The following is a 72,089-nucleotide window of genomic DNA, read 5'->3' on the forward strand; positions in this document are numbered from 1 at the left end:
GCTTCTTCGGTATCTCTTGCTATGTTAGAGTAATTTCAGCTAAGTTATTTTACAGTATGCTTTTCTAATGTCCATCTCAACTTTATTCCCTTCACCATGTATGCTCTACCCAATTGACTATTTGGATTATACATGAACAAATGGGAAAGCCAAATTTATGATACAATCGGCTCACAAACATGATATGATGACACTTAAAGATTGATAAATATGTTATGCACATTGTTCATTGAGTTTGTAGTAAAATTAATTGTAGATGAATGACTTAATTGAAAGATTATTTTGATTACGTGTGTATTGAATTGTAGATGGACAACCCATATCTTTAAATGAGACCATGTTTTCGCTATGGGGTCTACCAGTGGGCACATCACGTGGTTTGTAGCTATTTCATTGCATCCACAATATTTTTAGGGGTCTAATAACTGTCAGGTAAGGCTCCTTCTATTTTTCTCCACATCTCAAAAGAACTTTGTACATTGCCATTTTTATGTAGGCCTATATAACTTTTGCAGTGGGTTGACAGTGGGCAGGGATTAATTTGCTAATTGCATGGAGTTTGAATTGGGAAAACAGTTAGGGATAGCCTCATGAAAGGATGGCCGACTTAAGAAAACTAAACACCAAGGTACTTGAACCTGATAAGTAATTTTGAAATGAATTTAAAACAAAAAAAATATTTCAGTATTAGTGGTTACTACAATATTAGTTATTATCATGTTTTACATTTTTCTATTAGGGTCTATAATATTAAGTTATTTACTACTTCATTTTGCATGCTATAAAGTTTGGTCAAATTTAGCTATTTTCAAATTTACAACTCATGATTGGTTTAATGCAAAATTAGAAGCTATTTCTCGAATATTGTATGAGATTGAAGATTCCGTTTGTATAGTCCTTCGCCTCTTCATAGGTATTTTAAGTTTGATTTCTTAAGAAAATTAATGGGTTATTTTAGTTTGATTCTAAGTGTGAAGTTTGTTGTAGAAAATAGTCGTGTATATTGTGAAGATAACTATGTAAAATATGTTTATTGTTTTAATTAATTTGTTTGAATTTGGATGACTTGGGTTTCTTTGAGTAGTAAATAAGACAAGATGTTGATGTAATTTATTGATCTATTTATTTTGTATCCATTCTTTTTGAAATAAATTGTTAAACATATAAGCTCATCTGATGTAATTTGATTGTCTTACTTCATTATCTAAATTGGGTATCGTAAATTGTTTACCGTAGATTGACCAGTTATCAATTGCTCGAATATCAATCCCCATCAGTTACTAGGATCCTCTAGCTACAACGACAAGGATGTATTTGGCTTGGAGGTATCCACATGTATATTTTCAAGTTTTTCATTTTAAGAGATTTTTAAATTGTTGGCCTACCTTAAAAAAAACTAAGCTTTAATTGTAGGTTTATATTATTAGATTACTCTACTTGATCACTCCATGTTAGACGCTTCAATTTAATTACAAGTTCCATGTGTATCTCAAAAATATCTAAAAAAATATATCTCCTAAAAGACGTGCTTCATTGTGATTGAAGAACTAACTGACTTTCAATGTAACAATTATGCTTGAAGAAATAGAACCAACCTTCAACTATAGATACCACTGACTCATACTCCAAGGAAATCAGACTTGGAAGATAATCATAGTGGCTGCTGCGTAGAACCAATTTATCTGACCATCAGTGTGAATGAATGTGTCTCTCATTACTTTGTACAAATTCAATTTCTTTTATTTGGCTCAATAGTTATATGCATCCCCTTTGTCTACTCTTTTAATCCATTTACAAATAAGTTGAGATAGTTTAGATGAAAGTTTCCTAATAGAAAATAAAATTTAGGGTTTATTTGTTGATTATCTCTCATTATTTCTTAATCACATGATGCATTAAAGTTCCTTTGTTGATAGTTTTACACCATCCTTAAACTTCTCTTATGGATAGGCTCATAGGCACCATAACAGCCTTCCAAGGAATAACATTCTCATGCCTAAGATGTCAAAGAAGCAGAGTTCTGAGTGTGTCAACCCGTTATGGATCCTTTTATAGCATCTTTCTCATTTGATTCCATGTTCACTGAAGAGCAAACAACACCATAGGCTCCTCTACTAATGGGTTTGATCGGTACATATTTTGTGTGAATCTCAAACAACATTTGCCACATCGAGTAGTAATGTTTCCCTTCTACCCTGATTCCATTTGGGGGTCCACATATGTAACCATTTAGTTTTCATTAAATGGATTTGGGTTTTGATTTTGATTTTTCTATTTTCGTAGGTTTTGTTTATAGTATTTGTATTATTTCCACGGTTTTTCAAAATGGTAAATTATGAACACGGAAAGAGGATCATGGACAATGATTTGAAATCCCAAGATTTTGTTTGAGGTGTGAATTTAACATTCGGAACAGACACCAGTTTTTAAGGCATTCATTGTCTCGACATATTTAATGAAATATCCAAAAATTATGCTATGGCTATATTAGTATCAACACATAGCAAATCATTGGACCTACTGATGCTAGACCGACCCACTTATTTGACCTACTATTTGGACCTACTGATGTGTCAAAAGTCATAATCATTGATTTACATAGAGATACGTGTTCGTGTGTATTGCACTGCAAACCAACGTTATCCAAATAGTGAGTTTGCAATAATAGGTCTAAAAAGTAGGTCCGTGTAGCACTACTCCATAGCAAATAGATCATACAAATCAGTTCTGACTCCCATACGCGAGTTGGACCACCCATAGAATTTTCCAACTTCAGCCAAAACATGGGCAGGCATAATAAGACTCTTGGGACAGAAGACACATTTAAAAAACTGAAACATCTGCTCCAAAATGACATTGAACTCCCAACTAATACCCAGACACTCCATTAATTCTGTCCACAAGGGCGTTGCTATCTGAGCACACCACCAACTTTTGGATTCCAATTTGCAATGCATGAGACAACCCCTCCTTTTGGGCAAGGATTTCACACTCTTCTGCTCCACTGGCTTCAGGCTAAGATGACTGCTTCCCACAGTAATTAAAACATCGTTCCAGTGCCCAATAGTATATCCAATGCCTGACTTTTGTGTAATGGGACCATATTCTCCATCTGTGAAGGTTGGGTACCACGAAAGAAGGAATGTAGTATTTTATAATGGGAGGAGGTTTTTGGGGTAGAAAAGAGTTGGAAGATTGATGCAGAAGCTGTTGGTAAGTAATAGGTTTGTGGTTGGGTTTGAAGAGGAGGTTATTTCGATAAAACCATACGAAGTAAGCTAAATTGGCAAGATGAGTTAAGTCATTATAAAGATTATCCTTACTAATAGAGTTAGTAATAATCTGTCCTAATATATCTCTAATCTTAAAGTGATGATTCTAGTTATCTCAGATAGAGGGCTAACAAACCAAGTATCCTTTATAATAGGACATAAAAATAATGCATGCTCTATAGTTTCAATACAATTATTACAACTAGGACAAGTAGCATCATCAATAATATATATGCCTATCATACAAAATACTTCGGGTAAGATTAAGAGAAATAAATAAATAATTGAACAACTCATCATTTTCCAAGTATCCAGTTCTTAAATGAGTGAAGGTAAAAAGATCATCCTTACTTTGGGAGTTGGGACTCAACATGGATTTTATCTTTAAAATTTTTTATCCAATTATCTTTAGGGCGGTGGTATTGGCACACTATAAAATGGGACTAGCACCCCTTTTAGAAGTTATATGTCATATATCATCCCATATATAGAGAAAAATGGATGTTACATGACATGTATCATCCAAAAGGGGTGCTAGTCCCATTTTATAGAGTGTCAATGCCGCCGCCCATATCTTTATGTCCAATTGAAGATTTTTTGTCTTCTTCAAATTGAAATTTTTACAGCTCCAGTCTCCTAACGTTCAAGGTTAGTGTTAAGTATATATAATATGCTTTTAGAAATGTTGGAGTAGGTGTGCTCAAGAATCTTAGGAAATGTTCGCCAAATTCAGAGTTACACACACAAACATATATATGGATATTATTATTATTTGTTATTTTTTTTTCAAGAGAAAGTCTCGTAACATCTATTGTACTAATAATAATTCTATGAGATGGACTAGAGAATGTTAACTCAAGAAAAACATTCTTGACTGCAAGATTAAGAAATTAATATTGCACAGGGTTGCACGAGTTTTAAACTAATAGAAATTAAGTATCAGCCATGGTATATATGATGGTTTCTGAAATACTTAAAATCATTCATTCTCTATGATAGTCATCATGGACGGCTTCATATTTTTGAGTATTAAAAAATAAGAGAAATAATTTTGATTATCAAGGATATTCATTGCCTTTCAAAAATATGACTTTTGGAGAAGGTTAATTATGTTAATTATGTTGTTTGACTTTTTAAAATACATGCTTATGTTATGGCTTAATTACAAATAGTTTCAAGTCATTTATAACAAACAAAAAAAATTAAAAAATTATTTCATTTAATGGCACCCAATCAGTAAACGGGTACGAAATCTAGTATAATTATATAAAGTCTAGAAGATTGATTTAAAAAAAAAAAAACTTACTTAAAGATTCCACTACTGCCGATGGTAGTCCAGGTTGTTTGTTTCTGAGTTGGGCCAGTTTTCGGGTTCTCCTCAGCCCTGACAATAAACACAAGAAGGTGAAGAGTTATAAATTTATCTGAACACACAGTTTTTAGGTTGAAGTAAGGTCTTAGGGTAATGATCACTTTGTTATTGTCAATCCAACCACTACAAAACAACAAAACCCTGACCTGAAAACTAATTAAGTAGTAAATTCCAGTTGAACCGAAGTGGAAGCCCAGTCTTTGTTCTAATACTGGAATATCTGTTATGATACTATCTTAAACTTTGGACCATCCAATTCCAATGGACAACGTGAAACCCCATGAATTCATATATTAATCGGCAAGCTAAATTCATTGAAGGCATTGTGAAGTAGAATTGTTTTTCCTCGAAATTGGTCCTCCGGACTCTTTTCTTGTTTTCAATTTGTCTCTTCATCACTTACACTAGTTTAAAAACTAGTATATGTTTAACATAAAAGTGTTCAGTTGTTCACTATATTTCTTAAATCTTAATCGCCCTTTTTACAAAACAGAACTTACTGAAACAATAGTATCTTTAACATAATAAAAGTAATGGGAATCAACCAATTTGTGGAGGCCTTTCAACTCTACCGGAGTCGTCAATATACAATCGAACGTTATGACCAAAATTCGTAGGTTACAATCTGACCAGGTAAAACAACCTCAATGTAAGCTGTCGGCATATACAGCTTTATCTTACTTTCTGCTTCTACCTGCAGCCGTTGTGCCGGTCAGTTCTTGCCAATTTTTTGCATTCATTATATTATCTATTGTGCACATATATTTGATGATTCTGTTTTCAATTGCAGGGGTTTAATGGCCTTTTCCTATTACACGGCTGTTTCAATTAATTGGCTTCTTTTTCCTTTTAATTTGCAAAATGACAAATACGACATATGAAAGAGAAGTAAAGACTGTGGAAATTATAAACACTTCCTCAAATATCTTGGTCTCAATATACAGCTTTTAGTTATTATTGCTGTGTAGAAACGTGACATATTTGACCAATAATTTTAAGTATCCTTTTCTATATGTACAGCATGAATGTGTAGTTGTTTCTTATTCGGTTTCAAGCTCCATTAAATCTGCACCTTCAGTTATGACTGTGTTCAGTTTTTCTCACTTACTTCTCAGCTGTATTTCTTTAGCAGTGAGATTGTCCACAGCCAACATCCTAGGAAATGAAACAGATAGACTTGCCTTAATCCAGCACTTTCTGCTTTGTGCCAACCCACCAACTCATCTCTTTAACTCTCTTTTGTCTACTTTCTAATCTAGATTCCTCTTCAACTCTTGTAGCTACACAACCTTAAATCTAGTCTCATTAATGAAGAAAAACTTTGGGTTACTCTTAGTTTTTGTTTTTCTTTCATACCCTCTTCTTGTTTCCTCTCAGTTTGATGAGTTCTTGTACAGTGGATTTAATGCACTGAAGGGTAACATAAGCTTAAATGGAGTTGCAGAGGTCGAAAACATCGGTGTTGTTCGTTTAACAAACGACACGAGGAGATTAATTGGTAGAGCTTTCTATCCATCTGCACTTAAGTTTAAGAACTCAACAAATGGTAAAGCTTTTTCATTCTCTACTTCTTTTGCTTTTGCTATTGTTCCTGAATATCCAAAGCTTGGTGGTCATGGTTTAGCTTTCGCTCTTGCTCCATCTAAAGAACTCCCAGGTGCTCTTCCAATTCAGTACCTTGGACTATTTAATGCAACTGATGTTGGGAATTATTCGAATCATATTTTCGCAGTTGAATTTGACACGGTTCAAGATTTTGAGTTTGGTGATATAAATGATAATCATGTTGGTATTGATATTGATAGTTTAAGGTCGAATTCATCTGCACCTGCTGCTTATTTTGCTGATAAGTCATCCAAAGTAGACCTTAATTTAAAAAGTGGGAATGTAATTCTAGCTTGGGTTGACTATGATTCTGTTAGAAATCTTGTTAATGTAACACTTTCGCCTTCTTCGACCAAACCTGAGTTGCCTATTATTTCTTACCCTGTAGATCTATCACCTATACTTCTAGACTCCATGTTTATTGGATTCTCTGCTTCAACTGGCCTTCTTGCAAGCTCCCATTACATTTTTGGATGGAGTTTTAAGATGAATGGAGTTGCTCAAGATCTTGAACTCTCTTCTCTTCCTACTCTCCCTGTACCTACGAAGAAAAACTTACCTTTAACTATTGGAGTCTCAGTTGCAGCTTCAGTTTTTCTTCTAGCTGTAATCTTTCTGTCTATCTATCTCTTTAGGAAGATTAAGAATGCAGATGTCATTGAAGATTGGGAACTCAATATTGGTCCACATCGATTTACCTATGAAGAACTCAAAGTAGCAACAAAGGGGTTTAGGGAAAAAGAACTACTTGGGTTTGGTGGATTTGGTAGAGTTTACAAAGGAAAATTACCGAATTCAAAAGCCCATGTTGCAGTCAAGCAACTTTCGCACGAATCTAAACAGGGGTTGCGAGAATTTGTCTCTGAGATTGCGACTATTGGTCGTCTTCGTCACAGAAATCTAGTCCAGTTACAAGGTTGGTGTCGAAGAAGAGGTGATCTTCTTCTTGTTTATGACTACTTGCCTAATGGAAGCTTAGATAAATTCATCTTTGAAGAACCAAAGGTGATTTTAACTTGGGAACAGAGATTCAAGATAATTAAAGGTATAGCTTCAGCTCTCCTTTACTTGCATGAAGAATGGGAACAAATTGTGATTCATAGAGATATTAAAGCTGGTAATGTGTTACTAGATAGTGAGTTAAATGGTCGGCTTGGTGATTTTGGGCTAGCTAAGTTGTATGAACATGGGTCAAACCCAACGACAACTCATGTAGTAGGTACACTAGGCTATCTTGCGCCGGAGTTGACAAGAACTGGTAAGGCTACTACTGGTTCTGATGTGTTTGCTTTTGGTGCGTTGTTGCTTGAAATCACTTGTGGAAGAAGACCTATAGAGCCTAAAGCATTGCCTGAAGAGTTGGTTTTGGTTGATTGGGTTTGGGACAGGTGGACAGCTGGGAGAGTGTTTGATGTGGTGGACCGAAGATTGGAAGGCGAGTTTGATGAAGCAGAGGTGGTGGTTGTGTTGAAGTTGGGGTTGATGTGTTCGAATAGTACACCTACGGTGCGCCCTAATATGAAGCAGGTGGTGAGTTATTTGGATGGGGAGGCGAAAATGCCGGAAGCGTTGAGTGCGCCTGGGGAGTATGAGGCAGGGAAGAACAGTGAGGGATTTGACGATTTTGTGCATTCATATCCATCCTCGTCTTTGGGGAAGGTGTCGTCTTATTCCTTTCCTGGTGATGTTGAAGCTCCCACTGCTTCATCACTCTCTCCTTTCTTCAGTAAAGCTCACAATAGTTTGTGATGAGTGGTATCAAACTATTCAAGGTGCAATTTGTAAATAAATTTTTGCGTACTTCACACAAGTTTTTTACTTGGTCTTCATGAGAGATTTTCGTCATTGGGAGTTCGTATGTGAATTTTGATGGTTAATGTTATATTAGGTGATGTATTTGTATAGATAACTCAATTGACTTCTATCTCATTCGGTATCAGCCTGAACTTTTGCAATCTCAGTAAGATGCATGATTGCTAACTTGGAGATTAGTTCAGTGTCTCTACCATGACTCACTGCACCCAATAAACATATAGACCTGCATCTAAGAAAAGAGAGTTGTGTATGGAGCGTGTTACTTTGAACCCATTGCGAAGAAAGTTTAAAATAATTTTAGCGTGTATGGTAAGCCTTTAGTAAGTGAATCCATATTTTGGAGATCAGTACTAATATACTCAACTATCAACTGTCAAATGATAATTTTGAACCCTTCCTTCATGTCAATAAACTTTATATCAGTGTCCTACGGGACGCTAATGAACTCTTGTCATTCTCAAAGAAAAAATTTAGCGGCTTTAATATCACAATAAATCTTTAACAGTTTCTAAATGAAACTAACAACATAATACCGGAATCCGATAAGATCCAATCGGTTACCAAATGATTGGTTCTTCGGCATGTGAGTGTGAAATCTTTTGTTCTTTGCAAATACCGCATAAAACTTTTAGCCGCTTTCATATCCATTCCTGGATTAAGTATTTGCCAAGCATTCCAACTACGTACGCAGTAACTGGAGCGTACAAACTTGAGCATATATGAGACTCCTTACTGCTAACGCATATGGGATATCTTCTTATAAACCGTTCTTTGAATATGTAAGCAAATTTAACTTATCACCATTACCAAAACGTGCATTACCTGGTAAATTGTTGTGCATGCCGGAACTACTTAGCACCTTTATTGACGTAAGCATTTTGTGAAAGCCAAAAAATATCACGTGATATATCACAGTGATCTTTATGCATATAACAAAATTACTACACCGTATGTCACTTCTTGATAGTAGAATATCATCAACACATATTACCATAGTAAATAAATTTGCTCCCACTGATCTTATAATATAAACATTGATCCACGTTAATTTAACTTAAAACCAAAAGAGACAATAACGTGATCAAACTTTAAGTACCACTAACGAGATGTCTGTTTTAAGCCATAGATGGATTCTTCAACTTGCAAACCAAATGTTCTGTGTCTTTGGACTCAAAACCCTGAGGTTGCTACGTATAGATAGTCTCCTGAATGTCACCATTCAGAAAAGCTGTCTTAACATCCATCTGGTGTAACTCTAAATCATAATGAGCTACAAGTGCCATAATAAGCCTTCTCTTTATAATAAATGCCTTCATTATGAGTAAAGTCTTTCAAGAAAAGATATCTTTTATATCTTTCGATGTTGCCTTTTTGAGTCATGATTAGTTTTGCAATCCCATTAGCAAACCAATTGGTTTGACTCCTTTACGCAATTCGATAAGATCCCAAACGTCATTGTCTTTTACATATACTTAAACTCATTTAACATGGCATTCATCCAATCTAAGGAGTGAGCACGTTGTTTGGCTTGAACGAAAATAATGGGATTATTTTCAGTTCCTATATCAAATTTATGCTCTTGGAGATACACTATATAATTTCCTTAAATAGCTAGTCTCCTCCCCTTTATGTGAATTCTTTAATGACACTTCTAATTGAGTTTGTCGAGGTTTTTCTGTAAAAGTAGGAGGCAACTTAGGAATACTTGGTTGATTTTCAACCGCATATTGTCCAAAGCCAGGTATGATCAATCCATTAAAGGAACATCGTGTTCTTTCTTCAAATCATTATTCCTAGGTTGTGTACTCCCACTATTCTCAACATTCTCAATAAATATGGCATTATCCGTCACAAATAAATAGGGTATTTGAACAGGGGAAATAAAACATGAAACCCCTGTACCTTTTCGAATAGCTAATAAAGTAGTAACTATAGTTCTTGAGTCCAATTTCCTTTTATTAGGCCTGTATGGCCTAGCCTTAGCTGGACAACCCCAAATATGTAAATGCTTTATACTAGGTTTCTTTCCAGTCCATAGTTCATCATATGGGGTTTTAGTTACTGCTTTACTAAGTACTCGACTAAGGTTGTCTATTGCAGTCTTTAAGGTTTCACATGTAGAGACTCTGGTTAGAAATATGATTTGTCATTCTAATAACCATGTCTTTTAAGGTCTAATTTCATCTCAAATACACCATTTTGACATGGCGTCCCTGACATGGTGTACTAAAGAACGATGTCACATTCCATCAAGTATCTTGCAAATAGTCCTGGATGTTGGCCTGATTCATCATACCCACTATAGTATTTACCACTTCGGTCGGTTTGATGGTTTAACTTTATAAGCCTTTAAACACATCCAATGACTGATTTTTCACGAATTATGCATGGATGCCCATAGAAAAATTCGTCTATAAAAGTGATACAATACCATTGACCATTCCATGAAACCGTAGGGAATGAACCACAAATAGTGGTAGATACGTACCAAATCTAAGACGCCTAAAATTCTCTTGTTGGCACCAAACTTCCATATGTTTGTTTGTTTTCCCCTTTTACTCATTCAATACAAACTTTAAAAGTTTGGAAAAAACAAGGGGACCAAGAACTCCATTTTGACACATGCTTTTCAATTCTCACCTTAGAGATATAACCCAAATGCTCGTGTCATAATGTAAAGGAGTTCTTATTTATTAATTTACACTTAATACCATAGTTAATAACATGCAAAGTTTCTTTTGACCTTAAGTGAGAGGCATCCAAGTCTAACTTACATAGATTATCCGTATAGCATGGACTATAAAAAATTTGAATTTTTTATTGAGACTAGAGATTCTTTTTTTATTTTTTATTTTTATTTATTTTTTTATTTTTTTTTAAAAGAACAAATATAACTAGATTTGTTCTAAGAGGAAATTGAAGTTACTTAATAGTCTCATTAAAATCTAAACAAAAGCCATACTTTTTAATCTAAAGACCATGATGTCCTCAACACAGTCTTTATTGTCATTTCCTATGAAAATGAAACCTTTGGGTATCAATGCGCTTTCGGCTCCTTGAGCAACTTTGCATGAAAACACTAATGTGAATAGTTGCAACTATATCTATCCACTATGACTTAGATGGTACTTCAGCTAGATTAAATTTAGAACAAACAAAACTTAAATTCATTACCTTTCTTTGCGAGTCACTTATGATATTTTGGACATTCTTTATAAAATGTGACTTGCATGTTTCTTGAGAAAGCAACAGAAGATAACCTTATCATGTTTATCTTTCACGTACATTTACTTAAGAAGTCACATTATCTGCAATATTTTTACCCTTATTATCTATTTTCTTTTCTCAGTGCCCTAATTGTCATTCCAGAAAGTTGCCAAGTGAGCACTCTTAGTCTTATCTTGTTTCAACATTTCTCTTATTGCACATATTGAGCAATGAACTCACTAAATTCCTTTGAGTATTATACTTCATCTCAATGGGACCAAATTGTGCTAAAAGAGAAACTAGAATGAGGTGCACATGAAGATTATCAGAAACTCCAACTTTAGTGTCCTCAATTTAGCAACAAGATTAGACATTTCCATAACATGCTCTCTAAAATTTCATATTCCAGTATACCGCAAGGTGACAAGTTTACTAAAACGCATACTTGCCTCCATCTTTTCCGATGCAACATCGGTATGCAACTTGGCTTAAGAATTTCTTGGCATTTTCTATCTTAGGCATTGCACAAAGAATTCAGAAACATATTACTTTATTATCATAAGACTAAGACTATTATAGCGCGCCCACTTTTCCTAGGTAGTCTTTCATCGGCAAAACTAGTACCAGTAAAGCTTAGGAGGCACATCAACATGCATGGCATAATCCCAAAACCATACATCCAAAAAAAAAAAAAAAAACGATTATAAGATGCTCTTGCTATTAGCAAAGTTGGAACAACTTAGAACTAAACTGTTATTCAAATTGGCAAATATAGAATGTGCATTCATTGAAGCATAACACAAAAGATATCTCACATTACTATATATGTCATCTACTATAATGCATTGACAATAATAAACTTGAATATTATCATGCATTCATTAGTCTAAATGAAAATTAATAATCAAGTAGACAAATGACAAGATAGAAAACATTTATAAAACTTTAGTAGTGGGCCTTAACGAGAAACCTAACATACCATTATAATTCAAGTCTTTGGACAATCATTTAACGTGTAAGTGGTTCTCTCTAAATACATAAGGCTAATCGATATATGTAAAACAAAGTTAGGCTTGACCAAACAGTAAGTCTTCCTTAGGGCCGACTATTGAACGCATAAGTAATTCCTAAAATTATTTTCCGTATATTAATTACCTTATACCGTCTTTAATCCGGCCAAAATAATAAACTTCCTTTGGGCCGATTATTACTTGCATGGATTAAGACGCAACCATATACAATCTAATAAACTTTACCATTAAACCCAAATAAATTTTCCATGAAAGAGGCCACTTAGGCAGCGTATCACGTTGAACTTATCCAAGTTTCATGGTTTAGATTGCTAATTTTTTCAAATGTTTGGAACATGCTATTATTCAATTCTATTAATTAACATGATGATAATAGTAGAAAAGAAAATTCCAATAGCAAAGTTAAGAAATCCAAACATAATCAAGCTGAAATTTAAGTCCATCTACTTTATTGGGCCCGAAAACTCGTCAATATGACTATTCATACGTCCAAAATGGACTTAAAACGAGGTATATACAACTGAAATAAGTTAATTGGGCCCAAAAAAAAACCAAATAGGCCCAAAACAGGGTCAAACTAGGTCCAGTCAGCATGAGTCGGACCCGGTCAGCACAAGTCAAACTTTATTTGTAAAGTCAGAACTGGCATACATGGGCCAGACCCAAACCCAATCTAGTTTATGGGTCGAGTTGGACTTTGGGCTATGGGGCATACTTTAATAAAACACAATTTCTATTTTAGTGGGCTTTAAAAGAAAAACCCAAAAAAGGTTTTATGTTGGAATCGGTTTTAAAACTCACTTGCACCAGGTGAGTTGACTTTGAGAAAAGAAAAACTCATAGTCACGTTCAAAGAACAGATAGTGCAAACAAAACTTTATAGTTTTTCCGACCCCAACCTGCCTCCATTAATCCCATCAACTGAACGATACAAAACAAGTTTCGACCGTCAGATATCATCTCTACCATCACACAACCCACCACACCAAATTTCAGCCCCATTGGACACTGCATCTCCGAGATACATAGATTTTAAAATCGCCAGATTCATATAAAAACGAGTTTTTAACCACTTTTAACATCAGTTAACTACATGAATCTGAGATCGAAAACTACAAGCCACCGTACGGATTTAAAATATGGTATGAAGAGATCAATACTTGAAAATCTCAGCACCATACATCCAAACCCGAAGGAGATCCAAGAGTCCAAACTTGACAAGAAAAACAGTTTTGGGAATTTTCGAATTCAACCTTTGACGGCGATACCCACCATAACCGGCGATCAAAACCCATCATCCACCGTTGGATATGATCCTTAGATGATGAAGTACTGACTCCACAAATCCCGACCCCAGAAAAATCCGTTCGCCGGAATCCGACGGTTCAATAACATTGAAACCGAAAAAAAACTGATTTTTTTCAATTTTAATTTTAACTGTATAAGAAAATAAACCGTATGTAATATCAAAGCTTTAGTTTCATCAGTAAAAAGTTAAGCATATTTAGTGAATAAGCTCTCCTTGCCAAGATGGCAATTCAAATTAGGGTTAACTAGTATTAACCACCACCATCCCCCCAGCCAATTAAGATTTTCCCATTAGATGGGAAATTAGGATCTCCTCCCAAATACACAAAAAACACACGGTCAACTCAATTTGACTTTTTTGTACAGGAAAAGACCGTAAATTCCCATATATGGGAATGAATCATAATTAAAGCATCTAGGAGGTAATACTAGTTAATCCTATATTAAAATTTCAACTGAACAGTAAAAGACGGCCTAATGCATCAACACATCAACAGTGTTTACAAATTACCACAGTTCTCAGTAATTTGGTTACAACTTACAAGTACTTGGAAAAGGAACATTTCAGTCTCACAGATGTTAGAAGATTATTAACCGATCTCCGGAGGCCTTGCTACTTTCCCAGAGACATCTACATACACTCGAACACGATTGGGTCTGAAGTCCAAGGTTACAAATCGCTGACTAGGCGGGATCACCACAATGCGAGCCGTCGGCATATCCAACTTAATCTTATTTTCTGCTTCTTCGACAGTTAAGCCCAATAGTTCTGGCCAGCATTTTGGATTTGACATACTAGATCCTACTTCGACAAAATCAGAAACAAATCGAAAAGAATATGAAAAAGATTAAAGATTGAAAAACATGTATCGGTAGTTACCAAAAAAAAAACATGTATCGGTCATGGCCTCATGGAGTCATCGGTATGTACACCAAATCTATTTAGATTTTCCATCCATCATAGATTAGAACAATATTGCAATTTACGTTAGTTACTAGTTACTCGTAGGAGCTATATAATTTCATGGATCAGATGTTTTTTTTTATTATAGGTTATAGCCAGTGCCGGCTTGTCCTTTATGTAAAAAAAGCAACCGCCTAAGGCCTCACTTTGAAAAAGGCCTCGTAAATTGCCTAATTTGTTGGGAAATCCCAAAGTTTACCTTAAAAATAGGTTTTAATTTCGATTATATCATAAAATCCAAAATAAATTTCTAAAACTAAGACTCTAAACATGTAAATCCTTTCCTTAAAAATAGGCCTCCACACACAGAATACGTGGGAAAGCAAACTTCCGAAAATAGGCCTCAATTCTTAGTTTTTTACTGCTTATATACTAATTTTTTTTATTAAATTTTTGAGAAAAAAAGGCCTCCATATATGAAATCCGCCTTAGGCCACACTTTGGGATGAGCCGGCCCTGGTTATAGCTCAGTGGATTGATATTAATCAAAAGTTCAAAAGATACACATACATAAATAACAGAGTCAAATTAATAACAAACATTAATTTTCTTGTTTATGCAAACAATAATCAACTAAAAGTGAAGATCATCTAAGAATCTAAGACTAATCACCATAGGTTAAAGGGAAAGATATTCATGTCATTAAAGAACTTATTAACAGAATCATATGTACTAGAAGATTATTTTTAAAAACAAAAACAACTTACTTAAAGCTTCCACTACTGAAGAAGGTAGTCCAGGTTGTTTCTGAGTTGGGCCAGTTTCGGGTTCTCCTCAGCCGTGACAAGAAACACAAGAAGGTGAAGAGTTATAAATTTAGCAGAACACACAAAGTTCAACCTCGTTTTTAGGTTAAGTAAGGTCTTAGGGTAATGATCACTTTGTTATTGTCAATCCAACCACTACAAAACAACAAAACCCTGGCCTGCAAACTAATTAAGTAGTAAATTCCAGATGAACCGAAGTGGAGTAACTTGGTCTTTGTTCTAATACTGGAATATATTGTTGAAGTTATCCCTCGATAAAGAAGTTTAGTTTGCGTGAAGAGGTCTGCGTGTGCATTCAGATTGGTCTTGCCCAAGGCGCGCCTGCGCCCATGCCGTGAACAACTTACAATACATTGAGGGCGTGCACGCTCGACATTGGCCTTGCCCAAAACGCGCCTGCACCCATGTCTATTTTCGTAGTTTCTGGTTGCTATAGTAACCGCGAGATTGCGGGTTACTATATAAAACAGAAACAAGATTTTGGAAAACCTAAGCAACACGAACCAAGGCAACACAAGAGAGAGAAAACCCAATCTTGAAAGCAATCAAGATTGAGAGATAACCTTTACAGAGAGACAAGCCTGTAAATAGAAATGAGTGATCTAGGAAAGTGAGAGACTGAAAAGAGTGATTGTAATCTTCCTTCCCACTTTATAAAAAGATTAGCTCTTGTGGAAGTAGGCACCATTGGCCGAACCACGGTATATCTTTGTGTTGTGGTATGCTTGTTATTCTCTTTACATTATTATTTGTTGTTAATAGTTGTTTAGAGAGTTGGGCATGTCAGTTAGGTTGTAGTTGATATTTAGAATTTGTCTGGAGTATAAGTGTTTCATATTACAAGTTATATGTGTAGTGGGGATCGATTGGTATTGGTATTAACCGCAACAAATAGTATCGGAGCTAGGTTAGATTAACCTAGGGTGTTATCCAAACCTAGCCCAGAAGGTGTTTGAACAAATTCCTAAGAGGAGGTTTGAATTGAAAATAACTTGTAAAGATGGACCATTCCATGAACACTCGCATGACGAGTCTGAATAGGAAGAACTACACCATTTGGAAAGCCAAGATGGAAAACTTGCTTTACTGCAAGGACTTGGCACAACCCATTGAAAATGGAGGGAAAACCGAATCGGTTCTTTTCTTTGAGTGTAGCAAGCTTGACGGAAAAGTAATTGGCCGGGTACATTTTGACAATGGATTGACGACAGTGTCTTTCACCATGTACCCCAAGAGACTACAACTTTTGGCTTGTGGAAGAAACTCGAAGACCTCTATGAGAGGAAGTCGGGCGGAAACAAAATGCTACTCGTTAAGAAGTTTGCCAACACAAAGTACCAAGAAGGTTCTTCAATGTCTGAGCATCTTAATGAAGTATAGAATACCATCAATCAGTTGCATTTGATGAAGATTAATATGTGAGACGAAGTTGAGGCTTTGTTTCTATTAAACTCTTTACCCGAAAGTTGGGAGACGTTAGCAGTCTCTCTACACGGATCAACTAATGATGGAATCATTTACATGGAGATGGCTACCACGTCTTTGTTGAATGAGGAGACTAGAAGGAGTTCAAGAAGCAGCTCCTCTCACACAAAGATCCTTGTCACAGAGAAACGGGGAAGAGGATGGAGCAGAAAACCATCTCATTCTAGAGGTGATGACAGAAGCAAATGTAGAGGTGAAGCTAGAACTCTTAAGGCAGATAGGCAATGTTGCTACTGTGCCACTAAGGGTCACTTTAGGTATGAGTGCAAAACACTAAAGAGGGATGAGAAGAATAACTGTGTATATGAAGACATGGTAAAGAGGAACAGAAACTCATGCAGAGTTACTACCGCACTAGTCGATGATGGTCTAGTAGGAATTGTGTCAGATTGTGATGAGTGCTGTCTTAGTACCTCCTGCCAGGATACAGAGTGGGTGATAGATACAAGAGCATCCTATCACGTCACACCGCATAGGGGATTATTCACTACCTACAGTTGTGGTGAATATGGTGAAGTGAAGATGGGCAACAGTGGAGTCTCGAAGATTGCAGGCATTGGGGATGTTCATATAGAAACCAATGTTGGATACACCTTGATACTCAAGGATGTAAGACATGTCCCTGACATTCGGCTAAGCCTAATTTCCGCTGGGAAGTTAGATGATGATGACTTTCTAAACTCGTTTGGTAACGAGATATGGAAACTGAATAGAGGTTCCATTGTAACAGCCAAAGGGAAGAAAACTTGCTCTCTTTACAAAAAACAGGCTAGTTTGTGTAAAACAGAAGTAAATGCGGCAGAAGAAGAAGCTTCCTCCGAACTATGGCACAAGAGACTGTGTCATATGGGCGAAAAAGGCATGAAAGTTCAAAGTCCTTGCTAGACATCAAAGGTACACATTTAAATAGATGTACTCACTGTTTGGCAGGAAAGCAACATAGGGTGTCTTTCCAAAAATTCCCATCTCACAAAAAGGATAACGTCCTTGAACTAGTGCACACAGATTTATGTAGTCCTATAAAAGTAAAGTCCCACAGGGATCAACCTATCACCGTCGAAGTCTCTAAATAGTGATTATCTAGAGAGAGTATGGTCAGGCAGAGATGTTGATTATGGATACTTGAGGGTATTTGGGTGCAGGGATGTTGATTATGGATACTTGATGGTATTTGGGTGCAGGGCATTTGTGCATATTCTGAAGGATGAGAGATCCAAGCTTGATGACAAAGCCAAGCAGTGCATTTTTCTGGGTTATGGGGATGAGAAGTTTGGCTACAAACTCTATGATCCGATTAACAAGAAGGTAATCCAAAGTCGAGATGTTGTGTTCTTGGAAGACCAAACCATAGCATATTTCGAGGAGGGTGAGAAGCTACAAGCTTTCATTAATGATCTTGTTGAGTCATAACCAGAAGTTCCTACTGTGGAACGTGCAGAAGGCATTGAGAATGCAGAGAACCATGGGCTTGAAGCTCATGATGAGAATCATATTGCTCATGATGGGATATAACCTATTGATATAGAAGATGCAGATGAAGTGTATGAACCACCACCAGAGCAAGCAGAAGTGCATCCTCCTAAGGCACCAGCAGATGGGGCAAAGAGGTCAAACAGAGAGAGACAAGCTTCAACCAGGTATCCACCACATACGTATGTTCTACTATCGGATGGTGGAGAACCTATGTACTATCAAGAGACTCTTGAAGGTACAGACAAAGAGAAGTTGTTGAAAATCATGCATGATGAGATAGATTCTTTGCATAAGAATCACACTTATGAGTTAGTTGAGAAACCGGAAGGAAGAAAAATTCTCAAGAATAAGTGGATCTACAAAGTCAAGCATGAGAAGAATAATCCACACCCAAGGCACAAAGCTCGCCTTGTTGTGAAGGGATTTGGTCAAAGGAAAGATATTGACTTTGATGAAATTTTCTCTCCTATAGTGAATATGACTTCTATTCGGGTGGTATTGGGTATGACCACAAGTATGAACCTGAAGGTTAAGCAGCTAGATGTTAAGACATCTTTTCTTCATGGAGACCTTGAAGAAGATGTCTACATGGACCAGCTAGAGGGGTTTGAGGTCAAAGACAAGGAGCACCTAGTATGCAAGCTGATAAAGAGCTTGAATGGGTTGAAGCAGACACCGAGACAGTGGTACATAAAGTTTGATTCCTTTATGGCGAAGCAATGATATAAGAAGTCTCCTTCTGATAATTGTGTGTTTGTTTAGAAATTTCCAGACGGGGATTTCATAGTGCTCTTGTTGTACGTGGATGATATGTTGATAGTTGGCCCGAACATCAAAAAAATATCCAAGCTGAAGAAATACTTGAGTAAGTCCTTTGAGATAAATGATTTGGGTCAAGTAAAGCAGATACTTGGGATGCGGATCACTCGTGACAGAAAGAGTGGGAAGTTGTGGCTTTCTCAAGAAAGCTACATTGAGAAAGTGTTGAAGAAATTCAACATGGATCAAGGGAAGCCAGTCAGTTGTTCGCTTGGTGGCCAATTCCGCATGACCAAAGAGATGTGTCCAAAAGGTGAGCATGAGTAGAGTCAGATGGAAAAGATTCTTTATGCATCCGCAGTGGGCAGCTTAATGTATGCAATGGTGTATACAAGACTGGATATTGCTTTCGCCGTTGGTGTTGTAAGCCGATTTCTGTCAAATTCAGGTAAAGAGCATTAGGAAGGTATTAAGTGGATATTGAGATATCTCAAGGGCACTTCCAAATCGTGTTTGTGTTTTGGTGGAAGTAAGCCCTTACTTGAAGGCTACACTGATGTAGACATGGTAGGTGATGTTGACTCGATGAAGTCCACCAACGGTTATCTGGTTACTTTTGCAGGGGGAGCAATTTCTTGGCAATCTAAGTTGCAAAAGTGTGTTTCCCTCTCCACTACAGAAGCCGAGTATATTGCAACCACTGAGTGTTGCAAAGAGATGCTATGGATGAAGAGGTTCTTCGATGAACTAGGGCTAAAGCAGAAACAGTTTGTAGTTCTATGTGACAGTTAGAGCACCATCCATTTGAGCAAGAATCCGAGTTTTCATTATAGGTCCAAGCACATACATGTGTGTTATCATTGGATTAGAGAAGTACTCGAAGACAAGCATTTGTGTATTGAGAAGATCCATACCGACAAGAACGGGTCGAATATGATGACCAAAGTCTTATTGAAAGGTAAGTTTGATGTTTGTTGTACTACTGTCAGAATGATAGCACACTCCTCCAGTTGATTTGGAAATTGCATGGAGGTATCTTCCCTCACTGTTCGGGAGGGGGAGATTGTTGGAGTTATCTCTCACATAAGGAGAGAAAGAAGTTCAATTTGCGTGAAGAGGTCTGAGTGTGCGCGTGCTCAAATTGGTCTTGCCTAAAAATTGCCAAAAGCCGCGTCCATGCCGTGAATAACTTTACGATTACATTGAGGGCGCGTCGCTGGCCGACATTAGGCTTGCCAGCAAACCGGAGCCACAAATTCCCATATCAATTTTCGTAGTTTTTGGTTGCTACAGTAATTGCAAGATTGCGCGTTACTATATAAAACAGAAACAAGGTTTTGGAAAACCAAAACCTAAGCAACACGAACTAAGGCAACACAAGAGAGAGAAAACCCAATCTTGAAAGCAATCAAGATTGAGAGATAACATTTACAGAGAGACAAGCCTGTAAAGAGAAATGAGTGATCTAGTAAGGTGAGAGACTGAAATGAGTGATTGTAATCTTCCTTCCCACTTTATAAAAGGATTAGCTTTTGTGGAAGTAGGCACCATTGGCCGAACCACGGTATATCTTTGTGTTGTGGTATGCTTATTCTTCTCTTTACATTATTTTGTTGATAGTTGTTTAGAGAGTTGGGCATGTTAGCTAGGTTGTAGTTGATATTTAGAATTTGTCTGGAGTAAAAGTGTTTCATATTACAAATTATCTGTGTAGTGGGGATCAATTGGTATTGGTATTAACTCCAACATATATAGCCTGCTATGGTACGTAGTATCTTAAACTTTGGAGCATCCAATTCCAGTGGACAACGTGTAGAGTAGCCCCATGAATTCATATATTAATCGGCAAGCTAAACTCATGAATATGATGCATGGACAATTAATCTCAAGTTCTCAACACATTCCGAAATGAATCTTATAAAACGTATGTGTTAAAAAAGTTATATTGTGAATGAACATTGAAGGCATTGTGGCATGGATTTTCAATTTGTCTCATCATCACTCACACTTGTTTGAAAACTCGTATATGTCCATCCACTTAGCGCAACATAGAAGTGTTCACTATATTTCTTAAATCTTAATCACCCTTTTTATAAAATACAACTTACTGAAACAATAGCATCTTTAACATACAAAAGTAATGGGAAATTTGTGGAGGCCTTTCAACTCTACCGGAGTCGTCAATATACAATCGGACACATTGTGACCAAAATTCGTAGGTTACAATCTGACCAGGTATAACAACCTCAATGTAAGCAAATCCAACTTTATCTTACTTTCTGCTTCTTCAGCCCTTGTGCCCGTCAGTTCTGGACAACTTTTTGCATTCAATATATAATCTACTTGTCATGAAAAATAAAGAAATGTGCATTAGAGAATTCAAATCGACATTACCACTGAATTTACCATGAAGAATGAACCAGTACTGTTTTGTTTCAAATCAAAAGGAACTTACTTCGAGCATCCAAAATGTCTTGTGGTAGTCCAAGGTATTCTTGAGTGCTTCGGCCACTACAAGGAACAAAAGAAGTAGGGTGGAGCAGCACTCTGCAGCAGTAGTAACAAAGCGCATAGATAACCTTTTCTTCTGTTGGTAAAATTCTGTGTAAATCGGTTTGATATAACAAAGAAACAGAGCTTTTGTTATTGTCAATTCCCAACTGCCACCACTAGGCAACAAAAAGAGTGGCCGGCAATATTTTGTTTTTAAAACTTTTCGTTTCTTGGGCATGTGTGGGGCTTTCAAAACCCGAGGCTAGGCACCAGCACCTGTCTGGTCAAACCAGCACTGCCAATTTCCCACAACTAAGGTGAGTCCTAAGGACAGTCTAAAACGAGACCTCATGTGCTTGTTGATGTACTCCAAAGTCCAAACCAGGAGAGCTTGATTTGGATCGAATACCTTGGGCAACACATACATGAGCTCATAATATCAATTTCGAAAGTTGAAAAGTTGTAATCTCATAAATACAGCAGGAAGAAGCATTTATACTAGAGTATCCGGCTTATGGATTTTGCTTGAAAATAAATTGTGGACAGATGATCATGGTTGAGCTTGTTTGCCTGTAAGAACTTTCATGTGCGAGCTAGAGCAGAAATGTTTCAAGTTGTTGGCGGTATCCGAGTATTTCTACTATACGTTCAAATTCCTTCTAAAAGTTTGAGAAAAGGAAGATATTCTATGGTTGAAGGGTACTTTGCGGGTCGATCAAAATGTGATTTGAGCACTTTGCAAGTTTGTAGGCTGTTTAATCCTTTAACTTACAAATGTATGATGTTCATATAGAAAACGAATTAGAGGAAACAACATTTAGACAATCAGTAGAGTAAAGCTGGTGCGGGCCCACAATTTGTTACATAACAAAAATTACAGACTTTTTCCTCATACATTCACCTTAAGTTGGAAAGTGATTCAGAAATCACAATCCATTAATATAGATTAATAATGTTACATGCAATAGTTGATATATAGTCTCATTGTTTACAACTTGTTTGGACAAGAAGTACATCTTACTGCTCCGCCGAAGGGATGTCCTTAACCAACTTGTGGAGGCCTTGCAACCTTCCCAGAGGCATCCACATATAATCGGACACGGCGAGTATTGAAATCCATGGTTACATAGTGATCTGGAGGAACCACCTGGATGTTAGCTCTCGGCATATCCAATTTTATTTTATTCTCTGCTTCTTCTGCCGTTGTGCCCATCAATTCCGGCCAACGAGTCTTTGGACCTGAACGAACTGCATCTGGTATTAATATTCCTACATGAGACACAACATGTAATTCTTCAGATGATGCATCTAAGATGAAGAAATTCAAAGTAATACTACATCTACTTGGCACGTAAAAACCAAAAACAGGCAACAATAACAATAGCAACCTATTATAAGCACTCCTATTTTTGGGTGAAGCCTTCATGATTTCTGATTCACGTAACAAATATTTTAGTTCGTAATAGTCAAATCTATAATGAATCTGGCTGGTTTCAACTTCTATGGCTTCTACTTCACTATTGATTCTCTAGATTATTGGTATATCACACTTGCATGGTTCAGAGACTTCTAAATCGCAAACCACGTCAGTTTTAGGTAGAAGATGTCGTTATGCTGCTTCGACACTTCCCAGTTCAAGTTAAGCAATTGTGTTGGTAAAATGAACTTGTGCACATTTACAAATAAAGGCATGGGGTGATGGTGAGATGCACTTGCACACAAGTTCAGATCAAGCAATTGTAATGTTGCAATGCACTTGAGCACATGTTTTAAACTAGGAAATGGTGCAATGCACTTGCACTATGAACAACTAACCATAACTTCGCACATAGTAATAGATCAACCAACTATACTAATGAAAGAGAACTTACTTTCATGTTCCAGTGGTCCAGTAGGCTGTTCTTCAGTAAGTTCAGTCTGCTTGTTCTCCTCAGCCATGGCAATTAACAACACTAAGGTGAAGAGGTAGATGTGGTGAGTAAGCAGAAAGTTCACCTTCATGTTTTTTAGTGGTCAGTGGTATCTCTATAAAAGCAGCTTTCAAAGATATTGCAGTCTTGCAGACAAAAACAAAGGATGAAGTCTCTTTGGTATTGTCTATTCAATCACCACTTGGCAACAAAAAAATCACAGGCCGGCACATGAATATTTTTGTAAGCTAATAATCACTCAGAAAAAAACAATGCCCTTGATGGGTTGGTAGGTACAGGTTAGAGTTTGATGATAGGTACAGGTTAACGATTGATGCTGTAGTGGAAACTTAGTCGGGTATGGATAATGCGGAAATCGACAAGGCTGCTTGCCGTTTAATTTGTCAAGTCCCCGAAAATATTAAAGAAACTAGCCAAAAGTGCACGTGCCTTGCACGTGATCAAGGTACACCATCTATTGCCCAGAAACTCATGAATGAAAGACCCGCCACGTTACCAGGAAAAAAGAAAAAACACATTGGAATATTGGATGACCTGCCAAAGCAAATATATCTGCTGGGAACTGTGAAAAATGTCTACATTAGGTGTCATACATAAAATTATAAAAATAATTAACCTGAGCAAATTTGTAATGAGTATTTAGTTTCCTATCTCTATAAAATAAAATTATAAAATTTATAACAGGGAGCGACTCTAGAGGACAAATCGGCTGAAAGAGAAACTCTAGAGGACACGTTATTTTTGTAATCACTCACAAGGACCGGGTGGATGAAAGTTCAAGTTTACCCTTAACGCGAAATAAGAACGGCTCGGGTATATGAAAGGTCAAGTATACCCCTGAAGAAAAAAAATAAATGGCCCGACCCAACTGAAACAACCCGGTTATGAATATTGATTGTTCATACCCACAATAGGTATGAATAATGATTGTTCATACCTATCCATGTATGAACAATAGCTATGAACATTGATTGTTCATACCCCCAATTATGAACATTAGCTATGAACAATGAGTGTTCATACCTATTTGAGTTATGAATAAGCATTATTCATACCTATCAATGTATGAACATTGAACCAGTTATGAACATTGATTGTTCATACCCACAATAGGTATGAACATTAATTGTTCATACTTATCCATGTTGAACATCAGGTATGAACATTGATTGTGGCTATGAAAATATGAACCCAAAACAGATATGAACAATAACTGTTCATACCCCAAATTATGAACATTAGCTATGAACAATAGGTATGAACAAAACAGATATGAATAATAAATGTTCACACCCAAAACAGATATGAACACGGATTGTTCATACCTCCGTGTTCATACCCAAAAAAACATGAACGCAAAACAGATATGAACATTGATTGTTCATACCCAAAATAGATATGAACAATAAATGTTCATACCCAAAACATATATTAACATTGATTGTTCATATATGTTTTAAAAAAAAACATGAACCCAAAATAGATATGAACATTGACTGTTCATACCCAAAATATATATGAACAATAAATGTTCATACCCAAAACAGACATGAACATTGATTGTTCATACCTAAAACATATATGAACAATAAATGTTCATACCCAAAACATATATGAACATTGATTGTTCATACCCAAAACCGACATGAACAATAAATATTCATACCCAAAACATATATGAACATTGATTATTCATATATGTTTTTAAAAAAAACATGAACTCAAAATAGATATGAACATTGATTGTTCATACCCAAAACATATTTGAACAATAAATGTTCATACCAAAAACATATATGAACATTGATTGTTTATACCCAAAACAGATATGAAAAATACGTGTTCATACCAACAAAAACACATGAACCCAAAGTAGATATGAACAATAAATGTTTATACCAAAAACAGATACGAACAATACGTGTTCAACAGTAAAAAATAAACAATCATTGTTTGATTAACATTAAAATTTTAGAGGATCTTGGTGGAATTGAACCACCATCACCTTTGGATATCTCCAAAGTGCTCGCCCATTTGAGACTATATGTGCATTAGAGGAGAAACACCCTGTTACAACACAATACCGCAAATAATCCCACTAGTATGAGAGCTATATTTGATATCGGCTGCACCAATTAGGTTGCCTACGTACCCATTTCGGGATCAAGCCGCCGTAGTTCACTTCCACCCTCTCCCCCTCTTTGCTTCCATTCCCAGCCCCCCCCCCCCTTCTCTATCTCCTCCTCTCCTCCTTTTTATATCCCTATTTTAGGGTTACTCATAGGGCATAGTTTGGTCCTGGGCCCATTTTCTGGGCCCAATACACACTATGGTCTGGGCCTTATCTCTTGGCCCAGTACTTATGTGATACATCCCTAAATATGGCTACTACAATTGCCTCCTTCTCGAGTTCGACGGCGATGACGACGGTGGACCCGAGAAGTCCTCAAACTTCCTTGTCTCTTTCTCTGAACTCTAGATATCCACATTGTCCTGTGACTGTACGTAGCCTTCTTCTCCTCAGGACATCTCATATCCACGTGCACTTTCGGCTACTAGACCGTATGTCTGTGAAGTGTCTCACTTTATCGGTTCTCATTCATATAACTCATTAGCGTATCCACGAAGGGTCTCATCCCCTTCGCTCTCACTCTTCAAACTCAATTCTCATGCCAGCGAAGTGTCTCCACCCAGCTATCCACTCTCATCTACAAAATTCACTACCGTACCCACATAGTGTCTTGTCCCGGCCATAAGCTCTCCTCCACATAACTTACTACCATGTGCATGGAATGTCTCACCCTTTCGCAGAACTCAACATTGTATCCGCCAAAGGGCTCATCCCTTTGCCCTTACTCATGGACCTCAATATCCCGTCCATGAAAGGACCTCGCGTCCCTTCCCATTCAGGTTTGGAACCCGGCATGAAGGCTCATCACCCCATACTTGTCTCGTTCTTGAATGAATCCCTCGAGAGGCAACTTCGGCTTGCCCCCCACGTTTGATTCGGATCTCATGTCCGCGGAGGGCTCATCACCCCAAAATTATCTCTCGCTAAGGAGTGGAGTCGATGAGGGCAACTTCGGCTTGCCCCATGTTTGATTCGGATCTCACGTCCGCGATCTCTTGTATCTCCAACCTCGGCCTCAACCGGCTCTGGGGCTACTCTCTTTGACCCTGTTTGCCTTTGCCGTTAGTTGAAGGGCTCATCCCACTCCAGCTGGCTCGCTCGGGCTCTCGCTATATGGGGCTCTCTCATTGCCCCATGTATCTCTAGCATCTCGATTCGGGAGGGCTCATCCCACTCCGCTGGCTCGACCGGTTATCGCCGGTTGGGGCTCTCTCATTGCCCCATGTATCTCTAGCATCTCGATCCGAAGGGGCTCATCCCACTGCGGGCTCGGGCGGGTTATGCCGCCGGTTAGGGGCTCTCTCATTGCCCCATGTATCTCTAGCATCTCTGATCCGCGAAGGGCTCATCCCACTCCGCGGGCTCGACCGGGTTGTCGCCAGTTGGGGCTTTCTTATTGCCCCATGTATCTTTAGCATCTCTGATCTGCGGAGGGCTCATCCCACTCCGCGGGCTAGACTGGGTTGTCACCGGTTGAGGCTCTCTCATTGCCCCATGTATCTCTAACATCTCTGATCCGCGGAGGGCTCATCCCACTCCGCGGGCTCGACCGGGTTGTCGCCGGTTAGGGCTCTCTCATTGCCCCATGTATCTCTAACATCTCTAATCCGTGGAGGGCTCATCCCACTCGACGGGCTCGACCGGGTTGCCACCGATTGGGGCTCTCTCATTGCCCCATATATCTCTAGCATCTCTGATCCGCGGAGGGCTCATCCCACTCCACAGGCTCGATCGGGTTGCCGCCGGTTGGGGCTCTCTCATTGCCCCATATATCTCTAGCATCTCTGATCCGCGGAGGGCTCATCCCACTCCGCAGGCTCGACCGGGTTGTCGCCGGTTGGGGCTCTCTCATTGCCCCTTGTATCTCCAGCATCTCTGATCCGCGGAGGGCTCATCCCATTCCACGGGCTCGACCGGGTTGTCGCCTGTTGGGGGACTTCTCATTCCTGAAATTGTCTAGCGCCCAACACCATTCGGATCTTTGACATTCTTTCCACTGCCCTTGTTTCCTCAGCCATTTCACCCTTGATAACCACGACCAAGGCCTTCATGGCGTTAGCACTTGGGTCTCTACGCACTTAGGTCTTACTAAGACGACAACTTGCGCCTCTAAGCTCTCTCTTTCACACACCCGATCTCAACGCGAACCCCCTCCTCCCTCTGTTACGACTTCTTTTCCCTGTTCTCTGGAAAGGTGCCCTCTTTATCTGGTTTTCCCAAACCCCAAATAGTGTTGGCGGCCCCATTTTTCTCTCCCACCTAGTGATATTTTCAATCATTCGCCAACACAATCAGCCCTTCATCGTCTTGTGAAGCAAACAATCCAATTACGCGAACGGTTTTCTTAAGCTATATCCAAGCAATGCATGTCAACATATGTATAATCATACGCAATTTAGGACACTTCCATGAACCATGCATCCAAGGTGCGACCTGCAAAGGAATTTTTTAAATAGGGTCGGCAACTCCACTCATCGATAAAGAAGACCATACCCACATGAAGATCTAAACAATCCATTAGTTCATCAAGCCGTGAAAAAATAGGCTTCGTTGAAAAGGATATCGAATCGATAAATTTGTTTTACGATCGGATAGATCAAAGCTATGTTGTCCAAGACTTGATGATCAACCATAAGTATAGGAATTCTCCACAAATCAGACACAGCAACCTACTTCAACATGTAAGATCCTATTTCCTGGCACACTTTGAGACATGAAACAACCACGGCCATCTATGAGAAATTCTGAAGCATTGTCCATGACCACAGTTAAGAAATTCTTGCTTAGATTCTGTTCTTCCTCTTTCATCTTGGTCCCTTTCGTTCTATCATAATCTACATAAATGTTACACATCTTTGGCGCAGGAGCTTACTGCCAACCATATAATCTTTTCGAAACCTCTACTCCTGTAGTGCTTCCTTGCAACAGCAACCAAGGGCAACAGCTGAGAATCAGTTGTTCATCCAAATCCTTAAACTAGACCACTCAACAATGGAGACATAACCGAAGCTTAAAAGTAGGCCAGGGTGTCTCTCTTTCTGTCCTGCCGCGCTCCTGGACTATTGGCCAGAAAATACCCATCTTCTTCAACAAGATTTTAAGAGTCTCATGCCTGTTGGCAAGTTCCATTAGTACCTTGATTCTCCTAAATGAGATATTACTTGGCTTATGCCCCTTCTCAACCATCTGCAAGAAACAATTCTTAGCTTCTTCGAACTTCCCTAGATCAAAAAGCAAATCAAACAACACATCAGAGACCCAAATATACGACACAAACCCCTTCTCCAACATGTCCTTCCACAGCACCAGAGCCATCTGCACCTTCTCTTGTTTCTTACACAATCTAATAAGAAACATACAAGACTGTGTATTCGGCAGACATCCAGCCTCCCTCATTCTCTTACACAAATTCCAGGAGCTGCCCAAAGTCATTCGACCAATAGAAAATCCTAAAGAATAAGCTATAAGTTATAGCATTTGGACACAAGCCCTTACGTACCATCTCATCCATCAAGGTACAAGCATCCATGACCCTCTTCGCTATGCAGAAATTCCTTATCATAGCATTATATGCAGCAGTATCAGGGTAACATCCCTACTTCATCATCTCCTTCAACATGCCTCTCGCTTTATCCGGCTGACCAACCAACCCTAACCCACCGATAATGCTCATGTACGTATAAACATCAGGAGTCATTCCTCCATCTCTCATATTCTCAACCACCTTTAACGCCCTATCAATTTCCCTATCATCTCCTTGAAATACACATCAACCAAATAATTATACGAACCCACGTCAGGCTTACCCAACTCCCACATCTCTTCAAAAAACCCTTCAGTTTCCTTTTTAAGACCCCACCAATTAACGAGTTTGATAAGTAGATTTAAGTTGACTTGAGTGAGTCTTTCAAGTCTTGAGTTGACTCAGAACTATTAACTATGTGGAATCTGTAAATTTTTGGTGATTGAACGAAATAAGATTTCGGGAAAAATTGGAATTTTGCTCCACCATTAGTGCTACTAAACTCACTCCTAAAACCACCAACGATCTCAACCAAAAACAATACCCATAGCTCCAATATCGACCACATCATATATATCAAAGTTTAAACAAGCCAAAATCATTTCCACCAGTAGCATATAAGAGCCAAAATGGAACTAATTCACTCCCAGCAACAGATCTACTTAACTACAGAAGTTCCCTTCGTTACCCTTTCTAGTAGTTAACACTACCAAATCTACCAAAAAACGGTTACAGCAGAAGGCCCAACTCCCAAGTCCCAACCATACACACAAAATATTTCCAAAACTAACCACAGACCCAAAATAAAGGAATTCTATTCCACCATCAAGTTAGCTAGTTAGGCAACATCTTCAGCAACAAAGTGATAGCCTCCTTCAGAGATGCTTTATGGTTTTCCTTGAAGTTACATAGCTCCTCTACCACATAACGGCCACTAGGATTACATTCATTCAGCTCCTTCAGAGAAGTACACCCGACTTCGTAGACCTCAGAGCCAAAATCTTCGTTTAGATCATTCAACTTCTTATCCTCTTCATCGATTACTAACTCATGTTCCTCTTCCTCATCCGTACCGCAGTGAACAACTTTAAACGGATACCAATCAGAGTCTCCCAAACGAGCTTGCCATAAAGAACAAAGTTGAGCTGCTTTGTCATCAGCCATATTAGAAGGATATAACGTGTTATTCGAAATGGTTTAATGTCTAGATCACCCATACGCTTCACTCCAAACTCAATACATCCCGAAATTCCCAACAATACTCTTCTCAGGCTCCAAACTCAATTACGCCTCAATCTTATACGACACCGAAGGCGGTACCCACTGTTTACACTGAAAACATAAGTCCCAATTCCGCTTGACTTGACTCACACCCACCACCGGCTACTACCAACTTTCCTTCTTTCACTTTTTTGTGATATCTCACTTCCATTTTCTTCATAAACTTAGGTTCACCCCATACATCTAAATAAACTCAACTAGTTTCCACATAAATTGACATAACCGGCTCACTGTAAAGACGAACTGGTCCACCACAGTTTAAAACAAGTTGCTTGGATTTATTAAAAAGGTTTAAAAGTGAAGATGGGTATGAAATGTCTGCTTTGACTATGGAAATGGAAGATGGGGTAGTGGATTTTGCTGATCTTCACGCCCAGGTGAGTGTTTGGGCTAAATTTTATGGGTTTCGATCACTGAATATTGGACCTGACAGCTCGAATAGTAGTGAACTATTATTAGAACTTGACGGCTAGAAGTTTGAAATCGGGTTCCCACAGACGGCGCCATTTGTTACAACACAATACCGCAAGCAATAATCCCACTAGTATGAGAGCTATATTTGATATCGGCTGCACCAATTAGGTTGCCTACGTACCCATTTCGGGATCAAGCCGCCGTAGTTCACTTCCACCCTCTCCCCCTCTCTGCCTCCATTCCCAGCCCCCCCTCTCTATCTCCTCCTCTCCTCCTTTTTATATCCCTCTTTTAGGGTTACTCATAGGGCATAGTTTGGTCCTGGGCCCATTTTCTGGGCCCAATACACACTATGGTCTGGGCCTTATCTCTTGACCCAGTACTTATGTGATACATCCCTGAATATGGCTACTACACACCCGATACTACAACCACCTGTGAGACCGACTGTTCCTTTTGCTGAGCCTCCTCTAGTGGTAGAGAGAGATGCCCTATTATCATGTATTAGGTCATTTTCGAAAGGTACTTCTTGTGGTCGTGATGGTCTTCGAGCTCAGCATTTGTTGGATGCTATGAGTGGTGCAGCAGCAGCTATATCATCTGATTTGCTAGATGCATTGACTCCTGTAGTGAATCTTTGGTTATTGGGACGATGTCCACAGTCGTTAGCGGAATTCATTGTGAGTGCTCCGCTTACTCCACTTCTCAAGCCGGATAATAGTATTCGTCATATAGCTGTGGGGATGGTTTGGCGTCGTCTGGTCTCCAAGATTGCAATGAAAGGAGTTTCCCAAGATGTGGTAGGATACTTACAGGATTTTCAGTATGGGGTTGGTGTTTCTGGTGGAGCAAAAGCGATTTTGCATGCTGTCAATTGCATAGTGTATGCTAATAGTGACAGTACCTCTCTTTCGATGTTGCTTGTTGATTTTCAGAATGCTTTTAACATGGTTGATCAGACCACCATATTGAGAGAGGTTCGTATCCATTGCCCAACTATTGCCCCTTGGGTTGAATACTTGTATTGTCAACCTGCGAGGTTATATATGGGGGATGGCTACATATGGTCTGCTACTGGGGTCCAGCAAGGTGACCCTTTAGGTCCCCTTCTATTTACACTGGTGTTGCATCCCTTGATTCTGCAGATCTAGTCCAGTTGTTAGTTGTTGCTACAGGCTTGGTATCTAGATGATGGAACTCTGATCGGAGATACAGAACAGGTGGCGACAGCTTTGGGTATGATTCAGGACGAAGGACCTTTTTACGGGCTGGTTCTTAATGTGGCTAAAACTGAGATATTTTAGCCATCACTGGATCCACGTCGCTCCACTCCTGGTCTCTTTCCTTCAGATTTGTCCCGTCCTCAGCAGGGAGTCAAGTTACTTGGAGGTGCGGTCAGCACTAATTCATCCTTTGTCATGGGGCTTGCTCGCAAGCGTGTTGAAAAGGTTGTGACTTTGATGGACCATTTAGCTATATTGGAAGATCCACAGTGTGAGTTAGCTCTCTTACATGCTTGTGCTGGGCTCTCTAAGTTGGTCTTTGCGATTCATACTTGTCCACTATCCCTTTTTAGAGAGGCAGCTAAAACTTTTGATCGACATCTCCGCAGTGTTCTCCAGGGTATTGTGGTTTCTGATGGTCTTAACTTCGGTGATTTGCAGTGGCGTTTATCGACACTCCCATTATGTCTGGGTGGGTTAGGTATTTATTATGCCACTGATGTCTCTACTTTTGCATTTGTCGCCTCCCGTTATCAAACGTCTGAGCTTCAGAACCACATTCTTAGGAGTTGTGGGCTAGTGCCTTTGGATGAGATTCTTGATGTTGCTAGCAGTGCATTGAGTCTTTGTCTACCCGATTTTGACCTCATTTCTATGGCTGTGAATGCTACCGTCCCCTCAAAACCACAAAAAGTTTTGGCGGAAGCGTTTTATGGTAAGATTGTTGCTGGTCTTGAGAGGGAGTTTGTGTTATCTACTCGTCAGAAAGCAGTCATTGGATGCTTGCAGTCAGAACACGCAAAGGATTTTCTACTTGCTATTTCGATGGAGGGACTTGGACCGGTATGTGTCCGGTGGAGTATCGTTCTATTCTCCTGCATAAATCTCATGATTCCTTTGTACTCTGATGGTGGTCTATGCCCTGTTTGCAAAAAGAGTAGACTAAATGCTTTCGGGGACTATCCAGCACATTGTAAACATTTTCCAGGTTTCAAATACCGACATGATCATGTCAGAGATATTTTATGTGATGCATTTTGGAGGGCTGGGGTACAAGTGAAGAAGGAGGCTCCCGTGAATTTTCTCACTGATCCAAATGAGGGAAGATCTACACTTCGCCCTGCGGATGTATTGATATACAGTTGGTCTGAGGGGAGACATGCATGTGTTGATGTAACTGGCACCTCTCCGTTGGTAGGGCTTGGGAATGGAGTCTTTGAAGTGGGAGAAGCAGCTAAGAGAGCAGCGACAGGGAAGATGGAGAAACATGAGAAAGCTTGCACGGCTAACCAGCATTGTTTCATTCCGTTTAGTTTCGACACTTTCTGTTTCTTGGAACAACAGGCTGTTGAGCTTTTCAAAAGACTTCAGAAAGTTTTGGACAGTAACGTTATGACAACAGGTTCTAACAAGTTTGTTTTTAGAAGAATATGATTTGCTATTCAGCGGCGCAGCTTGTTGCACGCTTGTCCTAATTAATTGTAAAATTTCTCATCAATATCAATAAAATTTCCACTTTGAAAAAAAAAAAAAAAAAAATAAAATGATGATAATGGTGTGATACTTTGTTTTCAATGTCTTTTATTTGTTGGATAATGGTTGCCATCTTTGTTCAACTTCTTTAAAATAATTGAAGCTTCGCACAATTTCGTCTATTTCTCGACTTTGGTTTTAGATTTTTTTTTTCTCATAATTTCGTTTGATTAAAACAGGGAAGGGGTTTTGGGTTTTCTCTCTCGTAATTTTGTTGATTAAAATAGGGAAGGGATTCAATTTGTAGTTTGATGAGGTGCATTATGAATCAAAAAGTCAGGTCAGTTGGAGAAGAAAGTGGTTTTGGGTTTTCTCACTCGTAATTTTGTTTATTAACATGAAAGGGTAAAAGTGGTATTTAAGAAATATAAAATAAACCAGGCCAACTTATTTTGTCCTTGAGGGTTATTACAATTAAGAAATTGAGTCCGTGAGTTATTTCATTGATGAAAATGGTTTTGTGAGTCATTATCACAAAACACTGTCCTCTGTTTTGAATTGAAATTGGGCCGATTTCTTGAATTTATAAAAGGTACAATTGATCAACTGAATCTCAACGCACACAAATTACAATTAAACACTCAATATGAAAGTTGTCAATCTACTGCATCTCTATGTCTTTGTAAGAATCCAAGACCTGTATATAACACAATTACTATGAATTAGTTGAATTACAAAATAAGGTAAGCATGACAATATCGATCGACACGACTATTGAAAAGTGCATGTTAGTGTGGTTATCATCTCTACATTTAATCACAAACTTAAGTTTCACAACTTTGTAAAAGAAATGTGTACTGAATATTCCAACTTTAATGGTAGACCATCATAACATTTACCTCCACAATGAACACCACTACAATTGACAGAACTCGATCAACATAACAATTGTCACTAATTACTCCATTGTACTTGATATATTTATTCTGTAAAATCCTCAGTCACACCTACGCTGAAAAATCAAAACTCTTCCACCTAGCAATCACCTAGCACTGGGGTTGACTCATATAACAAATAAAAATTGAGTTGTATATTTGAAACTCAAAAACCTTAACAGCTTGGGTATCGTAAAACACTACAAAATCCTAAATGAACCAAAAAAATAAACATGAGCTAGACTACCATATTCATTTTTGCATGGAACTTCACAAACCTAACTATAAGCAACAAAGAGCAAGATAAGCATTAAATCACAATAACACCTTTTACTTTCCATGGCTCAGAGTATTAGAGTATTAGGAAACGGTAAGATTGTTACGTTTTTAGACATGAATTTAGTGTCTATATTCCTCCTTAAAGATGCCAATGGATCAATTCCCTTTGGAGTTGATTGTTTAATTAGGAGTAGTCAACTGAAAAGCCGCAAGTCCTTAATCCGGAAGTGCTACAAATTGTTATTTACAAAACTATTTCAATTAAAATTGTTTCATGCATAGGTTTGTGCCGCTATATAATTATATTTGGTGATTGTCAAATGTCAATGTACCTTCAATGGATAACTATAAGGTAAATAGTACATACACACCATCCAATTCACATTGGCATTGGCACTCACCTGAACCATCCAATTCACATTGTTGTGGCATACTTGCTTCTCACATTCATAACGAACACAGAGCAGAAACATTATAATAAAGAGTCTTGCCCAGTACCAAAGATCAGGAGCTACGCCAAATAGCCAGATCATAAAACATATCTATTCTCAACTAAATAATCCTTTTTTACCATTCATTGTTGGTACTCTCATTTTTCTCAATGACCAAAGGGATTCTAGTATTTTACAGAATCACGGAAGTAGGAGCAATCATGTTCATCTTTTTTTTTAAAAAAAATGGTTAAGATTTATTCATGTTAATGTAATCATAGCTTGCACATAGCTAATAAAATTTCAGTTTGTTTTTATTCTAATTTCTTAGGCTTACTTCTTGTTGTTGTTTTTTCGGACTTTGGTGAGGGTGTGTTACTTTTGCACACTTACTTCCTCTTAGCTAGATTGATCATAATGAATAACATCAATTTTTGGTACCTAAAAAAAATAGAATGATAACATCATGCCTTGGCCTATGCATTGTAATAATTTAATAGGGCAGGGCATCAACAATGTTATTAAGCTTATGTAATCTTACATTTTAATATAGCGTTAACCCTTGCAACACTTGGTATAAACTCAAATCTCAAGTGAAGCAACAATGGCTTTACAAAAGCATATAGGATTAAAGGACTACCATGCCAGAACGTGAGAACATCCCCAAACCATATTAAATAATCTTAAAATGAATTTTATCAACACCACATCATATTCAATAAATTCCCCCCTACATGGTCTAAGAACAATATGAAAAGTAACAATATTAAGACATGTACCACCTTCGTCTAAAACTTTCAAAAATAAACAAACACCTGGCGATACAATTTCTTTGCGAGAAACACAAACAATATACCATTCGAAGAATAGACATCAAATACAAAAATAAATGAAAGATTGATTACATACCTTCTTATTTACCGTTACGCAAATAAGCGTCCATAAGCTAGAGTAACCAAAGTGTAGCTTATTAAAAAAACTAAGATGGCAAAGAGGGTAGTACAAACCCGAAGTTAGACAAAAAAAAAAAAAAAAAAAAAAAAAAAAAAAAAAAAAGAAGTATCCCTTTTGGACTACCTCCCAACAACTCTAACTTCCTCCCAAGCCTCCACGCCACAGGATCCAAATAGCTTTAGAAGGAAAACCAATATATTTGGAAAGGAAACAACTGAAAGCCACATTCAAGCACCTAATGCAAAGTCTCGATATTTCTAAGTCCTACTCCAAAGACCTTTCTCTTATGGAGGTTTTCCTAAGCCCCGAAACCGCTTCCCCAACCACCCGACCACCTAAATTGGTCAACACCAATCCCCCAAAAATGTATAGTTCCATCGGCAAAGTAAATAGGGGAAATGAGTTCGGCCAATTTTAGTAAACTTAAAAAGAAAGTAGACAAACCTGAGCAATGCGCATTTGAACCAATCATAGGCAGTAGGTTCATCTTCCTCCTGCAGTTTTCCTAACTCTGCCTTCTTTAACACATTCTTCACCAATACTCACTATATTCTCAAATCTTTTGTCTACTGTTGCCCCATGTACAATGGAATCAAACAAAAAAAAATAATCAATTCCCAAAATCTACACCCGAATAATTAAAAGAAAAAGAACAAAAAAAATAGACATGGATAATTTGGGGAGGCTACATCAATGACGTTAACAAACTATGGAAGTATCTAAGAATATAGCATGTGATTGTATTGTGAGGCTTCAAACACCAATAACATTATATATATAATCAACAATATCAATGCTTTTACAACACCAGGCGAGCAAGAGAAGTAAACAACGAAGAAAACGAAACAACCTAGTAAAACAACTATCACACTCCGAATTTTGACAGAATTCGGAAAATCAATATTTGTTCCTGACTCTTCGATTTTCGAGGTGTGACGCACTCTCAACTACCAAAAACCCATAAACAGTTTAAATATGTGGATAATTAAAAACCAATAAAAATTTTCAATTAAACAAAAGACCTCTTCATTACAAAAATTCACAAATAAGATTAGGTTACAAATCTCTTTTCAATAACTCTTTTTTTAAAATTACAAATGAAAATACAAATAAACAATGCTGGTGTGAGTAGCCCTAAAATATAAATCATACTAATACATATATATACCCAATAAATAAGGCAGTTAGTTCCTCCACCGAGGCGCCTTAACTTCCAACGACTAATACAACATCCTTAAGTACCATAATTAAGGCAGGTAGTTCATCCACTGAGGCGCCTTAGCTTCCAATAATAAAAACAATCATATCGATATGTACATACCACATGTAAGGCAGTTAGTCGTTCCTCCACTGAGGCGCCTTAACTTCCCACTAACCACACAACAAACCATATGCATAATAAAAAGACATTTAGTTCCTCCACGAGGCGCCTTAGGTTCTAGCTAAACTAATAACCAGCCAAGCATATTCTATACTTACCGCATTTCATGCTCAATTACAGAGTGGGTCGTCTCTTCACAAGTAATTAGTTTGACCCACCTTTCTACAAAACCATATACAATCATCTATCTTAAGATATATCATTAACCAACATATTACCATAATTATACTAATTAAGGCTTTCTTTACGTGTCCCTAAAATCACGTCGTATTTATGTTTTACCTAGTTTCTCTAGCTACCACAATCGCTTCCCAACGCCGAACATGTACATCCACATGCCTCCCCACACATAATGAACCACTCCGTGCGTAACTACCCTGAGCGGGATACCGTACACCAGGTAACCCTCACACGAAAGCCATTATGTGAGTATAGCCATTATACGGCATAAAATATCGCGCATCTCGTTCTAATTTTGCTAACAGAATAATCAAGCCACCATTCGGCTACGCCAGAAGGGCCAATCACATTCCTTACGCTAGAAGGGTCATTCAAATTCACTGAAACACCCGAAAGGCCAATCATATTACATACGCCCATCACTAGGGCTAAATCACATGAGTTGTGGTAGCTAGGTTCTAGGATTTTCGTTACATAATTTATTCAGGTGTCATACCTTTATATCTCAGAATAATTCTTATTCTAACCCATGCCAGTATACTTAATTGTACTGAAGCTCAACGTTTCTCGTTATAATACAATCCACATTATCACGTGCCAATACTATTCATTGCACGATATCCAAATATCTCTATATCAAATCTCGAAACTTATTATTTCACGTGCCAATTATATATTGCAGTACACCATATGGAATATCTCAAGCCTTCATAAATACTACCATTCGTTTAAGTAGCAACTCATAATAGTAATCAATCATGTAATGTATTCGTTCCATATATTTATGTGAACTTAATACACCATCAAAGCCCAATACTAAAGTCCATGAATCTAAGTCTGTATGTAGTTTAAAACTGATAAAAACATATATATCTAAGTCTTATTATCAGAATTCTCCTCTTGTTACGTGCCAATATTTATATGTTTTACACACTACTTACGTCAAATCTTAATTAGATATGACAAACAAGGTTATACAATTTCGACAATATTTTATTACTACATTTGTCCATATTTTTAAATATGTGAAAATCTGGAAAAAGTCAACATTCCACAGTCAATGGTCAACGGTCAACGATAAATGCCAAAGTCAAACTGTCGTTTCCATGTTCAATAGGTTCAGGGTCATAGCCCTGGTTCATGGCTAAGGTCAAGGTGCATGGCTCTTGGGCTCATGACTAAGGTAATGGTTCAGACCCAACTAGTCAAGCCCAAACCCAAATCTTACAACCCAAAAGTCTAAATATTTAAAGACCCAATTAGATCTATTTTAATTATATGGACAGACATATCCCAAACAAAATAGAAACTGGCCCAAAGAAAACACTAGTTAGTTCCAGCCCAAACTTAAACTAAACTGGTCCAAAACTCAAGATTAATCCGGCCCAACCACTAATTAGTGTTTAGGCCCAAAAATGGAAATCAGAACCGGCCCAACCAAAACACAATTAAAACTGGCCCCAACAAGAAATAGAACCGGCCCAACATAACAATAGAGTTTTGGCCCAACCAAACAAAAGGTTTAGGCCCAAGCCCCAAGCCCACGAACCAAACAGTGTCATCTTCTCCATCAGCCACCACCAACTCCTCAAGTCCGACCACCACTCGTCCTCCCCTCTTAACCCACTGATTTTAATCCCCATAAAAAAACCAAACAACATTAATAAAAACAAAAACCCCAAATCATTCAATCCCTATACTTCATCAAAACTAGATCTATAATTTTTCGACCTCCATTAATGGTTCTTCAAGCTTTAACAACTGCCTCCTCACTCTACAGCACTCAATCACTCGCTACCACCAACTATACCACAACAAAACGAGTTCAAACAATAATCCAAACGATTTTCTTACGAAGCCATTACAGCCTTTTTCAAAGCTTCAACAGCCTCATCCAATCAACCAACAACCCACATCAAATACTTAACCCCCAACATCAATCAACTAATTCAAAACCACAACAAAGAAAAAAAGTTCAATAAAAATAGTACAGGTGACGCCATTGATGCCGGATTCCATTGCTTTGGTCAAGACGCCATTTGACGCACCTTCGTGAGCTTTGAACAGCTCCCTAACAACCGATTCTAAACCCACATCACCCACCAAAACAATCAACATGATTTATGTCGGTACCCTTCCTCCAAATCTGGATTTGTATCGCGCAGCCATTAACAAGCATAAACAACACCTGCTACAACTAAACTAATCATCCGTCAATCCAAACAATGACAACCATAATAGTATTCAAGTTTAAACTAATCTACCCTCTGTCTTGCCGCCATTACCAAGCATAAAGCTTCAACAGTTCATCACAGAGTTTCAACAGTTCAATAAAACTAAAATATATCAACAGAAATACCTAAGTAGAAAAACTGATCAGAAACACTCGACATTAAAAGTTTTTATTCGTAGACGTAAACCTCTAGTTTCGATAAAAAGAAAAAACATAACTACTCACCTAATTAAAACTCGACGAATCCCTCATCGTCCGAATTGTCGCGCTCCAACCCTCTAGCAAACGAGCCGCCTCCATTTTTTTTATTTTATTTTTATCTCCAAACCCTATTCTCTAGAAAAATATGAATATATACTCGGGTTTGAAACCTAAGCCCAACACAGACTCGGGCCCAAAAATCAGGCCCACATATCCCAAATCCAATCCAGCGAATTTTAAATAAATAAATAAATAAATTAATAAATAAATAAATACGTATTTTAAATACGGGCATTACAACAACTCAAGAAAGTTTCGAAGAAGGGGCTCCCATAGCTTTTCGGGTTTTTTGTGGCTAGGGACTTAAAACTAAAAATGTTGTTGTACACTGAAGAGAATACAATTGATAACAATATCATACAATCAATTCAAATGCATCACCTGAGAAGAATTAAGCCATAAAAGTGCTTTAAGAGGTCTCCCTCCAACCAGCCCCTGTTCCAAACTCAACCAAAAACATATGAAAATCAACCCTTCTTAAAAATAATAACATAAAGCTCTCAAAAATAAATATTCTCAACACCAAAATCTGAACCATATTTACAAACTGAATGATGGATAATTCGATTAAGTTCAAGTTCGTTATTAATGGGGTTGTCTAATTTCTCTCTCTCTTTTTTTCTTTCTAAGTTAATGTGAGTAAAAACAATAATTAATACCTTCATGTTTCTTGACAGACTTGTTATTCTTCTTGACAAAACTTCTCAATGTAGTTATTGAATAACCTTATTCTTCACTGAAATTCATATAGATGTCCACGTCCAATTTCTGGATTAAAAATTAGACAAAATTAATCAATAAATAAAATCAGAGTCGGATAAAACTGAATAAATACCTTTAAATCATCAGAAAGATTAAATCAAAATTAAATCATCAGAATGAAAGAAACAGGGTATCATGAACAAATAAATGAAATTTGGAAAATTCTTTTTGAAAAAGAATTAAAAATCTTACCTGTTGATTTGAAGGACATGATCTGAAAATTGAAGAAGCATAAATCTTATGAGTTACGTCATGAATCTGAAACGCAATCAAGTGGAACCCATAAAAATTTAAAAAAAAAAAAAAAGCATCCTTCACAAATTTATATTCTTTGTCATCTATAAGAATATAAGATTTATCTATAAGAAAGAGATTAAGGATCGTCGGCAAGATCCTTAATCTATTCCTCTAGAACCCTACCCTTCTTTCCAAACGTGTGGTCCAATAGAGCCAGCTTATCTTCAAGCTTCTTATCAATGGCACTAAGCTTCTCAAGTAGCATCACATCCTTATCATCTTCAAAGTCACCCTCATCGTCACCCTTAATCCTCGCATAAGGTCGATTTCTTCCTAATCCTCAACCGAAGGACCCTCTTGTTCATGTTCAATAACTCTATAATTCTCACGATCATTAGGATCATATTTTTCCTTCCACTGCACTACTTTCAAGGCTCTATGTAATTTCTGTTGAAGCATAAACTTTTCCTTTCCAATCGCTTCTCTCAAACCATTCATCATTTCTCCAATAACCCTATACTCTAACAGAATCTTCAAATGATTTTCCTCAAATTTGTTAATACTTGGCATACATTTGTTTCTGTCAATCAAATAATTCACGCAAATAAAAAACAACTAATTAAAATGAAAAAAGCACAATACCAGCATCAGTATATTATGTTGCAATTGCCCATAAAATGTCACTCAATGCCATAACTACAAACAACAAAAATGAATAATTGAACAATGAACCATACCTAGTACATGTTTCACTTTGTTGCTCTACAATCTGCAAATATTCATTCTGCAAAGGGGTCCTGCAAAAGATAACCAAATTAAACCATGACACCACCACTCAAAACCCAACTTTGGAATGCATATCCCCCAAGTCATCAAACTAATACCCATAATTTAAGAAAACTGACAGAACTCATAGAATGCTGCATCAAACGATTCATAGAATAGCCCCAAATAATCATTTATGCCAACCAAATGAAATCCCCATAACTGAATTCAATAAACCCAATCTAAAGCACAAAATTCAATATAATTCACATCATCCACGATACCAAGTTTGCGTCTTTCCAATACCCAAATACATTTCCCTCAAAATCCACACCAAAATAATCAAAGTTAACAAATCAAAATTTACCAAATTAAAGAGATTTATTTATTTATTTATTATTTATATATATATTTTTTGTAATTATGGCTTTTGTAAAATTTAACAAATTCCATTCAATACTATAAAATTGATGGTCATAATTCACTCACCCAATTCGGATCCAGCTGGTAGAGAAAACAACTGATTTTATCGATTTTAAGGAGAGCCACTTTTTCAGGGGATTTGCAAGCAAAGAGTTTGGAAAAAGTTTCAAATCTAGGAGTGAGCTCTTGGGAGACGTAGAGTGGAGATTGAAAGGGAAAGGTTTTCGTGTATTTATTTATGGTAATTAAAGTCTTCATTTATGACTAATAAATATAGCGAACAATTCATATTCATATACTGCGTGCATTTGGTTTTCGACCTGAATTTACACAAATCTCCTCCGTGAGTGTGTTACAACTTTAGTGTATAAATGGAAATAAAAACTGAAATGACAAAGTAGTCCTTTATATAAAAACATTGAATAATTTATTTTTATATGTAATCAAGGGTATTTAATGGGGATAGTGACCAACAATTTAAAATGCTCAATAAAGGATGAGTCTCAGAACTTGAGTTAATAACTTATTAGTACCATGCACTAACCAAAAATGTTAAAATACTAGAATTTGTGGCTACGCCACTCGAGTCATTATGAAATGAACGTATGTAACTTTTACACTAACTTTATTTTACGACATAATTATTCTTGTTTTCTAACATTTAAATTGAAGTGGTTTGGGTCATGATACCCTTGACTAAGTATGTCATAGAAAATCATCTTGACTTAGTATACGTACGTCTAAAAACAATTTGTTCATCCATAAGTGGTGTGTAGACTCATTCACTCATGCTATTATTGAGATTATGTTTAATTACTATGACCTAGGTAGTCGATTTGAAGAAACCGCATGCAGTCCTCAGACATTTCATTTACATGTGAGAAATTTATGTTGTATAAAAAACTAACATTCATATATCTAACTGAGATATATAACGCTTAATACTATATAAGGATTTAGGAGCTTTGAGACGTGTGAGACATCATATCTATAGGCAACTTCTGAGTATATTATGGACTTACTGAGCTGAGTATACTTATTGAGTATACCCTGAAGCACCACCAATTTTCAAAGTAAACATGAATTAAGCCGCGCACATTAATCACAAATATTCACTATGTATGATAGAGCTCAACAAAAGCTCCTTGAACCAAATTATCTACATTGAGAACCATTGTTTTGAGAGTCTAAATACGAAGCATCAAAATTATTCTCAAATGATCAGAATACGTCACAAACCCATATTAGTTATAAACATTTTCCATCTTAATTTTAATACAAAATATCAAACCCATTCATGTTCAACCTCTATTAGTCCATGACTATAGTCTATACATCCCAACCTATAGAATGCTGCAAATAAAGGTAGGATTTTTTTTTTTTTTTTTTTTTTTTTTTTTTTTTTTTTTAAAGTACTGCAAACTATTTCTTGTGGTAACAAAAGAACGAAAGTACGAGGCTAGAGTTTACCAGCTTATACCTTAAGGGCGTATTGAATCGGTATTAACAACCAAGAAGTTACATGTCTCATCCCTAAAGACTACTATGTTTGTTATAATGAAATTCTACTCCCACTTCCTAAATCTTACTTCCACCCATCACATGAATCCATTAAGAAATAGATAAGAAATGTACCTTGTCTAGTCCTCAATCGTGACTTGATCTTCTCTTGCAACTGGTGAAACAATATAATTATGTAGTAAAACAATCAACACGCATACTTTAGCAATTGAAACTACCAATACATCTAATGTAAGACAATATTGGAGTTTGTCCTCCATGAGAAAGGATTAAACTATTGATGATATCAGAGGTCTGGGGTTTGAACCCCACTACACACTATTGAGTTACTGATCTCTTTAATAACAGGCTTTCATTTAAAACAGGCTTGCCAATAAAAAAAAAAAAAAAAAAAAAGAATTAAACTTTGATAGCAAAAAAATAGTACATAATAGATGTGAACGTACCAACCAATCAAAAAATTAATTAGTAATAAAAAAATCAACCAATCCCTGCTTCCATAGTGAGTAATGAATACCATCCATCACGCGAGAGAATGAATTAATTTCTATAAAGCATTCAAAGAGTTTATGACTATTTAGTACCACATACTTTCATTTTTTTTTCCTAAATGGTACCTGTACTTTGTTTCTCGCCTATTAGTACCACGAACTCTTAATTTGTTTCAATTTAGTACCTTCATCTGTTTTCCGTCCAATTTGTCTAACGACGCTAAATAACCCAATTAGCCCAATGTCAAGATGACATCAGCGCTTCTTAATTTGAGTTTTGATTTCCTTAATTATTTTTGTCGTCTCCGTTACCTCTCTCTCTCTCTCTCTAAACCTTCTATTTGAAACATTTGTCATTTTTTGAATTTAAAGTTTGCTGCAAGAAAATCTGAAACATTCTATCTCTCTCAGTCTGGTATTAACCAATAGATCGAACTTTATTGGGTTAAGAATTTTGGTTCCTACAAATGAGTCGGGTGAAATTTTTTTTGCCTGAGATTCAATCAATCAAAAGAAGCTGGTTTTGTCCAGCCGATACTAGAATTCACTGGTCTATTTCCAGCTCTAGTAGTACCAGAACCAGCTGAACCACCCCTCCCCAAAGTAGACGAATCAAATTTCTCATGTTCTTTTCTCAATGACGGTAAGTTCAAGGGGGGCGGTACCAAAAGCTTTGGTCCCCCCTTCTGAAATGCACCCCCCACAATTGAACTCCTCGATCTCGACAATACCACCATTCCACTTCCTCCACTAACTCCATTTCCACCACCACCACTAGATCTAACTCTACTACCACCCAAATCCCTCAAAGAGCCCGACCTTTGCTGTTGCCCATATGACTTATTCAAATTCACAGATACAAATTTACTATTCCCAACACCATGATTTGCCATTTCACTTCAATAACGAAATTTTTATTATATAATAATCCGGCTAATGTCGTTCTCTTCCCAAGCATCAAATCAATACCCCTAATTTTTCTAATCTAATTGGGTTATTTACCCCTAAATTTTCTAATCTAATTGGGTTAATTGGGTTATTTAGTGCGCGTTAGACAAATTGGACGGAAAACAGACGGAGATACTAAATTGAAACAAATTAAGAGTTTGTGGTACTAATAGGCGAGAAACAAAATACAGGTACTATTTAGAAAAAAAAAAAAAAAAAAATTACATGGTACTAAACAGTCATATACTCGCATTAAAAAGTATATAATAGGTAAACTACACTCTATTTCCCCCTTAAACGTGCCCAAACAAAATATGAACACAAAAGTGTATCCAATAAGCGATTACATGCACCACAAAGACAATTGTATAAATGAAAGGCAAGCATTGCATGCCTCCTTAAAAAATATGTACTGATACTGGTTTAAGTTGATTGGTGCCTCATAGACTACAAATTTGGGTTGTTAATCTCAATATATAGTTGCTAATCAGGTGCTAGTCAATGGTTTTTCTCACTATATGTTATGGGTAAGATACTAAGGTTCACAACATGTTACAACTCTTACACTTATATATAGAACACAATACTAATTAGCACATCTAAAATCAGTTTATTGAACTAAAACACACACACACACCCATGCACTTTAGAACATTTGACAAAACCTTTACACTGTTCAACATATATGGTATTATGAGATTATTATTTACGATAATCATGGATCAAAATAAGATGCTACCAACGACTATGCAATTGAACATCGGCATGCAAATGGTTTGGCCGAGTGGTTGGGCACCTTTCAATCAACCAAACGACTAAAGTTGAGTAAATTAAATCAAATGAAGTTGTTGAAGAGGAACCTGTTATCTCCCCCGTTTCAGGAAGGAAAACGAATATTTACACTATAACTAATGCTGTGACTAGAAATTAGAGTAGAGTTGAACTTAGAGTGCCGATTAGCGTGAGGAAAAAAAACCTTTAGTGCTTGCGTGAAGAAAAATAGGCGTTTAAGATTTTAATCGAAACCTGTAGACATTTGCAGCGAGCGAGAGATGGTAAGATTTTGTGAGGATATATAGATCTCATAGCCCTCAATTTCATTATTTTCCTGGCAGCTGTTTTAGTTGTTTCTTAAATTATAAGTGGGTGTTTGGATCTCATTTTTTTTTTTAAAAAAAATTGGTTTTTCTCAAAAAGTATTTTTCTGAAAAAATATTTATTCTAAAAACAATTTTTGAATAAACATGTTTGGTTGAGATTTTTTAAAAAAAAAAACTATTTTATCAAACTAGTAAATTTCGTGATATTTCTCGAAATATCTTGATATATCTCGACATTTTTCACTAATGCCGGAAGAGAAAGTGAGAAAAAAAATTGTTTTTTAACTTGAAAAACAAGTTTTTGCTATTTATAAAATATGTTTTTTGGGTGAAAAACTACTTTCGACAAAAATAGAAACCAAACATGTTTATTTTTACAAAAAATGTTTTTTCACTAATAAATGTTTATTGGCAATAAATAAATAGGATCCAAATAACCCCAGTCTCTAGTTATTTCTTAAATAAAAATTTTATAATCACCGTTATATCATCCCAAGACTGCTTTCTCCCTGACATTTTGATATAAAAGGATAAAAAACCAACATAGTTAAAAAAGATGTCATGACCCGTGCTTATGGCACTCTGCTTTTATAAAAGCACATACAACATTTTTGCTTAATTGGCATAGTATACAATGTACTAAATATTTTTTTTGCATTTTGGTTACTATACAATTTTCTAAACACTATACTACATTGTACTATCAAATAATTTGCCCTTTGATACATACTTAGCAATATTTTCCGGTCATTTTGTGCTGATGTGGCCACCGGAGGCTACCACGTGCCTAGCCATTTCAACATGTGGCAATACTTGTGCTTGTGTTTGTGAATTGCATGCTTTTTCATTCCACACGGCAGAAGCACATGACACATCTTTTCTCTTTTCCTAAACACCTTCATTTTAAACACTCAAAACCCAACCAAGAAAACAGAGTTACACCGTTTGCTTGCTCACTGCATCTCTTTCTTGTCTTTGGGACTAAACTTGGTTTGTTGACACCCTTCATTTCCTTGTAAAACCCAGTCATTTGCTCTGTGAATGGTTGGAATTGATGAGCGTGGTTGGTGCTTGAGGTACCCAAGTACCACATCATCAGAAGATAAATTTGCCAGACTTGTTTCAAATTCAACATCAAGAAAAAACAACCCTTTAATGCTGTTGAAGTTGTCTCAATCGAAGTCGGAGGAATTAAAACGACAACAACCATGTCCTTCTTCGCCAACATCTGAGAGTTTGTCTTAATCGTCGAATCCACGTACTAATGAAGGGTTTGATGAAGTAGTGATGTTACAAGAGGCAAGCATGTCACCTGTGAGAAGAAATCTACTATGTTTGTCACCTTTTTAATGTGTTCATTTGCTGCGTGATTTGGAACATCACATTCAAGAACAAAAAATCTTTTCACTCCTACACAAAATCAACAATCCAAATTCAAGAAAACTGAAATCCAAGAAAACCCAAGTTGATTTCAATTTTGGATCATATTATGGGTGTACTGGTGGCCAAGGTCGGTAAAGAATATGCATAAGTAGAGACAGAGATATAGTTCCTCCAAGTATAAAGTGTACACTTGGAGATTTGGCACTAAATTTAATGAAATTTGGTGTTTGATGTTAGGATAGTATCTCACCTCTTACACCTCTAAATTAAAAAAAAAAAAAACTCATTCCAATGGAAGTTGTAAACCGTAGTTAATAGCTAATAGTTAATAGAGCAAGTGGAGAATTTTCCATCCGGCTCGGACATCCGAATTTAAAGTATATCCAGACGTCACTTCACATCCGAAAATTAAACTCAAACATCACTCCAAGTAACATACATCACTCCAAGTAACATTTGAGTTTTAAATCTAATTTTTTTTTACATCTCTCCATGGAGCACTTTGGAGCACTATAAAGTGTGGATATATATAATCTATAAATTAGTAAAGTGTGGATATATATAATCTATAAATTAGTGTATAAGTGGAGTTGTTAAATCCTAATGACACCTAGACAAATCTTTCATTATATTACTTATTATAGTTGATACTTGCGAACACATAGAACCTCTCAACGTTCTCTTCTATTGGATAATTAACAAATATTTTCCGACTACAAGATATGCAGTATAACAAGCATAATTAAGAGTGTTAACCCATATGTTACATGACAGAACATTCGTTCGAATTTTCACTCTCGAGTCCATCCTTTAACCATCATGCAGACCATAATTCCCAGAGATCTGATTCCAGGAAACATGTGTAGCAGCTCAAGACAACATACCTGCCATTAACATATAATACATGGAAAGACACTACACCTCTGATCATCCAAGTCTTCCTGGAGCTCCATATTACTGCAACTGATATGACGAAAAGCTGAAGCCTGATCTTCCCTCATTAGAAGACTTCAGCTCAAGCTTCTGAAATGGGCTGCAATTTGGGTCATAAACAAATTCATCAAATGCATGCAGCGGTGCTTCAAGTACATATAAAGTAGATGAAAAGATGAAATGAATTGGGGCCAGGTTAAGGTGATAAATTGCACATTGAAAAAGGAAGAAGATCCCTCAATGCTCATTGTGTCGGGGAAACAAGTACTCGGGGAAACAAGTACTTAAATGTACAATAATACACGAATGCTCACGGTTGCCACCTTAACCATCACACAGTTAATATAAGTTTTCACAGTACAATTGAATGGCCCTAAACTCTGACAGTTAGTTCACATTCTTTAGAGTTCGGGTTCCTATACGGAGGTTGATCCACTAGATTAATTATAGATGACTTTGAGTTTAGAGACGCTAACATGCGGGTGAGAAGAAAGGGGAACGGGAAGAGCAATATTGGCAGAAAAACTAAGAGAGCTGTGCTATATACTACAATACCCAAAATGATTAACATAATGACTTAATGACACCATAGAGAACTTCCATCCAGCACAATTAAATTGGATCTAGCTGTACCTGCTGTTAGGGTCATAATAGTAGCCATGGATGATGCCATCAACACAAGAAAAACAAACATAGTAAAACCCAGCAATGGTTAAGCCGCAATCTATTCCAACATTTACAAAGTACTGTTCTTTCCATCTCTGCAGAGGCAAAATAAACAGACGTTATCAGATATATTATTATATGCTACATGAAATATGTTCAAAAAAAGTTACAAGAAATTAAGTAGAATACCATGAATATGTATGGATAACTACTCAGGTCCACAGATTTACCACCGTCAACCTCCACCTGACTCTGAACAGATAAATTATAAGCCTTCAGTGGAGAATGGATTTCAGCAAATAAAAGAAAAAGGTGTTCCATTGTGATGAAATATTGACAGCTCACCAAAAGAGGAACAAAAGATGGAAACTTGGACCAGTGCCTTATATCGTCCTCTGGCCTGTTAACAATAAATCCAGATTTTCAGGTGAAAGGTGAAACAAGGCCTTAATCTTAAGGAATGAAACCACATAACCTACACAGCCGATCTTATTAGGGTTAAAACAATCTTTATTAAGACAGAATAATTTGTACATAGGTGATGCTGTAGTACGAAGAACTAGAACCTTACGTTGCTTCCCACTTTCCAGTGAAAAAAGTATAGTTCTTGGTGTCAACAACTTCTCCCTCCCAGAATGTCACTACCTGAAAATGCACATAATTGTGAAGGTTCTACTGTAAGTCTGTAATGCATACTCCAAAAGGAGACCATTATAAGGTAAAAGGAGAATAAGAATTTAAGATGGTTTACATGGACACAATAGCATAGTACTGAAGATCCACATGGAAGTATATCTACAAGTGTATGCTTTATCCAACAGAGATGGTAGAACTAGGAATATCAGGCTAGTTCAAATGGATAAAAGAAACTGCTTACTGGTGTGTCTGCTAAAGGAACATTAAGAGCTTCCATAGTACCGCATAAGTAACCATGGTCCAGGTCACAACCTTGGATACGGACATTGACTTTCCATGCTTCATCCTTTTGTACACTTGATACATTTTGAGTTCCAGCAAAAGCCTGTGCAAAGAATTCATGACGGATTTATTGAAGATCTAAGTAAGAAAAATTTACATGCATTTTTTAGCTGAGCCTACTATTACAGTAAACTTATTACTGAAAAACAATAGAGAGTAACTTGGGCCTAAGGGTGCCAAGGTGATGGTTCAGCTAAGGTTCCCTTTTATGGACCCTTTTTTTGGTTGATCAGTAAAATTCACTTTGTATGTTACAATGTTCACGGGTCTAAGTAGCAAGGAGCTACTCGATCACACTCAACCTCCCCATCACCTTCTGCAGTCTCTTTCCCTGTTGTGGACCTTAAAAAGAAGCCAAATATTTGGTTCCAACTCAAATATCATTATTTTTTACTTGTCCGATACGACCAGTTATAATAATAACTAAGTTCCCACATCAAGAAAAGAGCACAACTCCAACTATCAATGCAGTCAAAAATGGGACTAGGCTCACCCTCTACGCCTAGTGGCGCCTAGAGGTCGTTAGTGTTGATATTATCCGCACTTAGTCACCTAGGTGCATGCCCATAGCATGGCCTCAAAAGACCTTGTCACAATTCACAAGTATATCATAGATCAATACAACATATAAGCAAGTCTTGACCATTTAAATAACTGTTGTCCGAGTACACCTTGGTGCTCTTACGTTAGGTGCCTTTCCAACTTAACCAGGGGGGGTATCACAGTCCCACCACCTAAGCCAAGATCCAGTTGTCATGGGTTGGCTGACAGCAGATCAATATTGTTGCCGCTTCAAACACCCTCAATAGGATATTGCATTTTCGCCTTATGCTACCTGATTAAACCATCGCTCTTACTGGGCTAGGAGACTTTCAGCTTACCCCTCTCACCACCGACAAGAAGATATAACTTGAAACCCATAGTTAGGTCCATATAATTTTTACCTAAAACAATCCCATCCCATATAGTTTGAGTCCTTATGATAACGAATTATCCATTCAAAGAGTAATAAAATTACCTGGCCAACGCTTAAAAGTGTACAAGCTGGTGGAAGAGCATGCCCAGTGCTTGCACCTACAAAGTAATAAATAATCAGAAATTATCCGCTGCAATTTAATCCAATGAAATTGTCAATTCTAAAATGTACCTGAAACTTGGGACGGTGCCGAACTTTCCACCACTCTCACTGGCATTTCACTGGATTCAAAAAATTAACAACAAACAAATAATAAACCACCGGTTTTGTGATACAAACGACGGTTTCGGTTTTCTAAAACCGGTCTATCCGGTATATTTCGGGAACTCGTAAAACCTAACCGGTTCATTCGGTCAAAAGTCAAAATTCGGTTGGTTTATATTAAAAAACCAAACCAACCAACCCGGTTCTCTCTCTCTCTCCTTTCTTCGCCCAAACTGCTCTCTCAAGTAAGTTAATTTCTTTTATGTTAATTTTAAGTTGATTTAATTCTTATTACTATGTTATTGTTGGTAATTAATTAATATAGGTGGTGATGGCTAGTTTGAATAGTGGACCAAAGCCAATAGCAGTAAGTCCATTTAAAAAAGATGCAGCATGGGGGCATTGTCAAATGTATAAAACTGGTGACAGGACACAACTCAAATGTTTATATTGCTACAAAGTTTTTTGTGGTGGTGGTATACATAGAATTAAAGAACATTTAGCTTGTCATAAGGGAAATGCATCGTGTTGTACTAAAGTACCCGACGATGTTCGTGATGCAATGTTGGAAAGTCTACAGTGTGTTATAATGAAGAGAAAGAAGAGGCAAAAGATAGATGAGGAGATAAGAGGCTTTACACCTAGTAGTAATGAGATTGATAATCGCTCACGTTTGGATATGCTTGAGTCGAGTTCAGGTGTAGTAACGAGAGGTAAAGATTTGGGAAGGAGAAAGAAAGGGAGAGTAGAGAGTTTGCCCCCTAATGTGACACCTGATGTCCCTGGGCATACTACTAGTAACGTTCTTCCTTTGTCTTCAAGAAGGGATAAGGAACATGTGCATATGGCAATAGCTCGGTTTTTGTATGATGTTGGTTTACCGCTAGATGCAGCGAACTCGCCTTTTTTTCAACCGATGATCAATGCTGTAGCGTCTAACGGGACAGGACTTGAAGCAACCTCATATCATGAACTTAGAGGCTGGGTTTTGAAGAACTCTCTTGACGAGGTAAATGGTTTAGTAGATAGATATAAAGGAGCATGGGGAAGGATTGGATGTTCTGTCCTGGCTGATGAATGGACAACAGAGTCTGGTAGGACATTGTTGAATATCTTTCTCTATTGTTCTGAAGGTGCAATGTTTTTTAGATCTTTCGATGTGTCGGATACAGTTCATTCCTCGGGTTTTCTGTATGAGCTTTTAAAGGGAGTTGTGGAAGAAATTGGAGCAAGCAATGTGCTCCAGGTGATCACTGATGGCGCAGAACACTATGCGGATGCTGGAAAAATGTTGACTGACACCTTTCGTACCATGTTTTGGACCCCATGTGCAGCTCGGTCTGTAAATTTGATACTTGAGGATATAGGGAAAATTGAGTGGATAAATATGACTCTTGAGCATGCCAAATCTATAACTCGATTTATATACAACCATGGGACACTGTTAAATATGATGAGGAGGCATACAAGTGGAAAAGATTTGGTACAAACTTCGATCACCCGTTCCGGAACAGACTTTTTAACTTTGAAAAGCATGGTTCATCTAAGAGACAATATTCAGGTCATGGTTAATTCACAGGAATGGATGGACTGTTCACTCTCAAAGGATCCAGAAGGAATCTCTATGATGGATATCATTCTTAGTCAGTCTTTTTGGTCATCCTGCTCAACAATTACTCATCTAACAGATGCACTTGTGAGTGTCTTGAGATCTGTTGGCAGCATCAAGTATTCTGCGGGTGGATACATTCTGGCAGGCATGCATCAGGCGAAAGAGGCTATCAAGAATGAATTGTATGAAAAAAATGCATACATGTTCTATTGGAACATTATAGATAGTAGGTGTGAACAACAACTGCAACATCCTCTCCATGAGGCTAGTTTTTTTCTTAATCCGAGGTTATTTTATAGCCTTCAAGGTGAGGTGCGTGATAAGATCCCATCGGGAATGCTAGATTGCATTGAGAGGTTAGTACCTGACATTAATATCCAAGACAAAATCAACCAAGAGCTAATTTCCTACAAGAACGCTACAGGAGATTTTGGTCGGAAGATGGCTATGAGAGCTATGCAGACTCTGCTGCCTGGTAATATATATTTTTTTTTCACCTAATGTAACTTTTTCCTTTTCAGTTTTGGATTTGTTATATGAATAGTTTTTGTTGATTCAATTAATGACCTCAGACTTCCATTAAGGTAGACAACAACATGAATGACTGGTATTTTTGGCTGGCAATACTTGGCTTAGGATGTAGAAGCTGCTTCTAGACAAAATCAAATGGAAAAATTGAAATATATGTGTCTGTCGGGTAAAGGATACATGTACAATAATCGATTTTATGTGAAATTGATAATGAAACTAATTTATATGCATTAGTTTCTTTCATTTATTTATTTTTTATTATTATTTTATTTATGTACTTATTGTTATGTTCTTAGCTGAATGGTGGTCTACATATGGAGGTGGCTGTCCAAACTTAGCGCGACTGGCAATCCGTATTCTCAGTCAAACTTGCAGTGCTAGAGTTTGCGAACTAAGTTCTTTCCCCTTTGAACAATTCCACAAGTCGAAAAACCATCTCGAGCGTCAAAGGATTTGTGACCTTATATTCGTCCAATGCAATCTGCAGCTGCAGCAAATGTAAGTGTAATGTTCTTCCAACATTTCGACTACAAATTCTGATAGCTTGGTCAATTGAAAATCAATATTCGATGTGATAATTCGCAGAAACTTAAGGAAAGAGAGAGATCCAGGACAGATGGACCCTATTTCCACCGATAGCATTGATCTAACTGAGGACTGGGTAACGGAAAAGATGGGATACTTTGGAAGTGGAGATGCAGACTGGGTGGCACTTCACCAGCCTGTGGCTAACAGCATGCTATTGGACTCTCCGAGTGATGAGGCTGAGAACTTGGTTGCAGGTAATTAATATTTTCTTGGTTCAAATATTATGCTGTCAGAGTAAGGAGGGCATTCTCTCCAGGGTCTAGAGTTGACAATTTATTGCTCCTTGGGTAGTAAGACCAAGGTAGTGCTTTATTTTGGGACCACTTAATAATTGAAAGTCAGTTGAAATGCCCTCCTACTGCTAAGACAAGCTGCCCCGTCAATTTTTTTAGTATGACACGTTTTTGTTCAGTTATTGAAGTTCACTGTAAATTGTGCAGGTTTCAACTATTGGGACAGACCGAATGCCGTCTAAGATGACTATGAAGGTGCTGTTGAAGGCTGTAGGATGTGTGGCAATTGCGTAGTTACTTTTCTTGCTAATTCATACTTAATAAATATGCATGATTAATGGCTTTCCCATGCCGTATGCAGTATGAAGTAGTTTAAAAAATGTGTTCGTGAATCTCTTAGCTCCTGACCTGTATAGAAGAGGAATGTGAAATTGGTTTTCCACTGTTCAGTGTGATGATAATTACCGTAACCTTTGGTATATGGTGGTAGTGTGAAGTATCTGGTGTCAGAATCAGATCTAATTCTCATTGTTACTTATTACTTTATTAGCATCTTTACTGATCTGTACAATCATTGAAATAGCTGTTTTTATTGGGAACTCTTAAATGCTCTTGTCCTATGATTTTATTTTCTTGTTAAACTTGTAACTTGTTATGAGCTTGTGTAACTTCTGGTGAATGTGAAGAAGGCTTTCAATTTAATGATTAGTTAGATCATCTGACCATGTAACCCCTCCCTTCCTTTGATATCATGTGTAATGTATCATTTTTTTATTTACTGGATGATTTAGGTGGTTTTTTGGTATGTTGTCCACAAGTTCCTTTCCTCATCTGCCGTCGAACCACTTTTGGGTGATTAGGGTACATTGAATATTTTCTTCTGCCATTACATATACAGTTCCCGAATGCAGCAAAATGATTTAGTGACCAAAACCTGATCCTAGAATCCTCAGTGTTCTTATAAAGAAAAAAATGATATTGGAAAAACACCATTGAGATTATCTTCCTCAATTGAGGAGAGAGAAATATGACTACATCTTATTTCTTATTTATGAGAGCTTCATAATTACAATGGAAAATCTTGGAGTGCAAACCAAGTAAAATATACTACAAATCTACTAGGTTAGGAAACTAATGAAACATAGAAATAGGTTACTATGGTAACACGTGAACACCAAGTTAGAAGATTGATTCGACTATTTTCTATTACTCCCCCTCAAGTTGGCGTGTGTATATCAATAACACCCAACTTGCAAATCAAACGATGAAAAGAGTCATTCCCAGGAGGCTTGGTAAAGAGATCAGCAATTTGAGCAGAACTAGAAATATAACTAGGCGTAAGCAGCTTTGCTTGGATCTTTTCACGAATAAAATGACAGTTGATTTCAATGTATTTAGTCCGCTCATGGAAGACAGGATTGTTCGCAATGTGAATAGCCGGCGATTATCACAATACATAGACATAGGCATGGAGTGAGAAATACCTAGATCACGAAGCAAATATTTTAGCCATTGTAGTTCACAAGAAAGCGTGGCCATGGCGCGATATTCAGCTTCAGCAGAGGAGTGAGAGACTAGTTTGCTTTTTAGTTTTCCAAGAAATAGGACTAGAACCAAGCATAGTAAAGTAACCAGTGGTGGAACGATGAGTAAATGGACAACCTGCCCAATCTGAATCACAAAAGCCACTGGTATGAAGATTGTCAGTTGAAGAAAGCATGATTCCCTTGCCAATAGAGCCTTTAAGATAGCGTAAAACACGCTGAGCTGCATCCATATGACTAGTTCGGGGAGATTGCATGAATTGCCTAAGTGTATGAACTGAAAACAAGAGATCAGGCCAAGTGATTGTGAGATAAATTAGACGGCCAACAAGTCGGTCCATAAGAACTAGGATCAGGCAACAACGTCCCATCATTAGGACTCAAATGTAGGTGTTGTTCCACTGGGAAATCTGATATGCGACCTCCAACCAAACCAGAATCTTTGAGGATATCCAATGCATACTTTCGTTGAGACAAAAAAATACCTTTGCCAGAACGCGCCACTTCAATGCCAAAAAAATATTTTAACCGACCAAGATCTTTAATAAAAAACTTCCGCTCAAAATATTTCTTCAGATTTTGAATAGCTGCTCCATTATTTCCTGTAACGAGGATATCGTCTACATACACTAGAACGAAAGTGGAAGTTGTAGCTTGAATCTGACTGAATAAAGAATAATCTGTTGTGGATTGAGAAAATCCTGCTGCAATCAGTGTGGATGACAGTTTAGAAAACCATTGTCGAGAAGCTTGCTTGAGACCATATAAAGACTTGTGAAGTTTGCAAACATAATTCTCCCCCTGTCGTGAAAAGTCTGGGGGATGGTCATATATTTTTTCATGAAGATCACCTTGTAAAAAGGCATTATTAACATCAAGTTGGTGAATAGACCAGTTCTTGGTTGCAGCAACAGTGAGTAGTACACGAGCTAACACTGACTAGTTTTGCAACTGGTGCAAAGGTTTCATGATAATCCAACCCTTCTACTTGGGTAAATCCCTTCGCAACTAAATGAGCCTTAGGACGTTGGATGGAACCATCAAATTTATATTTAAACCTAAAAACCGGATTCAATAGGTTTTTTACCAGGACGAAGAGGAATGAGACTCCAAGTCTTATTTAGTTCAAGTGCCTGAATTTCCTTAGACATTGCTTCACGCGATTGTGGTATTTTCACGGCTTGAGAAAATGAACGAGGTTCATCTGTAAAAGAAATGGAGGACAAAAATGCTCTATGTGCAACAAAATAATGAGAATATGAAATGTAATTTTGAAGAGGAGAAGGAGTACGTCTTCTCATAATCAAGGACCAAAATATCGAATTCGACTAATATATCGTGTACCCAAAAACCAAAATATATCGGTAGATATATATCCTTTTGCTGACCAGTCAAAATTTTGTTTTGTATGTCGATATATCGGAAATATTGACGATTATATTGAAAATATTGTTGATATATTAATAAAAATCAGTCAAAATTGGTCAAAGTCAACAAAGTCAAAAATATATATCGTATATATCGATCGATATATAAAAAATTGTGATATATACCAACACAAAAATTCAATATTCGGTGGAGATATATCGAATATTTCCATCTCGTGTACCCAAAAAGTGAGATATATCGACGTTATTTTGGAAATCTCAGTGATATTGGGCCTTCTTTAGAATTAGATTGGATGCACAAAGCATCATGAGGGACATTAGGACATTCTTTGCTTTGCTTGATATTAGGACATTCATAACCTGAAAGTCGTGTTGGAGGACCATGATCGCGTACAGGTTGTAAAGGATGTTTCGTCTAACCTTACAAGTGTTGGTAATTCAGAGGTGATAGAATGGATGATTAGGATTGACCGAGTTTGTATGGACAAACTGCCTACGTATTAAGTTCTCTCTCTGGGGGGAACCTTGAATAAGGTCAGACGTAATTCCTCATCCTCTTTATATAGGCAAGGGTTGCGCCTCCTACTCTCGGCGTCAGGTCAGATCCAGGTCTTCAGGTCACTTCGAGCCATGATGACGAGTTATTACGAAGCGCACCTGAAGCTCCGGTCTTGATGGTAGTAATAAAGACATACGTTATCGACCGTTGAGGTGAGTGAGAGTTTGGGAGATCGCTACCATGAGAGGTCGTTCGTGTGTAGCGAGTCACTATGAAGCGAGCTCGTGTGACGAAGACTTCGGGTTGGTTGACTACAGATTAGTCAGATCGATTGCCCTAGTTGAGTCGCTATGAAACGAGCTATGAGGACGAGGATTAAGGGTCGATCTGCATTCATGTTTGTGCTGGACACGTGCTTGATATTTATTGGATGTGAATATTACTCCCTCACACAGCCCCATCTTAGTAGGTCGTTCTGTTCGTGTGAGTGATCTGCTGAGAGATTTAAGCTTGCACGTGGATGGCACATGGTACGTTTGATTTGAAAGGTCGCAGCTGAGGTGCCTTGTTTTGCATGAATACGTGGCACGCTAGGGTTAGATAAAATGATTATGTTTTATTTTCGAAAAACAAACCGGTGGGTGGCTTGTGATGTACGCCAGGAGAGTTGTGGGACTCTTCATTTGCTTCACTTGAGAACGAGAGCTAAGGTTAATTTCCGCCATTTTTGTTTCTTGTACATTCCTTTCTGCTTGCTTTCCCTTTACTCGGTTTCTGGTTTTAGTCTTGGTTGAGTAGTTGTTGTGGGTTTGAAAAGAGGAAGAACAATGTCTGATTCTGATGATACCCGATTTGAGGAGGTTAGGGAGGTTGATTTGAGTGAGGAGATAGAGGATGTTGGTTCGGTGACGAGCAGTTTTGGTGCCTCATCCTCTAGTGCGTGGTTTGCCTCCTAGGGTAGTAGATAAACGAGCACTGAAAAGCTTTGGTGAATTGAGGCGCGCTTATGATATTCGTGTGAGCGATCTGGAGATTCACGAACTAGGTGAGGACGCTGTCGTTTTTAGTAGCGCGTTTGTCCCCCGTGATTATGGTGTGGTTATCTGCAAGGGGCAACTGAGAGTAGGGTTGAGATTACCGTTTTCTCGGTTGACATGTGAGTTTTTAAATTTTTGTGAGAAAGCGCCTTGCTAGTTCGTTGGGAACACATGGCGTTTGCTTAGGGTATTCAATCTTTTGAATGAGAGTGGAGAATGCAACATTAGTGTGGTGGATATTGCTGATCACTTTGTTGTAAAACGATCTAGCGCGAACAATTTTAGCTTACAAACTTTGACCGAAAGTCTAAGCGTCTTGGATGGGGTAGTAATGCTAACCACGGGAGAGGAGGCCTTTTTGATAGTTGGGAATTATTGCACCTCTGGTTATAGTGTGGAGACTAGGGTTTGTAATTTTTCTGGTACGTACTAGGCTGTATGGTGAATCATGCCTTTGTTTTGTATGTCTGACAAGTATGTGTTAATAACGAACTGACCTTTGACTTTCTTATGTTTGCAAAGGTCGCTATTTCTAGAAAGAAAGGTCGTAGTGTGATAGAGAAGTTCGCTTGTCTGACTCTTGCTGAGAAACGAGAGAAGTTGCCTGAAGTGGCCAGCTATTTTGTGGAAAGAGGAGGACACGGGATCAGGGCAAAGAGGAGGTAGCAGAAAAAGAGGTCCAGAGGTAAGGGTGTTACCCAGTCATCTAGTAGTTCGAGCATGGAACGGGAGACATCGTGATAGTGAGTAGGGAGCAGAGGAGGAAGAATGGTGGTGGGTTAGTGTGACCTAGTGGAGGAGCTGGTGGTAGCGGGAAGCGACTAAAAATGGATAGGTCTGATACTGGTGGAAGGGGGAGAGGACAGGAGAGCTTCCCCGTTGATGTGGAGGACATCTCATTCGTTCCTCATGAGTGAAAGAGTTCCCTAAATAGGAATGCTGACGAACCTGTTTCAAGGGCTGCGAAGGTCGCTATAGCGGCTGAGGTCATCCTCGGTAGTAGTTATGGTGCTGCTAGTGGGGAGCGAACTGGGGGGAAGATAGCTTGTTCTTCCCGATCTAGGCCCTCGGTGGACTTTAGCGTTCTGGGTCTCGGGGGAGGCTGGTACTGTTGTTGAGAAAGTGAAGGAGAAAGCTCCTAGTGTGAAAATCGGGAAGGGTCATCTTAGTGCTGGTGGGGATGACCTAGAGCATAACCTCGTTTATGTCAACGAGCGAACTAGCCAGGAGGTGACCGTGAAGAGGTCGGACTGCAGCTATAAGTCCGCACCTGTAGCGTCATGCTTGCTGGAAGGGATTACGCTGGATGGTGATTGGAAGGATCTGGACTCAAAGGATCTGGATGAGAACTTGCGAGCGTTGGATCGGGCTTACTGCTTGGTAAGTACCAAATCGCGATTTGAAGATGAGGCTTTGTTTGTACGAGCTTTACTTGTGTTTCTAACCGTGTTCACTAGGTTGCAGATTATAGCTGGGTACCAGAAGATGAAAACTGTTGTTCAGTTTGCTGAGATGGAGAAAGGCGAGTTGGAGAAGCTGAGGGACGAGCTTGCTAGTATTCGTGAGGTGCAACAGGCTGAACAGAAAGAGTTGAACGACCTAAGGGGCCAAGTCGTTACCCTTTCCTTGCAGAGCACGATCGCTGAGAATCGGGTGAGCGATCTGGAAGGGAAGTTGACCACGGCAAATGACTTTGCTGATAAGTGTAAGAGTGTGGCAGTAGAGGTTAAGGAGGCATATGAGCGTATGTTCAACGAATTAGAGGAGCTGGAGGACATGCATGAGCAGCTGTGGGTAGAGCATGAACAACTCAAGGAGGAGTATGCTCGTGTGGTTGCGGGCTTGAAGGAGGTCGCTACCACCGTAGATGCTAGTGTCGTTCGTGCTATGGTACCCGTTACTACTGCTCCTGTTGCTAATTTGCTTAGGGAGACTGAGGTGGGAACGACCTTTGAAGTCCCTCCTGTCTTGAGCTCGCTCCAGGTCGCCTCTGGCTCTTTACTAGATCCGCTTCAAGTTGATGAGTTAATCCATCCTTTGTAAGAGTTTACGTTTCTTTGATTGGCCATGAGCCTGATACATTAGAACAGATAACTTGGGGAAACTTGGGCAGTTCGCTTCTATGATGTGCTTTGAACAAGGTTGAACGAACTGGTTTCCTGGATTGTTTTGGGCAGCTCATTGTGTGACGAATGCTTGCTAGCCGAGTTAGTTTTCTGGGACGTCCCAGCAGCTCGGCTAGTGATAAAACGTTATATTGTGTACGTTTCTTTGGTTTTTATTCTTTTACTTAAGTCCGAAGTCCACAGTTCGAAGTCCGAAGTCCGAAGACCAAAGTCCAAAGTCCAAAGTCCGTATAGTCGTTTGTTTAGTCAAGTTACCTTACTCACGTGGGTTTGGTAGGATAGGTCGAGTAAGGGATTGTCCAAACCTTAGGGCTCGGCAAGGTTCACAACTGGAATTACAACTTTTAGTGAGTAGGATTTTAGGTTTTTTAGTTGGTTCAATTAATTTAACAGAAATGTAAATAATATAAATTACTAACGATGATTTTGATGTGAATAAACAAAGATAGAGAAACAGGGAGAGGGTTAATCATACTCATGCAAGAATCATTTTTAACAGTTTATATTACCACATCACTACAACTCTAATTCGTCTCGAGTTCATAGACAAACCTGAGACGATGTCGAGTATTGATCCCTAGCGAAACGCGCACATCTCTGAGTCGCATCACACTAGCATAAGAAGTTGAACTAATATTTCATCAGCTGGACAAATTGGAGAGCTGTTGGACACAAAAGAGTCGCGCGCGAGACATTTTGGGTCTTTCGCGAGACTGTTCTGGGGCATCAGCACTCCAAATTTGTACAGTCTCAGTCATTTTGGGATCGGATGTATAATCTACACCTAATTCCTAAGTAGTGATTCTAGAATATTAAAGAGTCAATCCAGATTTTCACACAAGCAGCATAACCCTCCCCCTGAGGGGGGGGGGGGGGATTAGCTCATGGTCATTGGAAGAATAATTAAACTTGTTGTATACATTAAATAAATAAATGCAGGACAGAAATTAAACTTGAAAAGAAATGAATTTTATTAGGAAGAAAATGACTTACAGTATTTAAGCTGCTGAAATAAAAAGGATAGAATGTAAGTGCTGGAATGAAAACTAACTAAGGCATAAGCTAAAGCATAATTGCTGAAGGAGATTATCTGAACCCCCCTTCATATATATAGGCTGGATGGCTAGAGAAGGATTAATTGAGTTTCGGCCGTTTCTCAATTTGAGACGTTCAAAACTTTGATATTCAAAGTTTTGTCTGCATGTGAATTCCTTTTAACCAAAGTTTTGTTTATGAAACAAAACTTCATTTAATGTTTCGTCCTTTTGTGTTTTGCTTTTGTCCCTTTGCTCAATTTCATTTCAATCTTTGAACAGGTACGTGTCTTCACATTGCAAGGTGGCACAAATTTGTGACCATCTCTTGCCACCTGCCTATGCTGACTCGTCATGCCTTTTGGGCCCGCCGAGTGGGTCCACTTAGTGTGTCCAGTGGCGGCACTGATTTTGGCGTTTTTACAATTTTCTGTTTTTGCGTAGGGTTCATCGCCCTGGTCGCTCTGGTAGTTCACTAGCCAACGTCGGCATCTAGATTTATCAGATGTGAGCTTTGGAAGTTTGCTGCTTCTTTATATGTGGACCCGTTCTGCACTGGTTTTGTTCTTTTGGAAACTTCGCTCTAGTCAGGCTTTGTTGAACTTCATTAGGGTTGAGTGGGAAACTTCAAATATTCCAGTATTCCCGTACTTCGATGCATGTTTTATCATTATCTTCATGTTAACTGCGGAAACCTGCAAAAGTACGAAATTATAATTATTACATGATTATTAAACACATAATTGATCAAAATGTTATGTCTCTCGGGGTTTAATATTACAGTTTTGGGTGCTTATCAGCTAGCAGACGAACTGGTTTCCTAAGCTTGTTCAGGCAGTTCGTTCCTTTGCCTTTATGAAATGCATGTTTTTTCTTGTTGCTCTTGTCTTGATGCCTTGAATATATATTGCCTGATGTTGTTGCATTGTATAGCGTTACATTCTCCAATTTTCTGTTTTTCCGTAGGGTTCGTCGCCCTAGTCGCTCTGGCAGTTCACTAGCCAACGTCGGCATCTAGATTTATTAGATGTGAGCTTCGGAAGTTTGCTGTTTCTTTATATGTGGACCCGTTCTGCACTGGTTTTGTTCTTTTGGAAACTTCGGCTCTAGTCAGGCTTTGTTGGGCTTCATTGGGGTTGAGTGGGAAACTTCAAATATTTCAGTATTCCCATACTCCGATGCATGTTTTATCATTATCTTCATGTTAACTGCGGAAACCTACAAAAGTACGAAATTATAATTATTACATGATTATTAAACACATAATTGATCAAAATGCTATGTCTCTCGGGGTTTAATATTATAGTTTTGGGTAATTATCACACAACCCCCAAACAGCACTTTGATTGTCCTCAAGCAAAGAAGAGACATTAAAATGATAAGTGGTCAAAATGTGTTGTCCTAAGCTAAATCTCATTTTGCAGAGTGCGGTTGCATTAACCGTATGCAACAAGGCCTTGAACCACTAGGAATTCCCTGGTGGACAAGTTATAGCCTCGTGAGAGTTTTCCAGAGAAGATACTCACAAACTTCATTTATACTACAATGACTCAGTAACAAGGGCCTGTTTCCTGAAATAATCTCAGGTATCTAGACATCTCACTAGCAGGGGAAACAATGATTTAATTCTTTCGAAATTCAAGTTAATATATATACAATAATCAAAATATCTACGAATAAGTATGCATGCAGTGATCTTATAATGAAATGTACGAGCAGGGCTGTTTCTGGATCTTTCAGATAACGTCCTTAAGTAGGTTCTCACAGGTATGTGTTGAAACACAATTTCTCTCTTATTTTTCCACTCAAGTTTGCTATCTCCAGTGTGCAGTGGGCACACGTTTCCTTACATACTTAATGACAATCAGAGGAGCTGAGGTCGAGAAGTCACAACTACTACTTATTACACTACAACATAACATGTTTTTAGCAGCGCCATACCCCATCGCTAAAGGTGCCTTTGAGCGTGGCAAAAGATCTGTCGCAACGCACCAGATGCGTTGCAAAGCGTGGCTAAAAGTGCGTCTCAAAACTTCAAATACAACGCCAAAAGTGGCGTGGCAAATGTTCCTAGTTTGTTCGCGGCGCTATGGGCTTGCTAATACACTAATTCCGTTGCTACTTCATTTATGAAAATTAAATTAATTACAAATTTATTTCAAACTATTTGCGGTGCGCTTTACGCCGCAAAAAAAGAGAGCTTGTAACAACTAGGATGGCGTTGCAAAAAGTGATACCTTTAGTCGCACAACTAGGCGTCACAAAAGGCAACCTTTTGCTACACTATTTCCATTGCAGAAAAGTTTGAATTTTTAGTCAGACATTTTAGGCGTGGCAACAGACGTCCATAAATTTAGCGACACACCAAGTGTGGCAAAAAGTGTCTACGCTACGGTAGAATTAAATCTTTTAGCTACACTAAAATTGTTGCGAATGATATAAATTCCATAAAAGCACACGCTTTATTTGGGGACGATTTAGCATTACAAATGGTGCAATTCATGCATATACACGTACATTTTCATTTACATAATCCTTCCCAAAACAATTTTTTATAGAACACAAGAAACCCTATAACAATTCACCACAAATCATAACAAATTGAATTTCATTACTAAATCATTCAATAAAAAGATCTTAAAGAATTCACATAACTATTTTTGTGAAAAAACATCGTCTCACATAATCTTAACAACGTTCAACTAAATTTAGACGAATTATTCAAAACTAAAATTCCACAATTAATGTCTATAGCATGCTAATTTGAGCAACATCCACTCGGAGCTTCTTCTTGATTCCACTACTTCTGGCATCGAACAACCTTTCAGGCCCCATTACAAGAGAAACAAAGACTTTGCCCTGTGGAGGTCGATGTCAATAATAGAAATGAGAAGGTAGTGACACCTTAATAACTATCTTCTTGCATTTGCTGTCTTAGACTTGTTAAGGTCGGCGAGCTCTTCAATCAGCTTTCACTCTTCACCACATTACAAGTATTACAGGGGGTGGAAAATTCACCCGTCCCTCTGTGCATGATTGGCACGTCATTACCTGCTGGAAAACACCCAGAGGAGTCCTTGCTGATTGGATGACCTGACCTTGCCCCCACAGTACTACGTTTGGATGCCTTGGTCCTGTGTTTGGCACCGGACCATTACAGTGCCACAGCTCTCCAAGGTTATCTCAATCTTTTTTTCAACCCCAAAAACTGCTTCCTTGAAATTCAAGACAAGATTGTACACCTCATCCTCACCATCCACTGCTCTTGTTCTAGTGCCTCGTCCTCCTCCACCCATAACGCCCATACCACCCATGTTCTCAAATAAAGACTCAAACAGATCAAAGGGGTTGCTGAAATCCTGCAATTAATATAAATCTCCCCTATGAGTGGGAAATGCAAAACTGATAGTAGCGTTTGATATTTGGAGACTGTTTCTTCAAGTGATAAATGATGATGAACTCACCCCAGTGCCCATGCCATCACACCCAGTGCCCATGCCATCACCCCAGTGCCCACTGGACACCCTGATTCACTTTGTAGCAGATACCGGCAGATAGTTAAACCTAGTTAGTAGAGAGGTTTTTGTGAGTACATGATATTACAAACTCTCTGGCTGTGGCTGAAACTGTAGCTCCTGCCTTTAAAAAAAGGAAATTCCGTCCTTTTTTCTTTTTGAAACGAACATTTAAAAAAAATATAGCGAAACAAGTAGGAATATAAGAAGGCCACTCCCTTCTGGTAATGCTGGACAAGTCATATTCATTGTGAGACTGAGTGATTATGTAAATATTTCATTCATAAAAGCTCTGCAGCTAAAGTGTCCCTAAAAAGGCAGATCTAAAGAAAATACAACCTCTATTATTTTGATTAATTTCCGTCTAAACCTATGAAATTTTCTTCTTCAACTTTGGTTGTTTTAAGTATTTAGAAGATATTCATTGCCAAATTCTACACTCTACACAACTACACCCTCGAAGTTTCTAACCGTAGAATAAAAGGATTGGAACCTACTTGATTTGTTGGGACCGAAGCTTATGTAGAATTCCTCGTCCTTGAAGCTTTACTCGCCTTTCTTTTGTATCCCGACCTTCCAAAGATTGAAGTAAAACAACAATAATAGTGAATCGTAACCCAAGTATGTTACATTTCACTTCAACATCATTAGCCTCAACATTCAAACGAGAAATAATTCAATAATTGGCAAATGAAATATGAAAGGCGGAAATGGAGAGAATATTGAGAAAAGAATTTAAAACCAGTTGGACTTAAACAAAAGATAGGATGATGTAAAAGACCTTTTTTCCTTTTCTCCTCGAAACTGTGTTTACTTTTTTCATCCTCCTCCCCGGCATCCTAAAGAAAAATAGTAACGAGATCAAATGTTAATCTTCTAAATGAAAAACTAGAAAATTATAACTTGCATGCAAATAACATGCTAATGTTCGAAGTCAATATTTTTTCTCGCAGGTTTAGACAACTTCTAGGTAAACCGACAACATTAGATAATGATAAAGCAATTAATAATGAAAAATAAATAAATAATTAGCATGATTTGGATATAACATATATTTACCTTATCTCCGCTTGTTCACTAGATCGTTTCGATGCACCGTGATTCATTATTTCTTCATGAACGACTCTTTTCCTCTTCATGATGTCAACCCATTGACTAGATGAACCCTGTAATACCAAAATCTTGGCTCGGTCGCTTTATCTAAGTTCCTTTGATAGTTTGACACCATAAAATAAAAAAACTGCTTGGAAATAGTAGCTAAAAGGAAGCAAGAATTCGGAAGAGGAATGAAACTCAGAATCCATCAAACACTTTTCATGATAAAAAGTATGAAACAGTTGAGAAGATTACTTGCAAATGTTTTCACCTAGCAGCTTCACCTTCCGCTTCCAAAATTGTCTGCTTTGGCCTAGTGCACATCATTCATAAGATCAATAGGAATATCAAAACTGGATAACGTGAACAAAAGCTTACTGACAATTACCCTGACTATTCGAAAAATACAACAATACATATCTTGGGACTCCAAATCCAAAGAAACTAATTTCTAACTCACCTGAAATCTTTCAATCGCTCAGAGAAGACAAGAGCTGTCAACTCGCTACCTTCTAGTAGGTTCTTAAAAAGTGGATGTAATCCTTCACAAGGCAGCGCTTTTGCTCTTCTTGCAGACTCCTTTGAAGGTAAAGGTTTTGTCTTTGAATACAAGTGAAATGAAGTCACTTGTATCACACCTGTGGCCAGATCATAAGAACTCCTAGGAATGCAAGTGTATGAATTATCTCATTTTCCGCATTGAGGCCAACGTACACGAGAAAATCTCCTGCTTTCTGCAAACAAAAGTAGAAGCTAAAAGACATAATAACACACCTGAGAATGGAACGACAAGAGGTTGATTTAGAGTGAACGCTGCAATTTTACTTACTTTCCAAAACAAAGGCAAGTATTTCTAAAGTAGCCAGATCAACACCTTCAGTTTTATAGAGCAATCATATACATCTAGCAAAGTGCTTCTAAAGGTATGAGTTACAGTGTCATAAATAGTAAAGAATAAACAAACTACCTGCTCAGATCAAGATTCCTGCAACTTCTTTTTCTTCTCTAAAAACTCCTTATCCTCCTCAACCAATGTTCTGGGACCAAGAGATAAGATGCAATGAGGGAACTCAACAAAGTTCTAGTCCATCCAAAACACGTACACTTAACAACAATCACAACTAGCTATATGAGAAACTTGTGTACAATAACAAGGTGATGTACAGGAGACAATTAGAGCAAGGAAATATTAAAGTAGCTGGAATTATATCATCCTATATATACACATGTAAGTACCATGTCGATCATGTGTGATACTAATAGTGGATATCCTTGCTCATGCTATAAAGACACTTATCTCTTCACAAGTAACATGGGTACAACCTTGAAATTAGTTTTGGAAATGCTTACCTGAAATCTTTATGTTAACTTTGCATAAAGGAAATGGGTGTTGTCCTGTTCCCTCTAGCCAAGCTGCTCCTCTCCATTTCCCTTTATTACTCGCTATTCTAGAGCCTCCTTTCCTTACCAAAAGGTAAGTATTAAAGCACCCACCTGATCTACCTTTTTTTTAAAAGAAAGAATTTCCCTTTATCCAACCATACTAGCTTTGAATCCAAGTCCTTGGGAATTGGTGTATGGATTCATGAGTTCATTGGCTCTTCTCAAAATTTCATGAAGTGATAAAAGCTTAGTATGTCGAAAAAAATAAAACTAAAGTGAACCTAAGAAGCCAAACCAAATCTTAAACACATCCACTTATAAAAACTAAAACAAATAACTGAAGTAAAAAAAAAAAAAGATAGGGAATGTCACCTGCTAGCTTGAGTGGCTTTCTTATTAGATTATAGTTTTTGAGTCTCATTCCCATTTTGAAACAAAAAGATAATAACACGGCCACAGCCCTTCGATGCCTACACTCAAGTTCATCAAATACATCTCAGATATAGCAATTAAAAGCTTATATACTTAACAAATACTAATAAAATTGGACGAGCCATGTTTACCTTTGAAAAGTCGCCACCACCAAAAGCTTTCTTGAAATGGATCACTAGCCCATCATGTCTACCTTTATACAGAAATAAACTTCCAAGAGACCCCTTCTTCCTCCTTTATTCGGTTGGAACCCGCAATGCAAAGACTTTCATAAGTTTGCATTGGTGGAGTATCACCGACTAACATCACTATTAAAAACAGATCAAGTATTAACAAACATCACCGACTAATATCACTATTAAAAACAGAGATCGGTCAGTCAATGAAATCACTTTATGAATCTAAATGCTTACTATAAATCAAAAAAAGAAAACACAAACAGATCTAATTTTCATCTTCATCATCAAGCTTATTACTAATAATCAAATCAAACAACTAATACATCCATAAAGAATGCATCTTTGACCCAATAATTCAAAGTGTAACCAAACCCACGACCTAAAACCCAAACTTGCAATAAATCAATACATAAATTTGTTACCTTGAGCAAATTGAACCCTCAGTCCGCAAAGCTTGTTTGATATTTGAGGCGAATTTATACCAAATTGCATCTTAGAAATCAAAAACCAAATAACTAATAGTTAAAATCACAACCAAAGACAGATTGTTGAAGATGAGAGAAGAGAAGGTGGAGAACAAATGAGTGAGAGAGGACGACTTACCAAGAGTAATCAAAACCCTAGTCTGCAGAAATAAACACCACTCTTTTTCTCTCTTCACTCATTTCTTTTTTCTTTTTCTTTTTTCCTTTTAGGGATTAAGGCATGTGCTATGTTTTGGAACGCTGGGCGCGAGAACAAAAATAAATTCCGCTTAAGTTTTGGTGTGATTATTTTCTTTTTCTACCGATTTAGTTTGATATGTTAGTTTGTAACACATTCCAAAGCGTTAAAAAATATCCAATAACCGTTACATAATAATTCCAGTATTTGCATAGATGAGTACTAACGGTTATAAACATTTCTAACGGATAATATATGTGAGTAATTACCTAACGGATGAGTATCTGTTACTAATAAGAAATCTCAAATGTTGCAAAATCACCCAAATGGTGTAGTGTAGGCAAATCTTCCATGGCTGAAACATTGATCACGGGATATGATAGTCAAAAACCCATTGCTTACCTCATAGGCATTGCTAATGTCCTTGAATTTTTGCTCTGCCCCGTGTTCCCCGCAAAAATAGAATAAAATGACCCCGTTTGGATACTAGAAGAGAGAGAGGGGGAGAGATTTGACAATCGTCTTGTCCACAGACTCGGTGTATGACATGCCCGTGTAAAACTTAATGTCAAGACTAGTTGATCTTTTCAAGGACCCCATCGATTATGAAGTCCATGGATAACTCTAAGGGCGTTACCATATCTAGCTGTTGCAAGACTATTGAAACAATGTACGGGTGAATGTATCGTAACCTATTTTACATAAGCTCTTACTAGATTGATAGAATAACGCGAAAAGTCTACAATATTGCAAAATCCGAGCACACGCCGGTGTTGCAATGAGTTAAAATAGAAATGTTCTTAGAATCCTTTAGAGTATTCTTAATAAAGCTTGCTCCATATGAACCAATAGCTTTATTTGAAGCAACATCATCCTCAACCATGGTTTCAAAGCAGATTCTATGTAAGCTGAAGAATGATAATACATCGTTTTTGTTTCTCATCGATGTAATAGCAGTTTTCCAATCATTCTAAGACTAGAATCTAGAGTTAAATCTACTACGAAAAAACAGATTTAGAATCCCCACAAGAAGCGGCACTCTTTGTTATGACATCTTTAAGTTTTATCACGGCATCGATGAGGTTTACAGCCAGCTAGGCGGCTGCAAATAATAATTCATAAGTCATATAATGGTTGGGATATGAAACGACATCTTAAGAAAAAGAGGTACCGGAGACAAGATAGTCTAATTTATGGAAAAGAAAAGAAGCTGCATTCTCGGATGTTCCAACAAACGGCTCCATGTTAAACACTTCCACAGCCGGGGAAAGGGGTCATGGATATAGCAATTGCAGGTGCCCCATGAACCACCATATCCCTTATAGTATTCCTGGAATAAAACAAAAAGATACTAAAAGGTCAAAATCAATCCATTCTTTCTTCCTAATTTGTTCATCAATCAAACCTCGTAAAATACCAAAAAGAGCGTAAATTTCTTTAAATCGACTTGTAAACCGCAAGATGCAAAGACCATGTCTCGATCATCAAGCTGCGGGTTAAGCATCCTATTAAGACACTATGACCTGATACCCGAGTCCCAACTAACATATCCATCGCAATGTCAAGGGGCAGTAAGATAATCAGGCCTCTCCATTTTCCAACCAAACACTTCTTCACTCAGGTTCGGAACTCCAGGAAAAAAAAATAGAAAATTCAATAAGGGGACTTACTGCAGAAGCAAATTGCACAAGTGTCATCGTCGCAAGAGTGTGATTGTAAACATCAACATTGTTTTTGAGCTTAAGCTCACAAGCAATTGTATTTGACTTTAAGGTCTATCTATTCGGGAAAAAAAAAAGCAAAAAAGTTTAACTATTAGCGAAAAAAAAAAGCTAAGCCTAAAATCCATGCGGCATAACAAAAGTTGAGGGTAACCATCTAAGTAATTATTCGTTGTACATATGTGAATACTATTCAGAGTATTATTTTGCAAATATAAAGACCCTTTCTAGAGTGTATCAAATTGGATGAAACTTTTCACATGCCTTTACATATTTATCAAGCACAAGTTCTAGATTATAAAATAAAATATTAATTTTTTGGGGATGCAATAGAATTCGAAATGTGCAATCGTTGTCAATTAAAAAAAAAGAACAGGAAGAATACTTGAAGCACTTGTCAAGGTCGATGCAACCAAAATCCAACAACAAATGACCCAAAAAAACATAGACATAAGAATTAGATGGCAAACAATATAAGAGAACAACCAAAAGTAGCCCAACGCCAAAACCAAAACTCTAATTCATTTCCCGAAATGCAAAAGAATACTAATGAAAATAGCACCCAACCTACAAAATTAAAAATTCCAATTTTTTTTTATCCATAACTAATTTCCACTTCAAATCAACCTGTAAAATAAACCCAAAAAGAACCAAAGTCAATTATGCCCGAGTAACAGAACGAACCTGAAAAATCAAAGCTTGGGTTATCAAAATCAAAGGAGAGAGAGGGTGAAAGAGAGATCGTTAGCTTACTGTCAATAGATGTGAGGACTGAGGAGTGTTTTGGACTTTTGATTCGTTGCCAATTTGGGGGAGTGCTGGTTGAAGTAAGGGTTAGAGAAAATAAAGAAAGTTTTTTCGGGTTTTTCAGTTTTGGTATTTCAATTTTTTGGTTTTTAGTTCGAGACTTCGAGTTTTTAATTTTGGTATTTCAATTTTTA

At 37.7% G+C, this 72,089-nt stretch overlaps 4 protein-coding genes, 3 long non-coding RNA genes and 2 pseudogenes across 7 annotated transcripts in view; 3 read left to right on the plus strand and 6 right to left on the minus strand.

Moving 5' to 3' along the window:
- The first annotated feature begins 5,195 nt into the window (after positions 1-5,195).
- Positions 5,196-8,158, plus strand: LOC147486761 (L-type lectin-domain containing receptor kinase S.4-like). The gene is made up of 2 exons (XM_086572839.1): positions 5,196-5,355; positions 5,435-8,158. Exon 2 carries the CDS (start codon positions 5,953-5,955, stop codon positions 7,996-7,998), a length of 2,046 nt encoding a protein of 681 aa, XP_086428965.1. The 5' UTR covers positions 5,196-5,355; positions 5,435-5,952; the 3' UTR covers positions 7,999-8,158.
- Positions 8,159-14,066: 5,908 nt separating this feature from the next.
- On the minus strand, positions 14,067-16,039 carry LOC147486762 (uncharacterized). The gene is made up of 2 exons (XR_015203067.1): positions 15,282-16,039; positions 14,067-14,412 (listed from the first exon to the last, which is right to left on the minus strand). It is a non-coding gene; the product is annotated as an uncharacterized LOC147486762 (long non-coding RNA).
- A 6,341-nt stretch (positions 16,040-22,380) lies between these two features.
- On the minus strand, positions 22,381-23,734 carry LOC147486763 (subtilisin inhibitor-like). Its single transcript, XM_086573076.1, has 2 exons — positions 23,423-23,734; positions 22,381-22,820 (listed from the first exon to the last, which is right to left on the minus strand). Exons 1-2 carry the CDS (start codon positions 23,550-23,552, stop codon positions 22,594-22,596), a joined length of 357 nt encoding a protein of 118 aa, XP_086429202.1. The 5' UTR covers positions 23,553-23,734; the 3' UTR covers positions 22,381-22,593.
- A 4,510-nt stretch (positions 23,735-28,244) lies between these two features.
- LOC147486764 (uncharacterized) lies at positions 28,245-30,300 on the minus strand (annotated as a pseudogene).
- Positions 30,301-30,731: 431 nt separating this feature from the next.
- Positions 30,732-33,488, plus strand: LOC147486765 (uncharacterized; annotated as a pseudogene).
- Positions 33,489-48,475: 14,987 nt separating this feature from the next.
- LOC147486766 (glucose-induced degradation-like protein) lies at positions 48,476-51,710 on the minus strand. The gene is made up of 8 exons (XM_086570850.1): positions 51,536-51,710; positions 51,407-51,462; positions 50,288-50,431; positions 49,982-50,055; positions 49,756-49,810; positions 49,600-49,662; positions 49,378-49,505; positions 48,476-48,844 (listed from the first exon to the last, which is right to left on the minus strand). Exons 1-8 carry the CDS (start codon positions 51,579-51,581, stop codon positions 48,766-48,768), a joined length of 645 nt encoding a protein of 214 aa, XP_086426976.1. The 5' UTR covers positions 51,582-51,710; the 3' UTR covers positions 48,476-48,765.
- Positions 51,680-55,249, plus strand: LOC147486767 (uncharacterized). Its single transcript, XM_086570849.1, has 5 exons — positions 51,680-51,813; positions 51,894-53,655; positions 54,008-54,209; positions 54,297-54,493; positions 54,740-55,249. Exons 2-5 carry the CDS (start codon positions 51,900-51,902, stop codon positions 54,772-54,774), a joined length of 2,190 nt encoding a protein of 729 aa, XP_086426975.1. The 5' UTR covers positions 51,680-51,813; positions 51,894-51,899; the 3' UTR covers positions 54,775-55,249.
- An 11,525-nt stretch (positions 55,250-66,774) lies between these two features.
- On the minus strand, positions 66,775-68,810 carry LOC147486768 (uncharacterized). The gene is made up of 7 exons (XR_015202757.1): positions 68,717-68,810; positions 68,526-68,623; positions 68,121-68,233; positions 67,738-67,807; positions 67,231-67,504; positions 67,026-67,083; positions 66,775-66,841 (listed from the first exon to the last, which is right to left on the minus strand). It is a non-coding gene; the product is annotated as an uncharacterized LOC147486768 (long non-coding RNA).
- Positions 68,811-70,653: 1,843 nt separating this feature from the next.
- Positions 70,654-72,089, minus strand: part of LOC147486769 (uncharacterized) — a 1,467-nt gene continuing 31 nt past the window's right edge. The window contains exons 1-3 of the long non-coding RNA XR_015202299.1: positions 71,833-72,089; positions 71,098-71,202; positions 70,654-70,757 (exon numbers count right to left, since the gene is read on the minus strand). The exon at positions 71,833-72,089 is cut by the window's right edge and continues 31 nt beyond it. This is a non-coding gene — a long non-coding RNA (uncharacterized LOC147486769). The remainder of the gene's footprint in view (positions 70,758-71,097; positions 71,203-71,832) is intronic.

This window comes from Coptis chinensis, chromosome 7 (genome assembly GCF_015680905.1).
Source record: "Coptis chinensis isolate HL-2020 chromosome 7, ASM1568090v1, whole genome shotgun sequence".
In the NCBI taxonomy this organism is placed as follows: Eukaryota; Viridiplantae; Streptophyta; class Magnoliopsida; order Ranunculales; family Ranunculaceae; genus Coptis; species Coptis chinensis.

Excerpts from the sequence above, each read along its gene's own strand:
- LOC147486766 (XM_086570850.1), bottom strand. The coding sequence starts at position 51,581 with ATGCCAGTGAGAGTGGTGGAAAGTTCGGCACCGTCCCAAGTTTCAG. Across the intron at positions 49,663-49,755 it reads CATCTTTTGTTCCTCTTTTG|AGTCAGGTGGAGGTTGACGG; the intron begins GTGAGCTGTCAA and ends TTATCTGTTCAG. Across the intron at positions 48,845-49,377 it reads TATTATGACCCTAACAGCAG|CCCATTTCAGAAGCTTGAGC; the intron begins GTACAGCTAGAT and ends CCCAAATTGCAG.
- LOC147486763 (XM_086573076.1), bottom strand. The coding sequence starts at position 23,552 with ATGAAGGTGAACTTTCTGCTTACTCACCACATCTACCTCTTCACCTTA. Across the intron at positions 22,821-23,422 it reads TGGACCACTGGAACATGAAA|GAATATTAATACCAGATGCA; the intron begins GTAAGTTCTCTT and ends TGTCTCATGTAG.
- LOC147486767 (XM_086570849.1), top strand. The coding sequence starts at position 51,900 with ATGGCTAGTTTGAATAGTGGACCAAAGCCAATAGCAGTAAGTCCATTT. Across the intron at positions 54,210-54,296 it reads AATCTGCAGCTGCAGCAAAT|AAACTTAAGGAAAGAGAGAG; the intron begins GTAAGTGTAATG and ends GATAATTCGCAG. Across the intron at positions 54,494-54,739 it reads GGCTGAGAACTTGGTTGCAG|GTTTCAACTATTGGGACAGA; the intron begins GTAATTAATATT and ends TAAATTGTGCAG.
- LOC147486761 (XM_086572839.1), top strand. The coding sequence starts at position 5,953 with ATGAAGAAAAACTTTGGGTTACTCTTAGTTTTTGTTTTTCTTTCATAC.